At 41.1% G+C, this 72,089-nt stretch overlaps 2 protein-coding genes across 4 annotated transcripts; one reads left to right on the top strand and one right to left on the bottom strand.

Annotated features, from left to right (window-relative positions):
• Positions 1–32,191: 32,191 nt before the first annotated feature.
• On the bottom strand, positions 32,192–36,532 carry LOC118795906 (zinc finger protein ZIC 1-like). The gene is made up of 3 exons (XM_036554695.1): positions 35,277–36,532; positions 34,541–34,704; positions 32,192–34,058 (listed from the first exon to the last, which is right to left on the bottom strand). The coding sequence occupies exons 1-3, from the start codon at positions 36,241–36,243 to the stop codon at positions 33,861–33,863; spliced, it is 1,329 nt and encodes a 442-aa protein (XP_036410588.1). The 5' UTR covers positions 36,244–36,532; the 3' UTR covers positions 32,192–33,860.
• A 74-nt stretch (positions 36,533–36,606) lies between these two features.
• On the top strand, positions 36,607–46,745 carry LOC118795512 (zinc finger protein ZIC 4-like). Of its 3 annotated transcripts, XM_036554049.1 has the most exons (3): positions 38,648–42,675; positions 42,784–43,401; positions 45,999–46,745. In XM_036554049.1, exons 1-3 carry the CDS (start codon positions 42,252–42,254, stop codon positions 46,433–46,435), a joined length of 1,479 nt encoding a protein of 492 aa, XP_036409942.1. In that variant the 5' UTR covers positions 38,648–42,251; the 3' UTR covers positions 46,436–46,745. The 3 variants fall into 3 exon arrangements, 2 of the variants coding, with proteins under 2 accessions (XP_036409942.1, XP_036409941.1); XR_005005821.1 differs by lacking the exons at positions 38,648–42,675; positions 45,999–46,745 and adding an exon at positions 36,607–38,477 and having other exon boundaries at positions 42,784–42,858; XM_036554048.1 differs by having other exon boundaries at positions 38,649–43,401.
• Positions 46,746–72,089: the final 25,344 nt, after the last annotated feature.

Raw genomic sequence — 72,089 nt, 5'->3', positions numbered from 1 at the left:
ATTACAGTCATCAGTGGCCAGGAGGGCTGTGTGACCATGTTTCATAGATGATTCATTGGGCAACCTGACCACAGATCAGTTCATCAGGTGACCACCTTCTGAAAAGCTTAGATTGCTCGTTAGCCTGTCTTTGGCATATGAGAGGCCACAGAAGCTCTGTCAGAAAGACAATTCACAATTATATTTTTAATCTTGATTCAAAGAAGGCCTGAATAAAAAGCAGCAATGACATAAAATAGTCACTGAAAATGTGAAATATGTCTCATAATCCAGTTTTGGCATTGTGGTTCCTCTTGCATGACTCTCTGTTGGACAGCATCGGCTGGGGTCAAACCACGGAAACGTGGCCTTAATACTGAGTGGTTACGATATTGCCATAGGCGCTTGAAATTTTATGTACCATAACCCAAAGCAAAAGGAAGTGACTCAGTGAGCATGTTTCCAGTCTCCTTTAGTGTGGTTAATGTCTTTGTTAGTGAAACTGAGTGAGAGACTCCAGATTGGCTCAGTCAGCTGAGGCGGGGTCTTCCAGCTCGAACCCTGTACTTGAGCCATGTCATTTGCCGACCGGGAGTCTGTAGCGGTGGACTACAATTGGCTTCATTCCACTGGGGCAGGGCAGGTGTTGTTGAAAGGAGGTTTCCTCAATGCTCCGCTCTAGGCAGTCCTGTGTCATGTTGGGGTGCTTATGAATCACACAGGTGATGTCTCTTGGGGTGATCCCCCCGGGAGATGCTCTTGGACTCTGTTCAGCGTTTGCTCTCCTCGTGCACTATGGGACCTGTAGTTTGAGAAATAGTTGTGGTTACCATGTGTGTATGGGAGGATTGCAGTCATTATTCCCCTGCTCTTCTGCATGAGCGCAGAGGATGTTGTGGTGAGGAAAGCCTAATGTGCAATCGCCAATTCCACAGTTCCACAGGGATAAAAAACAAAAAGGAGAGAGAAACTAAAGCTATCGTGCGTTCACATGCAGAGTAATACATATACAATAGCAGACAGGAACATTGAGCATCAAATTGTGTTTTTCTCTGCCTTGGCTGAAATGTGGCCCCTTTTTCACACCACTGATTATCAGTGGTTTCAGGCTCAGCTGGACTATGGTGCTTGAGGATTGGTTAAAGGGTTGCCTGTTCTAAATGGTCAAAGCTGTGGAATTCCACTGAACATCATGGGGTAGGGTTAACTGCAGAAGGAAGGAAGAAGGAAGAGATGGAGAGGAGATGGAGGGAGAAAGAGGAGGAGATGGAGAAGGGGTAGGAACAGCTGACACTTTGGTTGAGTTGAGTGGGTTTCTCTTAATTCACAGCTGGAAATAGGTATGACAGGTTTTGAGTAATTGGTTATAAGGGTGTCTGAAAACTTCCTCGTCTTCATTTAAAACTCCAAGTAGTGACAAAATATCATGTAAAGGAATGGTGAGCATTCAGATTGCACTGAGTGACATCCACGCCGAGTGCGTATGCCTCTGAAGAAGGCAGGAGATGAGTGATTCTCCTTGGAGACATCCTGGAGTCTAGAGGCAGAGAAGGAGCTGGAGAGATGGCTTAGGGGGCAGTTTTCATTTCAATGGCACTCAAACACAATTATGTCATCAATCAAGGTCTTAAACAATGGTTCAGGTGCTGAAGAGAGATGCTAAGCAGTGCTCGAAGTGGTTTGCTTGAAGCAATTGGAAGAAGAGGGATCCTGGCTCATGAGTACCAGAAGGAGCTTAGTATAACCATACTTTGTTTGGATTTATTTAACAAAATTAACACAGTTGCTGTGGAGTGGCTTGACTGTGGACTGTGATTGAAGTGCTCAGGGGGAACAAAGGATACTTACTTCAGTTGTCATTACTTAACTGTAGTGACATTTGGCTGTGGTCTGTCATGTTCTGTATGGTGTTGCCCCTTTACCTTTGTCAGATGCTCTCTCATACTTTTGCTTTGTAGGTGTACTTTGTTGTGAATGAGAATGTCTTGTAAGAAAATTTTAATGTAAATGATATTTTAATGTTGAAACATTTAACCATACCTGATCACAGAAAGTATGGCTAAGTATGGGCCATTGGCACAGGATGGCAAAGTGAATTTTTTCCCTTTTTTCACCCGTAATTTTGGAACCACAAATTGTGCATGATACTTGTCTTACCTGTACACTCACACTGAATCATGGGGCAAAACCCATGACTATCTTTCACACTACAAGTCCCTGAAGGACTCAGAGGTACCTGCATACAGCACAGAGTGCAAAGCCAATTTGGTTCCACCACTACAGACTTCCAGTCATTGTCCTCAGTGATGCTGCTTAGACTTGAACCAGAGTCTGAGCTGTAGGACTCCGGCTGTACTTGCAACGATCACCTCAGCCTAATGAGCTACGTGGTAGCCTGATAAAGTAAGACTATGATAATCTACATGTCATTATAAAATGAGTGTTTGTCTAAAACAGTGTCATTATTTGGGTATGGAACTGCATATCAGTGCAGTGGTATTTTTTCCCCTTTGAACTCTCTGGCTGCAGTTCGGAATGATGAATGGAGTGCTGAACTCTTGCTGGAGGATAGTACTTTATGACCTTGTGGGATGCATCTGAGCAGAACACATTATCTATGCTGCTCCAGTGAAAAAACCCAGTATTTGAGAGGATTTTTAGAATGCACAAGATGTAACCACAGTAAGAGGCTTACCGGCCTGCACTATCAGGCCGCTTCAGCTGGTTCAGAATGCTGCTGCACGCCTGGTGTTCAACCTCCCAAAACACTCTCATGTCACTTTGCTACTCACTGCACTTCACTGGCTTCCGGTAGCAGCCCGCATCCAGTTTAAGACACTGGTACTGGCTTACCAGGCCACAAGATGCTCTGCCCCGTCCTACCTTCAGTCTCTGATCACTCCATACACTCCAACCAGATCTCTCCGCTCAACCTCCTCTGGGCAGCTGGCAGTCCCCTCACTCCGTTCCACTCGGCCGTGTCTTTTTTGTTTGTCCTCGTTCTGTGGTGGTGGAATGACCTTCCTCACCCAATCAGAACTGCAGAATCACTCGCCATCTTCCGCAGGAGCCTGAAAACCGCCTTTTCAGAATCTACCTGTCCCCTATTGTGTAACCTTTCTGTTAGGTTTCTTTAAAAAAAAATCTCTACTAACCCTGTCTCTATGTTGCAGGTTTTGTTTGCAGATTTCTGTTTTATTGTTCCAGGATATACAGGAGCATGGTACTGTAAATAATTAATTTGCATTCCTACTGCGATCTTTTGCCTATGAGGGAGTCAGCTAAACCTGATTGATGCGCTAATTGTAAGTCAAATCTTGGTTTAGAAGCGTCTGCAAAATGCCAAATTGTAAATTGTAAAAGCAACCTTCATACAGGAATCTGCAAGGCGTAAATCAAACACAGGTGGCTTGAACAGGCCACCCACCTGAAACTGCGAACCTCTGCATCCCAGGATCCCTAATGCAGCTGACCACTGCCCCGTACACATGCTGACTTCTTTCAGCCAATCAACATTCCCCTCCTTACAGACTTTCAGAGCACCTTTGCATTGTCCACAGAGGTGTACAACCACACCCCAGGCAATCTCAGCAAAGCCCATCTGCTTTTTTTTTTCAAATAAAATAATTTTTGTGCTTTTATTTTCGCGAGGAGTTTGCATGACTCGATCTGATTCTCACCTTCCAGCTGCACCCGAGGGGTTAGAGAAGAGAGAGGAGCTGTGAACGCGTTTTCAGTTTACGGTCGCACCCTTCGAAAAATGGGAACTAATTAAGCTGGTTTCCTTAGAAACACCACACGCGTTTACGTTCTGCATTAATAATCCCATAATGTCGAACAGTAATGCCATCAGCTGTGCATTCTATATGCATTAAGGGTGCCATTGCAAGATGATGTTTTCATAATGTTAGTGCTATTATAGTGGATTTAACAGACGGTGAGCAGGTGCTTAAGAGAGATGGGGACTCTTCTGTATGATAAATGCTTGTCAAAAAACTCTTTCTATACGGAAAAACAGTTGGCTACGCGTGATTGTCTTAAGACAATGTTCGGCGAGAAGGTCCTGCTTAACCCTCTGTGTATAATAATCTGATAAAAATTGAAAACGGGATATGATGGGTTATAATTAGGCTGTTAAAATAACAGACTTTTATATATTCTTTCCTATTTCTTCCAAGAGCCTGGGCATGTAAAGTAAGTCTAAGAGGTAGTGGCTATGGCTATTGTTGTTCTTGTATGGTTGCGATGGGGGTGAGATCCTCAACAAAGTAGTGAAAAGGAACGTAGACAGATTCAAACTGGTGACATCACAAGAGTGTCTCAAGTTCAAATCTTGTTATCCTTTTGTGAGGTATTCACCTTACTGTGCTTCAGTAAATATCCAGCTGCATGCATTAAATTGATAATATGTGAACAGTAAGGTATGAGCCAAGCAAATTCTAGGTAGCTATGTGTATGCTTTATAGCTGGTTTGTATTTAGGGAGTTGACACTGTTTGGAGGGTGCCAATTGGAACAGTGCACTGTTATATTAAACCAGCCTAAACGCATCTTTTGTGTGCAGTATATTATGGCATCTTACCTATATTTAGAAGCTTCATCATAGCTAATTAGCATTTTTCTGTACAAGAGCGACACAAGGAGGCAGGCGCAGGAACGGAGCATGCCGAAACATCGCTGCTTTTTGTTTTCCGTTTACATCAGCAGAGTTACGACAGCTGGAATTCCTTCCAGGGCCGGTGGAGCGACGGAGGGAGAAGGAGAGTGGACGAGGGGGGAGTGCACGTTTGGGCCGCAGGGGAAGATGGGGGGCTGCCCGGGCGTCTGCCAGAGCAGTCAGGAAGCTTGGCCCACAGAATGCCTGGCGTCCCAGCGCCATCGCAGCGGCTTTGAAGGGCTGGCCTTCCCCCCCCCCCCCCCCCCCCAACAAAATCAGCCGAAAGCTCCAGAGTGCACTTTGCTTCCCCTAGCGAGGGAAGCGGAGTGGTAAACCTTTTTTTCTCTTCCCTTTCTTTTTCCTCTTCCCCTTCAGCAGAATGCAATCCACCCACAGTGGGTTATGAAAGAACCATCTGTGACATGAATCTGTAATGCTCCTCTCAATGCAGAGGCTTGACAAGGAGAGGGACTTTGCTTGGCTCGGAAAAAATGGCAAATCACACACAGTCTCCCACAAGCATGCAAGCGCGCACGCGCGCGCACACACACACACACACACACACAGGCACTCTACACACACACTCACACACTCTACACACATACACATTCAAACACATACATACACTCATGTACACACACACCCTCACACACTAAAACACACACATACAGAGATATACACACACACAAACACACACATACACAGGCACTCCTGCACACAATCACACACTCTGCACTTGCACACGTACACACATACACACATACACACACTGAAACACACTCAAATACACACACACCCCTCCACCCTTTCCCTCTCCACCACCACCCCTGCAGCTTCTCAGCATCTCATTCTATGTGTGTGTCGCATGTGAGCGTCTGGGTGTTTTCCTCACAGGCTGCGGTGCTGTTAAAAAGCTGTTTGTGGCAGTGATGTGGTGGCCCCCTTCCAAACCCCAGCTGAATAAACGGCATGGCCATCTGCCCAGGCAGGTTGGCAGACACAGAGCTGTTTTTCCTTTCAGGATGAACTCGAAACCCAGAGGGGAAGTGACTGGACGAACTCACAGCCTCGAGAGTCCTCCAGATCCGCCGCGCTGCCATTGGCCAGTTGTGCTGAAACGTACGCAGCATCAAAGAGGACATACCAGCCGTTGGACTTTGAAGTGTGGTTTATTTATTTTTAGAATGGACTGTGTGGGCCAACTTGAAAGAAAGGACAAAAATCTGTTTCTGTTCTTCACAAGTGTTTTGTCAGAGGTAAAGCTGCAAGTTTCGTCACTGCTAATGCTGACTGGTGTTGATTGTTTGCCCATACAAAACAGATGACAAACAAAGATCATTTACAGTTCTGACTGACCAACCAAGCACTTTCCCTCCCTTTCACTGACATTCTGGAAAGAAGAAAATGGACTTTTCCTCTTCTTGTCCTAAATAAACGATTTGGAGATGCCCTTTCAGTGACTGACAATGAGCCGCCATCAAACTAATAACAATAAAAAAGGCCACTTGTGGCGAATGTAAATGACAGCGGTCAAACACAAACAGGCCCACAATGGGGCTGCATCACAACAGCTCCCATCCAGGCAGGAACGGGCTCAATATTTACATTTCCTTTTCTCCCCTCTGCCCAGAGGTTTTCTTAGGCCCGCGGAGGGGCCGAATGAGAATCGGTAGCTAATAGGAGATTAAAAGGTGAGGGGGACACGAGGGGACAGTGGGGTTTGGGGGGAAGGGGGTGGGGGGGGATGCAAATCCTTGCCTGGGGGCCTGAGGTTGAAGCGCGACCCCCAGCAGAGGCAGTAAAGCAGTCGACACTTCTTTTTCACCCCCGCAACCCCCCACTCCCCCACACAAGTGCCACCTGCATCACAATTAACCCGGCCGCAACCTTGAGGACCCTGATTAGTGATGGCCTATTGTCTCGCCCCCATTAGCCTGCCACCCCCACTCTGCCCCCTTCACACTCCAATCGACTAATCAAATCAACCGCTGCGGTCCCCGTGCCGATGCGCCCCGATGCTGGGGGCCCCGCCCCCCTGTCACAGGGGAGGATGTGCGGCGAATCTGTGGTGGCAGGAGAGAGCTACCTGCACTTATTATTATTATTATTACTACTACTATCACTGCGGCTTTTGCTATTACGATTATTATTATCATCTTTATCATCATCTATCAGACATCTTTTTACAGGTTATATTTCATTATTTTTTACATATTACCTCCTCATATGATTCCCTCTTTTCAGAGAGCAGATTTACAGGCTATGAATCCTGAAGTCATTTTATTAAGACAATATTACACCAGCTTGCTATGCTTATCTTTGTCTTTACACAGGATGAATGTAGACAATGGGAAGTAATGGTTACGTGGTTAAAATAACACAGATTTAACGGTACCAGTTTTTGGCTGGCCAAGGTCACGGACGTGTGAAGTAGGTGAAAGGTGAGGTGGTTAGGGATCCGGCTCTGTCCGCTGCATAACGAACTCAGCATTCCCTCCAGACTGGCAGAGGCCCGGTGTGCTGGAATACGCTGATGCACACAGATTTGATCTGGCCCGCTGCCACTGCAGGACCTGACTCCAGGGCCCATACAGCGCAGGAGAGGGTCACATGGCCCAGGACGGAACACGGGGCCTGCAGAGCACATGGTGTGGTACTATGTAAACGCAAAACCCAGGGGAAGTGTTCGGTGAGACTCAACAAGATTGGAGATTTTGTTCTGCTGTAGGTACATGCTTGGCAGGTCCAAGCAAAAAGGTGCCTGGGGAGTTGTTTTCCAAAGACTCACTTATTTACCCCCCCCAAACAAAAAAAAAAAAAAATAAAATAAAAAAAAAACAGTTACATATACATGCTAAATGTTAAATGTGAGGTAACATACAGAACATTTTTAGAGACCAATCCTTGCAGTGGTGTCTCACCAAGACACCTGTGTTCCGTGGCAAAGGACCTCGACGGGCCAGGCCCTACCAAAACCCAGCGTTTCAGCGTGGGTGTGAGAAGAGCGTGGGTGCGAGAGAGCAGATAAATATGGAGGGATGGAGCTCAGAGGGAGAGAAACGTGGGGCTGGGTGAGAAGAGCAGCGCCAGATGTGAGCAGATGTCTTCAGGGGGGAAAGAGTGAAGTGTTAGACTCGCTGACACCTCAGGTGTCAAAGAGGTACCGCCACGGGTAAGAGAGGGCTGCGCTAGGGAAATGCAAGGATCTCTCGCGCCGAAACTGGAGTCGGGGAAAAAAAAGCTTTGAGAGGACTTCCGGTGTTCAGTGTGTCCAGTGTGTCCAACTGAACACCTGCAATGAGGTGCAGTTTTATGATCATACTGCATGTTCCCTGGAAGCTTCGAAGTCTTAAATGTGTGTGTGTTAAACAATGAATCCAAAGTTAAAGCAGTGGACATTTTCCGGAAAACAGCCCTAACCTCTTTTAGCCCGGTAGCGAAGAGCTTTAACACATGACACATGGTACTTGAAATGCAATTGTGTATCATAATGCAACTCACTCTTCAGCCTGTAGATTACTTTCCTCTTTATCACCTTACTATCTTTAATCTCACCTTTTCTTTCACTTCAAATGTAAGCTTTACATTTAAAAGCAGAGTGAATTGAACTGAGTAATTAACAACAAGCTTCTAATGAAAGCTTTTCACACAGAGTCAATCTTGTTGTTTCCTCTGTTGTAGTTAAAATGCACACAGCAGTGACAGCATGGTCATCTTGTGGGATGGAGCTGACGGACTCAGCCATACCAAACAAGCGGCAGGTGTGGACCACCGTGGCTCAGTGACTGTGCTGTGTGGTTCTTCATACAGCAGGTTTCTCTTAAAGGGCTTCTGGGACCCTTTCCTGAAAATGCATCGCATGTCTGAATTGTGAAGTGTTTAGCTCAATACGCCAAATACACTTTAATAGTGAAATTATGTTAAAAGCCTGATTTCTAATAGGTTTTTGTATTGAATCAAACACTTTCCCTAAGTTTTTTTTTTTTTTTACACTCATTTACCTTACTGGTTTACTGGTTTAAGTTCATTTTTAGTGACAGACTCCTAAAGGCTGAGTTGTAAATACTTGCCATGTCTACCCAAACACATTTTCTGACCAGGTTCATGAAAACAATGAGGATAACAAGAAGTAATGTATTGCTGCAGATGCTACCCACACCAAGGGGATTAAGATAATAGACCAGGGCTGTGAAATTAGCGGAAGTTTAGGGAGCTCTTAGGAGCTGTTGGTAGAGAGAATTTCTATTAGAGTACAGGTCATCATTTATTACTTTTTTTCAGTCCTTTTCTTTTTTTTCCTGTTGATTGGGTGGTGAGTGTGCAATTGCCAACAAGCTTCAGAGATTTGTATCAGAATCATTACACAGAGTACAGACAGAATGTAATCAAAACAGAGTGCATGTCACCTTCACTGACAGTCACTGGCACAGTGCTCCATCATTTTTGCCTTTGTAGTGGAGTCCAGCAGGTTAACCGCAAAGGTTTGCTACATCATCAACCCTCAGCGACCCTTTGACAATAGATAGTATAATTTAACCCTGCTCCAATTGCAGCCAGTGCCTCTCGAGCCGCAATTGAAGAGATTAATCATTGAGTCATGATTGGCGGTTTTCAACAGTTTTTAAATTTCCTGTTGAAATCATTAAGGTTTTACTTTGCTAGCACTGTCATATACGACAATCAGGTTTAACCCAGGTATAAGGTACTAAAGGAAAGTACCTTGATACTAAGGTATAAAAAGAAGGAGGGATACATTTGTTCGGTTTTACGCTGGTGAACTGATATGCTTGGTACCCTTAAGGTACATGCCGCAGTTCCAATATTGGTAATACAGTTTACTACACGCAAATATGCCGCTCAGAACCATGAAGTTCCTATGAGCTGTCAGCTGCTTGTCTTTTGGTTTAATGAAAAAATGGGACAGCCAAAACCGTAAATTAAAAGGGTCGCACTTACATCATGCACAGTGCGCGCTCTTATTAGTTTGCACACCCGATGGTGCCAGGTCACGCTACAACCCTGCACAGCCAGAGTGTAAACAAGTTCCTTAGTACGCTGTTACAAACATACTTGTACATTTTTAACCTTTAACAGCGAAAAATAACCAAAAGTAGGTAGGTTTCGATCAATTAATCATTTCGTAATTCTTTGCACAAAAACTTTGTTTCTTAACAGACACATCGGTGTCGGGAAAAGTAGAACCGCGGGAGTGTGTTCCGTATCTTTACCACTCGATTGATTTATTGGAGGAACTTCGCTGTAACTGTGTATCCCCCCATGAGGAGCGGGGACTACAGTGCGTCCAGTACAGGTTGCGTTGGCAGGGTGCAGTCCACGGCTCCGACAGTGGGTTAGAACTGGAATGCCTCCGATTGGCTCCGCTGTCAGATTAGCCCCCGTATCCGCATTCTGAGAGAGAACGGAGGAGCATTCCAACTCTGACAGGGGTGTATGAAAGCACTCTTAAGGTTACTGCCCCATCACGATGAACATTCGCTGAAATTACCGTTATCATTTCCCCCTCTAAATAATTTTACCTAATAACAGCAGAGTAGATTAGGAGTTGGAAGTCATATGCAGGTACAATATACAAGTATATTATTTTTCCATGGACATTAATGTCATGGAATTTTAGGTTTTGCACACTGAACAAAAAGGTAAAATGTCATTTTTTCTTGAATGTGTTTTCATCAGAAAGCCATCATAATTCAAAACCTAATTTGTTTGAGAAAACAAAGAGAGAAGCTCTCTAGATGCAAATCTAGTTTAGAGTCCAAGGCCATTGAAATGTATTCCTATGTTTATCAATATTGTCATGTTTTCTTAATTTTCTACGCAGGGCTCAGTTTTGTAGGGTGAGGGATATGAAATTCTTCTGTAATCGCTCTTTTATGAAAAAAACAAAAAAAAAAAAACAAAAAAAACCCCCAGAAATGTTCTGACAGCTCCCCCCTTCCCCTACCCAATCCCATGTGTTAATCTGGCTCTTTGATTACGATGTGTCAGGAGTAACTGTTGAGTTTCCAACAAGGCCCACTTGTTCCTTTTCCAAAAGCTTTAACACTTCGCTACCCACTGCGAAGGGTGAAATTCAAATCCTGAGAGAAGGGGGGGGGGCGCTTAAACACATGCACAGTGAGAGCCCTACCCCCTCTCCCTGACGAGAGAAGCCGCCAGCTAATTCCAATCCAAGCAGTCCAATTCACACCAATTCACACGTTCGATACGACTCCTTTTTTTACCCTCCCTCCCAGTTTTTTCTGAGCGGTGTGTTGTTGATGCGCCTCAACTGGACGAATTGCAAGTGCGAGTCAACAAGACAAGTGTGTGAACCGAATCAGCGGGGGGAAACGGGGTCTGAATTAGGGGTCCCCGTGGCCTGGCTGACGCAGGGGCAGGGGACCGGGGGGCAGGTCTGCCGCGCGCTGAGAAGCAGAGGCCGCGGTAAAGCAGGCGCTAATCCATCTCCCGCTGAGTGGCCTCCCCAGAGGTCCGACAGCGCGCCAAAGCCTCTTACTCGAGCTGAAACAAAGCCCCCTCTCCAGGAGTCCGGGCCAAGCCTTCCTGTGCGTGTGTACCCCTCCGAAGGGCCACCCAGCGCCGCGCCCCAAACTCCCAGCAGACATGGGAAACCAGGCGGCCTGGTTCAGCATAACCGCAGCACGATTTGCCCTTGACATTGTGCCACACGTTTTAAGTGCTGTGATTATTCTTCCGCCATGAGCTAAGCAGGCATTGAAACTAATTGTTCCTAAATGATGTTTGAGAATCTGAAACATTTTGCTCACACCCATTTCTTGAAGACAGGGTTTAACCTAAACATAAAATTAGACTTTTAGAAAGAATGATTGAGAGTTAAGATTTCAAATCTTTTTGGTGTTTTTAATGTAGTTTCACACATTCACTAGGCTGGATAACCTCAATGCAGTTCATCCTCAATTTTGTGTTATAAAATGAAATAAGGGCAACAGTATTTGGTACAAGCACATTTGGCTCAGTCTATAAATGCACTTGACTCGATATATATAGTGTAAACATTGGCAGCTTCAGTCAGGGTAGTATGGTAGATGACTATGACCAGAGGTTTGCAGTGGCAGGACATAATTGGCTTCCAGTATGATGGGCTTATGTCAACCAGTGCCCCTCACTACACCACTGTATCAACACCTCCTAGCAACCCGTGAGGTCCTCCAGTCAATGTAGCCTCCACTGTAGCACCCAGTGTGGGTTATGGGAAAGATAGCCATAAGTCACAGGAGCATGTATCAAAGTACAGCCCATATCTTACTTAGTGACTCCTGCATAGGTAATTTGGGGGTAGGAATGATTTGAGGAGTCAAGCTTGACTCTCATTTGCTAATTTCAATGTCAGAGTCAAGGAAAAGGGAAATGAGTGCATAAATACATGATGCAGGCTCGAAGATGATCGCAGTGTGGCTAGACTGAATAAAGGACCAACACAGCTAGCTCCCGGTCCAAAGTCCCCTAGTGACTGGGTACTTATTCAAAACATGATTGTCATAATGTGTGTCCATATTCCTGTAAATGTGCTCGTTCATGGCTTGGGCCATGAGTACTGCTAGGTGTCTAAAACACTGCTAAGGCAGAAATATCCAAGCAAAGCAGCAGGTCAAACCAAGCTGGGTGATGTCACAGAAAGTCACATGGGGGCAACAGGAGCTGGTGTCACACTATACAACTCTCTTTTATACACCCAGTGAATAAAATACACGGGCAATTTGTGTGGAAGCTTGAGCCATGGCATTATGAGACATACTGAATACATTTAGCCATACTGAGGACTATCATGTTGCTTTACATTATCCATATTGATGTATATTTCCAACCCCCCAGGTTCACATCGTTTTATTATTTGTTCGCCAGGGAAGTCGTTTTATTTAGTTAAGCAGAAGTGATGTTGTTCGCCGCATGTAGCAGTTTAGTGGCAGATATAGGGTGGAGGATGAACACCACCTCTATCAATGTGGCATGCCCCTGTGATGGCTTTGCATGTTTAAGGTGCAGATGATTAAAATAGCAATGAAACGCCTGGCAGGATCCTCCCTTTACTGAGATCAGAGGGCAATGTCGCTGGGGATTGCCTTTTAGGTGATTACCACACAATCTCTCACATGCATGCAACACTCTACCATGTAATTACATCTGTATATACATTCTATATGTTAATCATGTGTAGGCACACACACACACACACACACACACACAAACTAGCCTGTCAAAACTGCTGCTGTCTCATTATGAAGGATCACAGAGGGCAGATCATCCAGGTAAATGGAACAATTATATCTCCTAGTCTGTAGGGCATTTCAGGCTATAATTTTTCTTAGACACTGTTGTAGAATCATTATTTTTCATATACATAGAGATCAGACATGGACACCTAGATAATGGTAATGGGAACAACTACTGTGGTGCTTTCTTCTACATTTTAGGGACAAATTTGAATTAAATACTCATTAGACAATGTTTTTCTCTAATTTCAATGGTTGATGAACACATGATGATATGTAATCAGGAAAATGAGAGTGTGCAGAAGTATAGCTAACTATTTCCTCATATTCAGATGTATTTTATTGAAAACCTGTATTGATTCATGAAAGGTTTCCCCAAACCCAAGACCACATGCTCTCTTGTGGCTTTTTTACTATAAGACACTGAGGTGATCACTACTGGCTGGAAAGGTGCATTAGACATGTTGACTTTCTCCGCCGTTGTCCGCTGGTGGTGGAATGAACTTCCACACACCACACCTCATCCATTCTGCTGAGTCCCTCTCTGTCTTCAAGAAACATCTGAAGACACAGCTCTTCTGCTCTCACCTGAGCAACTAAAACACATCTCCTTTATCTCCTACTAAACTATTAAAAATGTAATGGTTTGGTTGTAATGGTTTAATGTAATGGTTTGGTTATAATGGTTTAACACACTCATTAGCTTTACCTGCTAGTTTGTACCTTACCTGGCCAACCGTTGGAACTTTGTCATGCAGTACGTCTAATATTGTTGACTCTGTATGGTTTTTTCCTTGTGTTGTATTGAACCTCACTTATAAGTCGCTTTCGATAAAAGCGTCTGCCAAATGAATAAATGTAAATGTGAATAAATTACATGTTTTTTAAATTATTGTAGCTTTGCTTTTGGAGTCGTGGATGTAAAACATGTAAAGATACCTCATTGCAACATTAAAATGATTAAACACATTTAAGGATACTGTCATCTACAAATCAATAGTATTAGCCAGTGCTTCATAATGCTTTTTCAAACTGTGACATACCCTCACAATTCTGACATCACAATTCTGAGTCTTAATATCAGCCAAGGGAAGAATGTCATTCCGCCCTTACAGATCAGTACTTCTATTTCCATTCCAGTAGCAACATCACCTGATCAGGTAGCCAGTAGTGTCTGGTAGGCATGGCAGTGCTCCTGACATTCCAGCTTCTGTTTCAGAGAGGCAAGAATAACTGAAGCTTCATGCGTATTGAGTTGCCAGAAAGGGGACAGTTGCCTACCACCTGCCAGATTTTACAGAGACATCTTAAACCCTCCCTGAGGGGGCTAGACGCTGTTTTATTCATGTCTAACAAGCAGTAGCAATGGCAATGCTGGCAAACAGCTATATTGCGGTGATACAAAACTATGGGCCCACATTTTTACAGACAGCCCTACTCTCCTTTCTCACCTCCAGATTTTCTAACTATCCGTGACCCTGCTGCAGTGCTGAACTGCACCCTGGCCATCCTTTCTCTCAGAGACAGAGTGCCGAATAATCAGCTGTCCTGTCAGTCAGCAAGCCTCTCTAAACTATCCATCTAGGAAGGTAAGTTAAAATACAGACAATTTTTTTATGTTTACTTATGGTTTCCTCTGGATAAAATTAACATCTGTAATACAGTTCTGCTTTCACTTTTGAATGAGAATGCAATGCAAGCAGTTTGTGACAGCTGTCAGCTTACACCACGTTGTACACGGCCTGGGAGAGGTTAGCTAAGGCCATGCCATCCAATGATTTATTTTTGTGCCTAGCCAGGATTTTTATCTAATGTTATATAATTAGATAATTAGATAATTAGGATAATTAGATAATTAGGATTAGACATTAAATTAATAATAATGCACTTGCCATTTTCCATCAGTATCCCTGGGTAAAATCAATATCCATCCTTAACTTTGGCTAACAAGTTAAGGCAAATGTTGCTGTTTTCAGCACAAGCTCACGTTTTCATTAATTGAAATGATATTATTCAATTTAAATTCTAGCTTAATTCTGAGTCAGAGTTAACCACAAATGCTGATTGAGTTGAGGCCTTTCACCACAGTTTACTAGTGTGGTGCATTTGGCAAGTCTTTCACATGTTTGTATTTCACTCTTTTACGTTTGGTTGCTCTTTCACATGTTTGTATTTCATCAACCAGGCTTTGATAAGTATTCTATTTTCCAGCAGGAATTACTTTGAAGACAACTCCTGATGCCCCAAAACACCTGTCTTCCAATGCTAAATTATCCTTCAAAAAGAGATCTCTATAAAAGTGTAAGGGCGAGCTTAGTTGGGCCAAATGGTCTCTTCTCGCCATATGTTCTTATGTACTATAAAATATACAGATTTTTTGGTATTCATGCCATGCTAACATTTACCCTCCTCATAGCATGTTCTGTAAAGTTTTAGGGTGGCAGGCCATTTCTCGAACATTAAATGAATAATTGGGACATTTCAGAAGAACAGCTGAATGGCTAAAGTGTTCATCAATAATTAGAGAAATGTATCCTATAACAATTTGTTGTGTTATTGTTTTAGCTGCTAACCATTAAAGTATGAACATTTCAGTCCAGGGTGTGAAATCCCAAGCACCCAAGGTCTCTTCGGTGTAACAGACTCTGTTTGACAAGTGCCTGGCATGTCACCTGCTTAATTCTTCATTTGCATTCTGCGAGCGCTGCGTCCAAAGCTAATAAACTCATCATTGCAGGCGAAGCATCCCCCGCTTCCCTGCCCCCCTGTAAAGTGTGACACCAGGTGAGATGGCACCCCCCCTTTACCGGATGCCATTTTCCATTCAGCTAATTTTCCATTTGGCTCGCTCAGGAAAATCCCAGCACAGCGGCACGACAATTACATCCAGGTGCAAGGATTTAATTCATCGAAATTTTTGGGGTGGATCTTTCCACTTCTTTTTTTGCTCGGCTGGGCCTCTGTTCCCACTCTGCGCCGGCGGCGGGATGCAGGCGCCCTTGAAGCGCCACGCGCCTGAAGACCTTGACTGATGCCCAAGCCCTTCCAGGGCTCCTAAAGTCGTAAACCGTCTCTCCCATTATGATAATTGGAACGGCAGTATCTGGAAACGTCGCTCTGAGTGTTCTGGGGATACTTGGAATGCAAATGAGCCTGGAATTGAGCCAATCAAAAGATGGGGAAAAAAGGAGGAAAGAAAAGGGGGCGGGAGGACGGGTGGTGGACGGGGGCCGCATCAAACGGCGAAAGGCATTAGGGGTGAATCAGTCTCTGAGGTTTACGGTCAGTCATTGTGCTTTACGGCATGGGTCTGTAAATTTTTACTGGGTTCTAGCAGGTAGGTCCTAGTGTTCTGGTGGAAAATCTTTTGGCAGACAGTGGAAATGCAGCCCGAGTTTGTGACTGGCCAGAGTGCTCGAATACCTTTCACCACGGCAGTGTCTGAAAGATTCGTCCTTCTTATCACTGGTGCTGAAAGGAAGGATGATTTGGGAGCTCAGGTCTGGCAGAAGCTGGGATTTCACAGGGGGCCAAAGCTTGTTGCCAAAGCATCCAAGTTATGCAACATTGAACTTAAAAGACATATTTCCGGGTGTTCCCATCCTAAAGAAAGAGGACAGGGGGATGTAAATAACCAGCCCTTGGCTTGCAGGGTACTGTGTAACTGATTCTCAGTACAGAAAGCAGGGAGAGAGATGGGTGTGTGCTTCAGACGTGAATGTAGCCTTCAGAAAAACGGGGCTGGGGAGTTATATTTCTGAGTCGGCTCTGACTTGGTCTTCTACTGTGAACAAGAATAAAAGAGGAATACAGGGAAGGAGACAGAAAAGGTGTGTCCAAAGTGTGCATAAGGATGCCTGAAAGACAGCGGGGAGGGGTGTGCGTATGTGTGTGTGTGTGTGTGTGTGTGTGTGTGTGTGTGTGTGTGTATGGGCCAGATTGCGGCCCCAGTTGCCAGGGTCTGTAAGACCGCCGTGTGTCATCAGGTCAGCTGAGGCCTAGTAATTGATGGAAAACCACGCTGCTAAACCTGGCAGAGTTATCCGTAATTGCTCAAATGTTTACAGATGTGCATAAATTACTCAAGCATAATTAGCATTTAGAGTTAATTATTACTTTGGCAAAACCTTAAGGTGTAATGTTTTATTAAAAACGTTGGCAGGCATGGTAAGCTGCGGAGGGCGCTTTGTCATTGATGTGACACGAGAAGGCTTAGTTCTGTGGGCACCTGATTGGATTGGTTCCCTGCTCATCCCAGGAAAACTTCAACCCCACCCCTGGATTCAGTTGCAGCTGCCAAGCCATCTTAAGAGAAAGAGATATTCACACTGAAAAAAGTAACAGCAACAAAAAGAGAATCCTCTGGAATTACAATAAAGTGACCACCCAAGTGAAGAAGCCATCATTACATTGTTGTGATCTAGCAGACTGTCTTACCCAGAGTGACTTACATAGGTTACAATTTTATCCATTTATACAACTGGATATTTACAGAGGCAATTTTGGGTTAAGTATCTTTCCCAACAGTACAACAGCAGGGCCCTGGCAGGGAATCAAACCAACAACCTTTTGGTTACAAGCCCTGCTCCTTACCACCACACCACACTTCTGCCATGTTAACTGTTAGGAAGGGAAGAAGTTTCCCTGTTGTAATGTGGCCATGATATATTCAAGGAAGGCTGTTTTGATGGAATTAGCACTTTTCCTTCAGATGACTGGTTTTGATCTAATCCAGGGTTGAGCATATGAATCATCTTTGGCCTGTTACAGAGAAAAATGAGGGAGGCTAACTTCACAGACACCACAAAATTTCAACAGCGCTGTAACTGTGAATTTTGAAAGACACAAATGATAAAGCCAAATCGTCTGATAGGAATAACCACTCTTTTCATCACCAGCTACACAACATTAATTCTGTCTAATGAAATCTAAGATTGGATAAATGTCTCCTTGATACAAGTATTGATGCAAACTTCACATGTCATCCCAAGCATTTTAACAACATCAAATCGGGAAAATGACTTTTTTAGTTCTTTGAAGGCAGTTATCGGTAAAGTCCATAAAAATCAAGCAAAAATGAAAAAGAAAATTCAGGGCAGAATCACCTCTTAGAATCCCAGCTTCTTCACAGTTCCAACAAAAATACTTAAACTCTAAATCAAAACAACAAACATTTATGATCCACTGCCTTTTTGGACATTCCTTGGCCATTAGATAGATTGCTCTGGCTTCTATCATTTTAACATATGAAAAGGATCTTATTCTACTGCATTAAAAGTGCAGAGATATATGGTTCACTTGGACCAAATCACCTCCCTTTATGACAGTTCACATTTTATCTTCCAAGGGATGGACTTAAATTTGAGTTTGACAGCGTATATAAAAATATGGGCTCTCTGCATGGTTTTCTAACTGTTAGGATGTATGAAATACAGGCAATATGATATGGGAGGCCATGTCTAATTCAATTCCCCTTTTATTCTCCCAGGGACGCCTGCATGTTCATGCATAACCAATGCACTGTAGTTTATTTAATTTAGGGACTTCCTCCCCCACACAATGGCCTCTCTCGACTATCAACTACAATTGTTTTTTTGCACTGTCGTATTTTTGATGCAGATTGACAATTTACAGCCCTGTCCACACACAATGCAAAGTGCTCATATCAGTGGTATTTTTTTGTCAGCTTTATTCCTTTTTATAAAAATGGATGCAAGTCATTAAGACTTTATACCTCACCTTTTTCTGTTTTGTAGGGGTTCAGGAATGGATTCATCTGCACACACACAAAAAAAAAAACACAACCTTTGACCCTTACCTTGATGTGTACCCATAATTCCTCAACAGAATGCTGAATCTGGACAATTCCGTAACAGACACTTTGCCGTCAGGGAGGAGAATTGCCAGCTCACACACCATTGAGGTGCTGGGAAAATGCTGGGAAATGCAGTGCAGTGGGTGGATTCCTAGTTGAATTGCCAATGATACAAACAGCTTGATATCAAATGTGATTAAATCAGCTGACTCAGCCTTTGCCTAGCGAGAACCACAGTTATGGGTTTAACTCCGTTCTGTGATGTCTGTAAGAATAATGTTGCTTTGTCAGTTGTCATGCTAAGATGCTAAGCTACACATTGAGCACACCTGTGTCAGGCAGCAGTTTATTATTGACAATCTGGAGCACTGAGAGTGTGACATTTATTTCAACAGCAGTGTGAGTGTTTATTTCAGGCCTTAAAAGGCTGGCCAAACTCAGCTTGGCTTTTTTTCATCACACATGCAGACCAACTTCACAAGTGCACAATGTCCTTGTTATTTCTTAGTGGCTGCATAATGAAGTTCACTTCTGGCTCTTTCTCCTGGCACTCGCATGGTTCAGAAAGACATCTTGCGGCCAATCTTGTATTTTTGCATCATTTATATCCCACTTATTGCTTCAGACTGATATCATTACTTCACAGCACTTTGTCCTCTCCTGACACTGATGAAATTAAATTCCAGCCATCCACATCATTCAAAAATGTTTTTTTCTTCAGATCACAGATGGCCTGCTTTATTTCACTAAACAATAACAAAAGTAAATCATAGTGGATACATGTGTGTTTAAGCACAAAGCAGGACATGAAATATTGGCTTTATATTTTAGCCTTGCCATTATTATAATGGCCATAACTAAACTGAAGTGAAGCATGAGGATTGCATAAACACAGCCAGCATTTTTCCTGCAAACATGCAAACTTTTTATTTGCCTAGCAGACACTCTTATCCAGGGCCTGCAGTGCTTTAAATACTGTGAGCTCATATAGCTGTGTAATTACTGAAGGGAATCAAGCCAGGTACCATACTCATGAGTACAACTGCAGGGCCCCACTTGGGATTTGAAGCTGTGGCCTTCTGTTTTCAAGGTCAGTTCCCTACTCTCTAGACCTGCCTGTAATTAGTAGCACTTAGCAGATGACCATGACAGCTCCTGAACATTCAGATATCTTGGATTGGTGTGTTTGTGCATGCGTGTATTTGTTGTTTGTGTGTGTGTGTATGTGTGTGTGTGTGTGTGGGAGGGGGGTGTACAGGGTAACCTCTGATGCTTTGTCCTCACCCGAGCCACAGTGTACTTGGAACTGTGGCGCACGCATACACATGCTGAAACAAGAGCAAGGCTTTTCAGTCTTGGCACAAACTCATCACCCATGTTACATTCATTTTGTCATTTTTGTTCAGCCTTACAAATGCCTTAAACCCCCCCCCCCCCTTAAATAAATCTGAGAAATAAAGACCATGCTGTGTGTGTGTGCTTTTGTGCATTGGCTTCAGTTTGGTTCAGGATCCTCATCCAAACCTGACCACAAAGCCAGGTCCACCAGCTGGGTCCACAGAAGGGGGTGGAGGGGGTGGGGGGGTGGGAGGGGGGTCGGGCTAGAGGCTTCAGATATGATCCCAGGAACAGGACATGGGAGTTATAAAAACACAGCAACACTGTTGCCAATCTGACACTGTTCAGAATCTTGCCACTGGATTCCCTTGACATATAGGGGTAGGGGGGGGGGCAGACTGTTCACAAGCAAATCCAGTGTCAGTGGTTTGCTTATAATGCAAGACAGTTAAAAAGATACACCACGGCCCAAACTCCCCTCCTGATTTAGCCAACCTGTGATTGAGCCAACTTATTTAGAAACTGTTTTGGTACATTTTGAAATAGTTCTGGCCTTCATGATGCAAGATTGTTTTTTTCTGTGTAAGTGAAAATTGTCAGTACTACACAGTAATTTAGGGAAATTTCCAGCTCCCCTCTGAATTTCCTCCATTGTGTTGTGTTCCCGTGAGTTTGAATTGGCCTGTGATTGACAGATGAGTTGACTGAATGCTAATGCTGTGGACAAAATGAGCAGTGGATCTCATCTCAGTTTGACTCGGTGAAATGTGTTTAGATCCAGCGGCTACAGCCATTTCCCCCTTGGCAAGTCCCTCCAGTAGCAGCGAGACTGAAGTGGACCATTCACAGAGCACCAGCCAGCTGTATTGTTTTCTGACTGGGTGACTCTGTTCCGCTCAGGAGACGGAAATGCTGCAACTAGCGAGGCAGAACAGGACGGAATACGTTTGGAGGAACATCGCTAGGCCGACTCCACTCTGTTTCAGAGACAGGGCTGTGTGTCTTACACAGGAAAATTAACATTATATTGAGCGTTATATCAGAAATGTGGAGGCGGGGGGAGAGAGAGATGAGGGGGGGGGGTGTGGGGTTCCCCCGAATAAGCGTCGAACTGGAACGAGTGACTCACAAGAGCATTCAGCAGAGCTCCACCACTGCGGTGCCCTTGACCGAAAATGAAAGGAGGCTCAGCTTTCTTGACAGAATGTTGGAATTTTTCCTGGACCACATTCCTGGCAGTAGCCCGCCTATCAGTGAGTTTGCTTGTGAAAGTTTTCTAATGCACATATGGTTGCATCAATACATCAGACCCACCCCCCAGACACACACACACACACACACACATACGCACACACCCATACACACACAAACAATAGGATCCCTGATATTTTTACATGCAAGCTAAAATGCATTACCTTTCCAAGAAATGATTGAAATCCAGACATTGATCCACAAGCATATGGCAATGTTTTGCCTTGTTTTTTTTTTTTTTAATGGAGTGCCTATCTCTACTTTTGTATTTTACATAAACAAAATGTCTGTTTACACAATTGCTTTCATGTAGGTTTTTGTCTTATGTATTGATTGATATTTTATATTTTAGAGATATGTAAATATTAGAGCCGTAGGGAATAGTCAATACATAATATATAGTTAACAAATAATAAATAGATAAATATATATAACAATCAACAAGTCAAATCATCAACAAGTTCTGTGAAATTGGTTGGGTTCATGTTGTGCTTTAACTCTTTAACTGCTGTAAACCATATAGGGAAGTGAGGTTTTTTAGCATACTGTTGAAATAATTTTCTGCTCTGCTGTTAAAACTTTCAACTCTCCTCCCTTGACTATACATATTTTATTTTCACAAAACAAATAACTTCGACTTTCTGTCAAAGTGAGTTTCTGTCTAAAAGATATCCAGAATATGCTCAACATTCTGACATTTTCCCCTGTCTCATTTCCTATCTAAACCAATTACTGAGGTGCACCCCTTTGCAGAAGTGGACTTATACATTTCATTTTGTTTGATTCGCCCATAGTAGTGCTCATACTCTGGTAAGACTTGGCTAGAAAGCCAATCCTTGCAGAGCTGAGATGATGGTCTGCATTGTTATTGGTTAAAGACTCTGTCTCTTAACATTTCAGATTTCACCCAAATCATCAGTCAAAAAACAGAGTGCACAGCTTGTGGTAAAGTTTTCTTGCAATTACTATGTATTAAAATTGTTGTATTATATCAAGGTGGATATAAGCTTATTCTGGCCACACTGGTCAATCACTAGCCAGTCAACAAGTGCCAGCAAGCTAATATATATGATTTGACAATGTTGACATATTGAAGTAAGCTAGTTTGTATAATAATATACGCTGTAAATAATCACAACAATTTCCAACAAAAAGAAAAATATTCATTATTAAACAGACTTATTATCTACAGAACTGGTTTGAAGTGTCGACCAAGCTGACTAATTGGACGTAATAATTAAGTGGAGCTTGCTACTGTAGCTACCAATCCTTTAGTAAGCAAGCAAGATAGACAGGTAGACGGACGCAAAAACACAGACAAACACACACACACACACACACACACACACGCACACACACACGCACAAAATCCCCCCATATAAATTTGGCCCACTGAGTAATACTGCCCTGTTTACTTACCTTGACTGACACTGTCAGCAGCGCAGAGTTGGAATAGGCAGGGAGAGATGTAATTCACCAGCAATAAATCCACAGAGCCAACAAGTTAAATCTGCAATTCAGTTTTGGCTTCCAATTGGGCGGTGAAGGGGCTGTGACTTATAAGACCAAAGTTTACAACCAACAACCAAGCTGACAACCACGTTTTTCACACAGGAGTAGTGTAACTTGTTGGCAGTATCATTTACATGCAAAGCATAGTTTTGTTGAGACTGCAGGAAAATGAAGGGGGTAGAGGGGGGTTTGGTGGGGGCTTCCACGAAAGATAGTATCACTGTTTTGGCATGTAAGCAAATAGCCTGTCACCCCTGTGCTCACATTTCTTCTCTTATAAACATCATAATCAGAGCAGGGTACTGAAATCATCTAGACAAAAATGCTTTGCTACAGCATTTGCTCTGTGGAACATCAAGTACTCGACCAAATTATATTGTTGAAGATACGTCCGAATAAGCAGCAATGTCAGTGTAACAATTTTTAAGTGATCTACTGATTAATGAATTCATTTTTATGGGCTGAGAGCCTGCCCTGGAAGGTACAAATCAAAAGCTTACTTTAAGCACTGTTAATTACATATTTAAGGCATATGGATTAACCTACTCACAACTACAACTCACTTTGGACATCTAGAGTAAGTCTTCAGGTACAGATCATAAATGTTTGTTGTTTTATTCTTCTACATTTTCATCTGGATGAGTCCAAGGAGTTATGACAGTTTATTGCAGGTTCTGTCAGCCAATACAGGTTCAAATAAGCATTTAGTGATTAATTCCAGAACAGAAAGAGGGTACAACAGAGTATATGCCAACCTCCTGGACCAAGTGAAGACATTATGGATGATAATTACAAATTAAATGAATTTTTAAAAAAAAAAAAAAAAAAAAAAAAAACCCTATAGAGGTCTTCTGTGAAAATATGATCAGTTATAGACCATATACATAACAGCTGTTAAGATGTGCTAAAATACAGTTGTACATTTTGCAATTTTAAAAGAAAATTCATGAAACGAAGGTTCATGAAAAACTTCACTATTTTTGTCGTAGGTCTTCTGTAACCTGCAAATTTATATTTTCAAAGAAAACTGATGATCTTGTGCTTTTTAAAATGATTGTTATGAAATGCATAGAATTACTGCTCTGTATTTACTCGAAACATTCCTAATACCTTACATAAAACTATGCAGAACATAGCCATAACGGCAACCACAGTTATTTCATTTATATTTTGGTACATCAAAGTACAATAGCAACAATAGCAGCAGTTAAAGACAATCTATTAAGACCTGTTGGGATAGATTTTGCCATTTTGGTATTACAGAAACCTAGACAAAATCAGTCTTTTTTGAGGTGCAAAATGGTGTATCAGGACTGACAAATTTATTCCCCTCTCACCCTACCTAAAATGATCTGGCTTGACACCATTATAGAAAATGTTTGAAACTTTCGGTGCCTGTGGAGGGATTTTTCTATCACTGACACAGTAAGTGATAGTGACAGTAAGAACTATTTTTTGTCATCATTCTGTCTGAGGGAAAGCCATTGCATTGTTCACAAAAGGCTCAGTTTCAAGATTAAAGGGGTCTGTTTTATTACGCCATGAAGTGTGTGGAATATGACAATGAATTTTTGAAAAGGGCAGAAGATGTAGTCAGTGTACTACTATACATACATTTTAGTATATCTTATACAAACTGAGGCGACACTGAAGAATAGGGAAAGCACAGTGCCTTCAGAGACAACAGTACAGATAAAAGGGGAGAATTTTTAAAGATTCAGCAAATGCCAAATCCTGCTTTATTGTATGTCACAAAATATGAACGCAACCCCATTGACCAGATCTCAGGTGATGACAAATGACAGCTCTTCCAATGTGCTGTCCATGTGTTTCATCTGATGCTCTGCAATTGCAATTCATTGAACATTGGTAGAAAGAATGGCTTTCTTCGCTTGGATAGGAACAGCTAGCTGTATAACGGCTCATCTGACAGGAAAGAAAAAAGAGGTCAATGCATAATTCAATACTAATTATCCCCCTAGTTTTGTCAACAGCAACGCATAACCACACTGAAGACAAAATGGATGAGACGTGATCTATGATCTCACAGACATGCCACACAATGCGTACTTTTACACTGGAATCAAAGTTGATTGGTGCATTTAAAATTCTGTGATCAGAGAAGTCTGAATTTTGACCTCCAAGGAGCTGTTGCAGTTCATCACACCGAATATTCAAAACTTAATAACACCTGATGGTTTTTTCAGAGGTACCTGAAAGTATTAGGCATGAACATTTGTCCCCATCTCAGAATACAGTGCCTTTACAGATTACCAATGACCTCTTAAACATCACCATTAGCTCACTTTGTTCCAAATTCTAACTTTGACTTGAAAATATAAGGAAGTTTCTTCTGTAATATTTTTTTTCAATAATTCTAGCAACCATAATGAAATTGTGTAAGAATTGGTCAGGTATTCATACAAAAATTTCTAGATTCTAGACTGAATCTAGAACCTTGTTTATCTTGCCTCAAAGTTTCCAATTAGCACAAACCTTGTTTTGAGTAACCATGCTGTTCTTTAGCCTTTGGTAGATGTTCATAAGGTCTGTTGAACAGCTGGTGGAAGCTCATGGTTGTTTTTCTGTCTTTACAGATAGAGATGCATGCACTAATAAATGTAAATAAATATATATTTTTCAAAATCAAGACTATGCTTTAGGTGACTGTTACTTTTAGGTTAGGCAAGTATTTTCCATGTCGTTTTAATGACTGTCAGTCTCATAATAATACTTGTTTAAAGTTCTTATTCATAGTTGATACAAGTTAAAGGGGTATCAATGAAATAAGGCCAGTCAAAATAACAAGATAACAACACACCTTCAAATGCCAGAATGCAAGTGTGTACATACACACCCACCCACACACACACACACACACACACACACACACACACACATGCACAGGGAAAGAGAATAATTAAATATATACAAATAGACCAGTGTTTCCTTACTGTTATGAGTGTTTATACTAGACACAAACAATCAGAGGTGGAATAAAATGTCACCCGATTCATAGCTACAGAGGGCTCAGTTCCTATCTGCTGATTTTATGCCTTTTCTTGTTTTTATGTCTTTGTGTAGCCTTCTGACAGAGGGTTTATCTAAACCTGTGAATGTGATTTCTTCCACGGGTAAATCTTAATTGTCAAATTCAGATGTATTCACAGTGAGGTTCAACAGATGTGGCAGTGTGACATTTCTTGATTTTTTTCTTCTTCCACTTGCTTTGCATTGCTCAAACAAAGCCCACAAGCAGAACCATCACAAAACACAAAATGTGAAACTGGTAATGTTAGAAGAAAGAGATATTCTGAATTAACCAAAGACAATGCCAGCCAATTGTTATACTGAAATTAATTGACATTATGGCAATAAACCTGCAGTTCAAGTACTATACTTCCATCCAAAAGGCTAGAAAACGAGGGTGATTTTTAAACCAAGTTTTCTATCAGATTGTTCATAATCTGTTCTTATCTCCATGGTGCCATTGAGCGCAAGCGCATTTCGGAGGCCTCGCATGAGTCATGGCTTGCTTCGCGCTGGCACTATCCTGAGTGCAGCAGGCACGCTCCCCTGTCATCACACTTCAGGAGTGAAGGGGAGGGAATTATCCCTGGTTTTCACCACTACATCAACAGTTATGACCTTGCACCATTTTCCCCTCTACTTCCTTTTCTGCTAACGTTATGAAGAGACAGATGGCCCTACATTACAACGTTAAAAAAAAACTTTATACAGAAAATCGAGTGTTAGGAATTTTGATTCACTGCGCGGCTAAACCGTCACGTTGCTCTCAGCGCCGTTTTAAAGCCTCCTTGGGTGAGCTTTAGACCGGTTGGCCTCTGCCCGCAGGGATATCAAACCATAAGAGAATGACTAGCTTGTCGCCCCCTTGAGAACCTTAATAATCGGAACTACTGGAAAACAACTGAAATCCCCTTGATTAAAATAATTAATTAAATAAATCAATAAAATTACATGGGATACATTGAGTAATCATAAGCATATTAAGAACATAACATTGATAATAGTAACCACAGTGGCACATGAATAAATGCTCACAAGCACGTAGACAAGACCAAAAAACACTGGTAACAATCGGATGTCAAAAATTAGCACAGTATTTCTTGCCTTCCAATCATGATTACTTGAAGGAAATTGTGAAAACAAATTGTATATTCTTCAACTTGAACGTAACAACAAAAAGGGGTGTGTCGGGGGCGGGGGGGTGTCAGGACTTCATTAATCCGGGATCTGTTTTCTCCAAGTAGTTCGGAGAATTCAGCTTTGATTCAGGATAATAAACTTTTATTACGGAGGCGCTGTGACAAGCAGTTGAAAAGAGCCACAATGCAACAATGTGTCATTCTGACCTATAAAATGAAGACTTTAATGTACTAAATGAACAATAATACGCAGATATTTTTACTATTAGTTGATGCTCGAAAAAAGCAATATTTTAAGATCGTCAATCAGCCTAAAAACGCACTATTTATTTCCCGAACATTGGTTTCTCCCTCAAAATTAATTAACACTTTCTTACAAAAAGGAACAATTCATTTAAACTTGTAACCAAAAGATAAGGATAAACCAATGCATTGACTTTATGCCAGACAAGGCAAGGTTGCAATCAAATATGGTTTCGGCAATAATAATAGTACTAATAACAATACTACTAATAAGTAGTATTCTTGCTTTTTTGGCAATGCTCGAAAGCGAGCAGTACTTGCATGGGACATCATTTTGACTAATAAATGCATTTTTTCTATTATTTTGTATTATAAGCAAATCAAAATTCTAGCTAAATAGGCTACAAATGTAGTAGGCATGCCTGAATCATCACACATGCTGTCCCGCTCATAATAAGTACGTAGAGTCAACTTTGGCTGCTGTTCCGAACTCTTCGTCCCTGGCAACTCATTAACAGTTTGTTTCTCCCTAGATTATGTGCGCTTCATGGCGTAAATTCACGTTTTCTTATTACATTTACATTACATTACATGTTTGTAACACAAAATATCACAAATTAACACAAAATAAGACCACAAATATCATGTGAACAGTCCGAATTGACTTCCATAGACATACACTCCCAGTCAAAAAATGTGGAAACACGTACTCATAGCAGGGCTTTTCTTTATATTTTACTGTTTTCCACATTTTAGAATAATAGTAAAGACATAGACACTATGAAATCACACAAATGGAATTATGCTGTGACCAAAAGTATTAAATCAAAACTATCTTATATTTTAGTGTCTTTACAGCAGCCAGAAAATATTTTATATATTTTTTTTTTCGGAAAAAAATTCATACATAGGCATCAACCTCACTGTTGATATTTGTCTGAGAAATAAATTTCAGGCATGCAAGCATAAGTCTTTACATGAAAATGTCTTTGGATGCGTGTTTCAGATTATCTTGATCAGGTGTGTCCAAACTTTTGAATGGTGCTGTAAATTACTGCTGTTGCGGAAACAGATGTCCACGCATCTTACATGCATGATTTTCAAGGTTTTGATTTTTGTTTTGATTTACGGTACGGTTTTACTTCTTCACAAGGGATGCATGCTACCTTTCAGTGTTTTCGCTTCACACGATGAAATTACATGAATTCGCTAATAACCAGCTCACTTGCCTGTAATTTCTTTGGATGAGAGGTAGTTATTGATTTCTTACATTTTAAAATGGGTGGAACCTCGCGAAGCATTGCAGCTGACGGACAGACTGTTTTGGAAAACTCGCGGTGGGTTTATTCCGAAAAGGCTGCGTATTTGTAAAACCATCTCTTTATTTCACATAATAAACCATACGGTGACATCGCGATGACAGAGTTAGCGTACCCCAGAGAGAGGTGTCCTGTTGCAAACAACTAATTGGAATGACCCCGTTTAGTGTCACGTCAAGGGAACGTGACTGCGTGTACACGTCAGCACCCCCACCAACAGTGCAAACACCTAGCACTTGGCACGTAAATTTATGGACTTCATTCAGTATAACAGCAAATCGATTTGTCTTTCAGTAAGTATAAAGTACGAACAGTATACATATGTATGCTTTTAACGTTATTTATACGCTGTCAGTGCCCCATGGCATGCAAGCATCATAATAAGCAACTCTTGCTTAAATTAAGATGTGGATGAAATATTTTATTTTTAGTCTGAATCATACTCTGAGTAAGCTTCTTGTAGGAAAGTCTGGACTTAATTAATATTCTTTCCTTAGAAGTCAATGTCGTAGCGCAAAGAAAGAAAACATAGGCCTATTCACTTTATGACTTTATTAAAGAATTATCAAAAGGCTCGTGTTTGTAATAGTGCCGTTAATGCAAAACTTGTTGCATATGAAGTTACACGAGACCAAATACTGGGGAGTTTTGAAAGTGAAAGTGCCAGGTGTGTGTGTGTGTGTGTGTGTGTGTGTGTGTGTGTGTGTGTGTGTGCGTGCGCGCGCACACACCCTGGAAAGGGGGGCTTCAAGGCTTCCATTTATATCATTTTCATTATGGTCAAATTTTCAACTAAATGACGAAATGGCTCGGCCTCGATTTCCAATGAAGAACATAGGAGGCTGTTACTTTTTTCAAGTGCTGACAGTTAAGTTGGGTTCGGATGGAAATAAAACTAGTCGCAATCCTACTTGCAATCATCAGACTTCATCTGTTGGCTTATGCGGACTTTTCAATAAATTGTTAAAAATAATTCAAGTGTCTGTGTTACTGTGCTTTCGTCGCGAGTCCTGTTGCATTCAGGAATATTTCTCTACGTTTTAAAGTGCCGGCCAGTGGCCGCCCTGTTCCCCCATCAGGTGCTCGGTGTGGTTGAAGTCACGCTATATATACCGTCCTTGATGTTGCAGCACAGAGGCCGACCCACCAGACTCATGTTGCATTTGCACAGCACACCCCTACTAGGCGGCTCGAAGTCAGCCAAGGGTCAGCCATATCCAGGATGAGAGAGGAGAGAGAGAGAGGTAGAGCGAGAGAGTGGGAGAGAAGTAAACTACCTTCATATTGGAGAACAGCACCACATTGGTAGTGGAACGACAGCTGTATGATAACCCCTAAGGGTCACTGCGGAGTTCACACAGAACGGATATGAGAACGTTCTATGACAACGCAATCATATAAAACATAGGCCTAGGTAACCATTGTCCATGTGTGTAAAAACGTTTCATGGGTTATGTAAGTTTTTCTTGAAATGTTATGCAACGCAAAATGATACACGTTAAATGGAGAATAGATTTGGAATGAATCTGCGACTGACACAATATTTAATCTAATGTGACTGATCTGCATGAACCTGTACGTGATTAATTTCGCCACGGAATTAATTTGCGTGAAATAATTATTCTGGAACACAAGTGCAATGCTCGTTACATTTCTAATCGTAGGCAGCATAACCGTCTATATATTTTCTACTTTTATGCCGCCCCTCGGTTTGATAAATTTGCAGCACTCGTGGATTAGGTTCATATTCAGAGTAAGTGACACGTTTGTTATTATATCCCGGCGCATTGCACGAGGACAGAGCGCTAAGCAGTTAGCCAGGCCTTGGCCCCGAATCGCCAAAGAGGTACATTACTGCTTTTCTCGTTACGCTCAACAATCGCTGGCAAATTTTGTGGTCATCTGGAGCTCTACTGTGTCAGTATCGAGTATCATTGGCTATACTCCAGCGTGCCGTTATCGACTCGTATGTGTTATTAACTGGATTTGAGTTCAGTCCTTGATCAGGGTGCAAGATCAACCATCAATAGAACGATGTTACTAAGAAAAGTGTGCACATATTAGCAAGAGGAATAAAGAACGTGGCAAATGATAGATCCACATAGTGATCACTTCATGAAGGTTGTTCCTTCTCAGCGCCACCCCTTTCGCCCACGGAGTCCCTTCATCATGCGAGTTCAGTCAAGATTCAATATCATACTTTGGGACCATTATTGGCAAAATCGAACCAAAAAGCGCAAAAATCAAACACATGATTGTGTGACTGATGACAATTACAAGACTCAAACTCAGCTTCCAACATGGTCAAACTATTAATATTTTATTCTGCGCGACTACAATGCAGTAGTTCGTGGGCCCTTTAATCTGAAAATATTTTGGATTTTACACGAGTTGTCGTAACAACACATACTGCCCCGTTAGTGTAGGCTACCTGCTGCACCTGTGTGAAGTAGGTAAAAGAAACGAGTCAGCATTCAGGGACACTGCTTTTTCAGAATTTAATATTCAGGGGTATGGTGTTTGAATAAAAATGCAATTATTTCAATTTTATGTTGTCGACCTTTTTATACCGATGTTCCCTAAGGTTCAGATATGTACACGGGCTGTTTTTCGTTAAGGAAATGAAACGGAGAGCGAAAACTAAGAAAATGCATAATGAAGACGCAACAATGATATTCAATTTTAACGGGTCTTGACTAGTGTTATTCAGCATTTGGTAGGCGGTTTAAGGGTATAGCGACATGCGTAATCGATTTAAATATTCTGACTCTCATGGGCTGCCACGAAATAGATTAATTGGTTATATGTAATTTTTTCATTCTAAGCAAGGAAAGGCGAGGACTTATTTAACCTTTCCTTCGTTGTATTCACGTTTCTGACAATAGCTGTTCTTTATCTGTTAATTCGCACACACAAAAAAACAAAACAATTGCATTTATAGAGTGAGTTACACACTTCGTTAATATACTACACAACTTGATTTGTGTTACATTCATTAGACGTAAGGGATACTTGAGACATTAAACGGTGTACTGTTTAAAAAATTTGAGCAAGCGAATTACCCAATGGCATTAGGTATACGGCCCAGATACATAATGTATATGTATCTACATTATCAAATTAAATTTATGAACAATGCAACGATGATAAAATGATAATTTTTTAGATCAACATCGGGCAGCTCATATAAAACGATCGTAGCTTTGTGTTGTGCATACAGATAGGTAATAGTCTCCAATGTTGTATGAACAGTGCGTTCATGAAAATGAAAAGGTACATGGGAACATAAAACTGGCGAAAAAAGTCGAAAAAATACGTTCATCCCGTAGTCCTTATTTTAATATGTACAAGCTCCTGAAGTGTGAGACAAAAGGGCCATTTCGCTTCATTTACATTTGTTCTTGGAACGTTAAACTGTATATGAATGAAGTACATTATACGTATATTGCACGGAATTATTTGATATAGAATTTATCAGATATTTTTGAGATATAAGGACACATGACAGCTACCTCTGATCACAATCAATGTTCTCTTTATTATGCAAGTTATGTACACAATATACACAAGCAAGCACGGGCGCGCGCGCACACAAGATACAAGTGGGCGTGTCTCATTTATTTCACAGTGCACGTGGTTTAAGTCTTTGTGTTTTAAGATTCAGAATCGTATATGCGCATAGAGCCGTTCAGTGTGAGTCGTATGTACGGTGAACTCCGCTCTGTGCCACAGTGCCAATGCTAGCCAAGCTCACGATAACTCGAGTCAGTTGATTTGATGTCTGCTTAATGGGGTGATCTGCAAGCTACAGCGAGGAACATAGCTCAGCAGTCACCCTAGCCGTGGCTAAGTTAGTAGTCTTGGTGTTGTTTCACTATCGAATCAAACAACGTGAAACTGAATTTGTTTCCAAGGAACAGGCGTTTAGCAATTATTGGACACGAGAAGGCTAATCTCATTTATGAAACCGAGCCATTTACTGTTTTTGTTCATTCGTTACTCAAGGTCAGGGATTTGATGTTAATTGTGGATAAATAAGAAAGAGTGAAAGAAAATCAAATTATTCTCAATAAAGTCCGTTTTACTGGATTAGATGTTGTCAATTAAATTAGGTTAACCAACAAGGACAGAGAAGATATTTGAAACAAGTGTATTGTCTTTTCTGTTTTACGCAAAGAATTTAATATCTCTAGCCCAGTCGTACCGCCGATTAAAATAGTAAAAACATTAATTTAAACAATAATGTTATCCGTTATATTCAAAGCACTTTTTATCTTCGCATCTGTGTCTATGTAGATCTTTATGGCTTGAGGATTCAGTAAATTCAAAATTTTGTAGATAATACATTTCATTATGACTAACATCATGATTGCATTCCGCAGGACAAAGGATCCTTAATCAATTTAAATACCATCCTAACACGACATAGTATGTGCAACTCATTAATGTCTAAATTCAGCAGAATAGTAGAGACAAAAATGCCGAGAGCAGTTATTTTCCATTTAAGTTTTTTTAATACTGTACAAAATGTAACCAAACAAGTTTATAAACTAAAATTTACATACGAACGCATTTCCCCATAAATATCGAGTATTTCTAACATACCGGCCCTTTACATGCGGATAAATATGGAGATTTGGGTTACACATAATGTGATTTGTTTCAATTTACCAAGGCAATGGACAAATAATTTTGGAAATGGACAGATATGTTTTTCCTTATATATTGTATATATACATATCACCAACAGAGTGACACGGAGTTTCAGGCTTTTTACTATACGATTTATCGACATGACATTTAATAACAACAATTTACTGTACTCAGACTAGACTTCGGGACGAAATGTTTTCACTGTATACAAAAGCACATTAATACTAATAGTCGGTTAGGTCGACGTGTAACCATACAGAGTAATTCACATTTGGTACACATTTACTATAACATTCTTGTCAATCAATACTATTCATCGCATTATGCTTTAAAAACCATTTCATTTTCCATAAATCTGGGGACCACACTTTTCACAAAATCCCGTAAACTGTGATATAGCTATTTACAAAATAACATATTACATATTTAAACAAGAAAGTCTTCATGTACAAACAGGCCGCAGCTCGCAGTTATCATGCAATTTGAGATCTCCTGTATGCAGTCTTTCAAACTCCTATGAACTTCCCGTCGGACGGTGCATTGCTCACCCTTCGCATAGCAGTCGTGTACCACAAAAAATTGGGTTCGTCGTGTTTTCACTCCGTGCCTATTGTGCGGCTCTTAGAGTCTTTGTGCTCCAGCAGTCCTAACTCTGCAGTCATTTAAAAACATTTTAAACGTACCATTCGTTAAAATTTGATGACAGCGCGCTGTGACCGGTCGCGTGGTGCACCGTGGAGGACGCTGGAGATATAGCACTGCTGCTTTGGTTCTCTGTCGATGGGGATACGATTGTCGGAGGCGTGGATGACTCGTACCCTGAGCTGGCCGCTGGAGACGGTTGAGACCCTGGTGACGACGATTCGTGAACCTACAGAGAAAAGACAACAGGTCATTATTTTCGCTGCTCTACTTGCTGGAGTAGTCTGGCCTTTGAAGAGTGATCGATATTGCCTACAGTTCAACACTTCTGCGTTATACATTGATACTCAAGATAAAAACAGCGTCAGACATGTCACAAAAAGCACATTAACAACAATTCAAGACGGCTTCGTCGCTTGCCTTTCTCCTATACTGCATTACGTTGCATTAAATTATAAATATAGCCTACTTATGCAAAACCACAGAACATATTAAGCCGGCATGGCGTCACGTTGCTAAAGTACTATAGGCTTATATATATATATATATATATATATATATATATATATATATATATATATATATATATATATATATATATATATATACACACACACACTAAACTGTGAAACCATGCGCGCATGCTGTTCACACACACAGACACACACACACGCAGATACATATACCACATGAACATGCATTAAATTTTACCTTCATGTGTTTTCTGAGAGAACTGGGATGTGTGTAGGATTTGTCACACATTTTGCAGAGATAGGGCTTGTCAGACGTGTGGACGTGCATATGTTTCTTACGATCACTGCTGTTCGCAAACCGCCTGTCGCAGCCCTCATACTCGCATTTGAATGGTTTTTCGCCTGTCACAAAAACAAATTGTACAGTTTCCATAAATAAAATACAAATACAAGCATAAGTGATAACATATAATCACACGACATACATCAAACTCTAAAACTATTTTTTGGCACTATAGTTTTCGGTTCCTCACCAGGAGACGTTGTATTTTTGAATAGATAGATATTTTCTAATATCTACAAATGAATGAAATCATGGCCGTAAACATAATACTACAAACACTTATAAATACTAGAATAGTAATTTTTATGAGAATATGTTGGGGTAATAAAATCCTCTGTATAATCTATGATATGTCGCATTATTCGCACTTTGTAAGCAGTTAGTTTCAATGTTAAAAAAAACGTGCAATTTTAGATAAGACATACTGCACATCATTTTACTTAGAAACACACGCGATGTTAAATGACAAGATTTTATGTTTGAAAAGTAACCCAACAACAGTGCAATTAGAATGACATCGCTATCAGTATTCTGTTTTTAATTGTATAATTGAATTAAACACGATAAAAAGGAGATGTTAGGGTATAGAAGTGGCACAAAATTAAGAGGCAAAAGCAGATATAATTCTTACCGGTGTGTGTTCTTTTGTGGATTTTAAGATTTTCAGATCTCGCAAACACTTTGCCACAGCCGGGAAACGGGCAGGGGAACGGTTTCTCGCCCGTGTGCACTCTGATATGGTTAACGAGTTTGTACTTTGCTTTGAAGGGCTTCCCTTCTCGGGGACACTCTTCCCAAAAGCAGATGTGATTCGATTGTTCTGGTCCCCCAACATGCTCCACAGTGAGGTGGGTCACAAGCTCGTGCATCGTGCTGAAAGTTTTGTTGCACGACTTTTTCGGGTTCGACAGTTGTTCGGGTTCAATCCACTTGCAGATAAGTTCTTGTTTGATCGGTTGCCTCATGTACCGAAAAAAGGCCCCGGCTCCATGGTGCGCAGCCATGTTCATGTTCATAGCGCCATAGCCGTGCAACTGGGTCGATGCATAGTGCTCGGACCTGGGGCTCGTGACCTGTCCATACTGCTCCGCTCTGCTGTACATGTCCCCGGTAAAACCCAGGCGCATCTGACTATTTACAACGTTCGGGGACCCGTGCGTGGCCGCCTGCTCGTGCAGTCCTGGGAACAGAAGATGCCCCGCGGCATCGGAGTGTCCGTGTGCCCCTGCGAAAGTCCCCGCTGCGGAGGCGAAAAGACTGTGTTGTGCGCTCGCGGCGTCTCCGAATCCCCTATTTCGGAACAGAAAGTCCCGGGTGGAGTTGAACGCCGCGGTGGAGTAAGAGCTGACATGAGCGGGATGGTGATGGTGCCCCAGAGCAGCGGCCGCATAGCTGGGAGCCTGGGAGGAAAACGCCGTTTGTCCAGGGGCCAGATCATGGGTACCATGGTTGATTTTGAAAGCGCCCATCCCGTCAGCAAACGGATTTATCCCCAACCCAACTTCTCTCTCGGTGACTTCGCCTGTTGAGTGGTGTCTGGAGGAACCGAACGTAGTCACTCCTATGGCAGGATACTGAGGTCCTGCGTCCAGGAGCATCGTAAGTCTGCAGCTGGGACTGCAAGAAATTTTTTAAAATCACGCGCAAACACACTCACCTCTGCTGTTGCTTGGAGGCTTGTGCGACTTATTCTACCGACCACGCAAACTCACCTCTCCGTTTTCTATTTATATTCGATTGTTTTTTTGGAGGAATTTTCTCCCACTTCCTTTCCTCAATCGCTGACGAAAAGCATGTACAGTATTGTCTTCTGCAGTTTATCCTCCCGCGGAGAAACTTTCACCTCCTCAGCCGGGCGGTGAGCTCGAGACTGATAGTTGCAATCATTCCTGCAGATAAATGAATTGTAAAGACAACACCGTCCCCCCTAGATGAATGGGGAATAGGGGAGGTGTCACGTGAGGCCCTGCCCGGCCTCTCATTCGAGGAAGCCCCTTTTCTCCCACTTGCACACACTCACCAACTAACAACAGTTCACGGTCTTCCAGCTCCGTCCCGATTGGTTGATGCACATCATCAATCCACGATATTGTAAGGTAGCTGATTGTAATTTTGGCTAGTAAGGCGAAGAAAAAGAGAAAAGTTGAGAAATACTAAGAGGCAACACAGCTTCCCCGAAAGCAAGGATTGTAAAAATCTAAATGATCTTGAACACACTCTCTGGGGAAAAAAGGCACATTGCGCTTTGGGTGCTTTTTTCAGGCATTCTGTCATTTTAGGCCAGTTGAGATATTTTTTATTTAGCCCATATCCTCCGATACGAATACAAGTCTATTTTCGGCTGAAAAGTAAGTCGCTGGGTTTATAACAAACGTTTGCTCTATTTCGTGATGTATGGTAGTACTGGACAAAACTGCCAAATTGCCCCCCTCTTCTGGGAATGCCTGTTTTGTGGTACAGTGGCATTCTTTGGTAAATGATAAATGAGCACTCCAGGGAGACGTCTGAATGGAAAATTATTCATTTTAAATTCACAATTCACATGTCACGTTGATTGGAATTCTTTCACAAACGGAGTCACAATTGGACGAAAGGGCAAGTGGCGTCTTTGTTGTCGACGAGTCTTTTGGTCTCCAGTGAAAATTCAGTTAACTTTAGGCGCGTGAACAAAAAGGAAGAAGGCGACAACTTTGAGACACTTTTCGAGACTGAAAACATCTAAAAAAGCGTTCAAAGAAGAGACCACAGGGGAGAGAAATAAATTAATCAACAAGTTGAGTGTACATAGCCCATTGCGTTTTTGTTGCAAAAAGAACACATATTCTGCAAGAAAAGGTCAATGCAGAAAAATTTTGATTCTCCTCTGCGACATGAAAACTCGCTCCTAAAGACTATGCATGCATACTGTACTCCAGCATATTCATAACGAAGTCTCCAGTGGGACTGGATTACTTATTCGCTTGTGAAAACGTGACGCTCTGTTCCATAGAGGAATACATTAAACATCACTGTCAAAGCTGCATCACAGAAGATTATATGTTGCAATCCGCATACAGTAAAATACATACCTCCGTGTATCGTAAAGCGCTCTTCCGTCACGTGTACCATGTCGGCATATAGCTTACATCCCACAGTTACCGCCACTTGTCGCAGCAATAATATATGAATTGTGGATTAATGTGTTTCCAGTATCATTTTAGGTTTCTCATGGTACGTATGTAGGCGCATTCACGTTTGGCAATCTCTGCATTGCAAAGACATGCCGTTGTGTACCCAATGCAGTTCTTATACCAAACAGTCACTCTAAGGCGGTATATCTGAGTCATTCGAAGTGAGTTTAATTCAATCACAAAGCACAATATCGATTTTCTCTCGTCGTCCTATTAATTGTCCGTTTATCACCCCTGATCTTTATTTTGCTTTGTGCAATAAGGATATATCAAAAGGCCGTACTTTTTGCTGTAATGTGCATTTGGCATGCGTGTTATGCTACACAATTGCCAGTATAAAAGTTGTGGGTTGTAGAAGTTAGCATGTGGAATTTGCGGCACTCTCAGCGGGAAACGGAGGCTGCTGGAGTTCAAAGCCGCAAGCCCCGGCGTGACACGCCAGCCATTAAAACATCATCCCAACTGCACGTTTCATCCACCCTGCATACATTCCCACTCTGATTTGGGAAAGACAGGCCGAAAAGACGAAATGAGTGCTGCTGGTCGTCTTATCTTTGCGTAGTTTTGAACCAAGATTACGCGACCTGGGAAAAAAAGAAATCTGGGAGGAATCTCCAACAGGTGGAGAACGCGGAGCACGGGAAGACTGCACGCACATTGAGGTGAATGTATAATTATAAACCATAAATGTTTCCTTGCAAAATAAGGACGAAATTTCCCCCGATGCTGTGGGATATTTTAAATGAAACAAAGATTTTTTTTTCTAGCAATCGTGGATGACTCTCTAACCAAAACCTAGAGGTATAACGAGACAACAGGAGTGTTGTGATTCTGAGATCATGTAAATATTGATTTCTACGTGTGTTTCGTTGCGATGATAGCGTGCTTACGTTAGCGTTATTGAGCTTCGCATGTTTAGGTGCCTCATTGCATTCAATGTTATTTTACCTATTAACGGGGATGCGTCCGATTATGTTTACGTTTGTGAAAGCAAACTGGTTTATCAAGATACAATATGACGTTGTCCGTGTATGTTTTACTTCATCCTCGATTATTTAAGTCATGCCTTATAATGTTCTCAATTCTATGAATTTCACTATGTTTGTACTGACCCTTGACCCACAGGCCGGCAGACAGCTATATTGTATTTGACGGAGCTGGTACAGCACGGTAGCTTCGCTCTCGTTTAAGGTATTCCGTCGTGTTGATTCACACGTCTTTGCAGCTTGAATTTTAATATGATGGATACCATGTTGTGAAAATATGGATGACAGAATTGTTTATGTTAGTATCAAATGTGGAGTTGTAGACGGTCCTTTTTCGGGGGTGGGGGCGCTAGTTGGAACCAAAACAACGACTGTATTTCAGGGATACCTTAACAGAGAGCGCTGCTGCAACCCGTGGCACTGCAACAGTCGTGCAATAAATGTATTCAGCATTAGACACGTTTCATACCATGTTTACTTTATTTTGACGTGTTTTACACTGTCTTTGTCACCAAGTGCTTTTTTTGCAGAACAGATGCCATGCAAATTGGTGAGAGGAACGAAATGAATTTACGCCAATTGTACTTAATGCAGGTCAAACATCAGTGGAATCTGAAGACAACTTTATTTGCGGAGTTATTTGTTTGTTGGTCTGTATTATGATTCTATATCTTGAATCATTTCACACAGACTCAGCCCGAATGGTTCCAGAATCATTTTGTAAACATAACGATCAGAAGCTACTGCGATTACAGACTTATTGAGATAAATACTTGCGAGGCGTAATGCATATGATTGACCAATACTCGTTTACACTGTTAAGATGTGCTTTCTTTTGCGTTTTTAAATTTGTGGTTCCGAATACAAAATATTGTCGTCACACTTCGGATTATCATTACAACCTGAACTGTTGTTTCCTAAAACACTATACGCAAGATATGTACCGGAGAGAAGTAGGGGCATGTTACAAAATGTGTTTTCGGCAACAATGTTTTTTTTTAATGGGAGTGAAACGACAATCACATCTAGTTTCGGTATATGCAAATCAAAAGCCAAACATTCTGTAGGCCCCCTGAAATATTTCCTTCAGTAAACCAATCACGTGATTTGCAACGGAAATCTCAAGTTCTGTACTGAACAAAGATACACCTACGCCTAGAAGGAAAGGGGATACAAAGCGCATTGTAACTGAACGCTGTATGTGCCACTGACCTCCAGGTAGTAAAATATTGGCGTGACATTCTTTCAAAGGGTTTTGGAGGTTGCACTGCCCGCACACCATACACATTGTTTCAAGAGAAGAACAAATCAGCGAATGAACACTTAAATAATCCGTCCAATGATATTCCAGATTCCATGAATAATATTTGCCATGAATCTAATGGGAACCATTTAATCTAATTTTGGCTCGGTTGACATAACTCTTATTTGATACCGGGCGGTTTGATTATAATAAAAATTCGAGGAATATGGGATCTCTTTCGGTAAGGACACCTTTATTCTATGAACACATTTATATTAACCTTTACACCTTAACAGAATGCTTTCCCCTTTTTATGAGATACGCAATTGCGCGCGCGTACATGTTTATGATGGTGCTTCTATGTTGCAGTGTAAAAAGTTGTAGTGCAAAATATTAAAAATAATAGTGTTCACGCAATGAGAGGAATGTTTATACTTTGGATATAATCCTTTATATACGAGTATATATTGTCTTACTGTTCTTTTCTTATGTTTTAACTTTGAGGGTTGCCGCTGCAAATAGCTTTACCATTCGACATTTTAGTCGCTATTTTGGAATGTAGGCGACATTGAAGCGCACGTGTGGTATGTGCAAAATGCTATTAATTTTTATATTTGTTTTATACAGCTCCTTAAAGCCAGCCACAAGAAGAAGATGAAAAACACGAGTATTTAAAATTGCTCGTAGTTTAGTTCTGAGTTTGTGCACATGGCGCAGAGCTGTCAGGTTGCCCTTACAGTTCACATACCAATTACTAAAGCAGTAGAATCTATTTACATATCAGAATGCTATGATTCAGTAGTCTAATTTCTGGAAATTTTACAGGATACTTGCTCAGAAAGTCTTATAAATTGTGGGCATCATCCTAGAATTTCAACATTTATTTCAGCTGTAGATAGGCCTATTCAAATGCGTAAAAAGTAAAGTTCAAAACGAGAGCACAGTATTTGACACTGACACTGCATTTGCCAGTTAACGAATCATGATTAGTGTTAAAATCTGTACTGCTCCCATGCAGACGGGTAGTGAACTATGCTCTAAAGTGCAGGGATAGAATATCGCGACAGTTGCGCAGATCTATAGTCAGCTAGAATACGACGTGAAATTTTTTCACTTGAAGTCATTTTGAAACTTTCGGTCTGTTGGTATTCTTTTGCATACCAAGAAACATTATTCTATATCTTTCGAGGCATTTTGATTTGCTTCGTCTCCTTGCTAACTCCTCCTCTCACTCCTTCGTCAGACACCTCCCCTTGCGTTCTGGTAGACTGGCTTTGAAAGAGCTCGTGGACCGAATCCGACAGAGCTCGTGGACAAAATTACCACGGATCATAACACCAGATTCACTGCATTATCTCTACCATGGATAATAGTCAACGTTATCTCCACTCACAAACATAGGGAAACGGATCCCATGACGAAGTAAAACATTAGGAGGATTGAATGAGGCGGGGTTTGTGTAATCTCCGTTGCTATGGCCTTCGGCATCGATTTGTACAGTGGAAACTGCGTGCATTTGCAGTACAAAAGTATAATTTCTAAGCACTTTATTTCCTGTCGCCACTTTTACAAAGTAAACATGTTAACTCAAAAATGTTTAATTTATTGTGGTTTGCGGTCCACGATTGTTGCATAGAAAAAGAACAGCGAAACTTCAGCACGGTCACGATACATTTCTGTTTCTGATTTGCTAATACTCTCAAAAATGGTTTGCCGTTAATCAAACTAATAGTGCTTGAACATCTTTACATTGACAGCTTTGTAACACTAAGAAAAGCGTTGGAGGATAATACCCTTAAAAGTATCATACCCTTTGCATAACAACAGCAAAGAAAAAAAATCACATTTCTTGTGTTGCCTGAGGCTTAGCGCAGGCGCTTTGGACGCTTGCTGTCACTGAAACATTTTTCTTCACATTGGAAACTGTCACAAGTGACGTCAATCATTGAGCGCTGACCAATTAGAAGGCTCGGTGATTGTTTAGCTCCACGGGCTGCAGCGCCGACCATGAATCTCTATTCAGTTTCTCAAAGCGTCCTGCTGTTGCCTCTTAAACGAATGGGATCCCACGTAGGCACCGAGATAGAATCAAAACTTTAAAAAAGTTTTTTTTTGACATATTTTTTTTATTGCGATTAAAATAGATTTGTCATCATCATCATCATTATTATTTTGCCTGCTGTCAAGTTACTCTAAAATTAGGAGTAATGAGCGTGGATGCTTTGGGAAACCCAATGGCGGAGCCTGCGTTTTCCAAGCGGAGCACGGCGCTGAGATTAGTTGACTTGGCGGGGGCTCACCACCACCTCCATCATCACCACCATACCCCTCAGAGCGTGACAGGCATCCCGGCGTTCAGCAGCCATCCACACTCAATGGGTCACGCGCACCCCGGAGAGATTACTGCAGAACCCCGCCTGGGGCCGAGTCCATTCGGTCCAGAACACATGGGGCACTCCGCGGCCCTCAAAATCAGCCCAGCCCATCATTATCCTCACCACCATCACCACCACAATCATCATATGGCAGGCCACAGTGAAGTGGTCTCCAGTCAAACGGAAGCTTTTGGCCCAGTGCAGGCTGCGGCAGTCCCATACTCCATGTCTCACCCGGCCCAGGCGCTGTCTGCAGGTAGAGATTTCCTAATTCGAAGGGATTTGGCAGCTCCAGCCATGCCCGGGCTGATTGACCAGTCCTCCGCTGCAGCTTCTCACCACGGAATATTTGTCTCAACAACAGGTAGCTATCCCGGACACTATGGCCACCACCCCGACGCTGGAAACCATTCCCTCTTCCCTCGCCTCCATCACGAACAGCCATCTAACGGAGCGCCAGGTGGTCAAGCACTGAATGGACAAATACGGTTGGGAATACCTGGAGAAATGTACGTTCGGTCTGATCACATGAGTCAAGTGGCAGGCTCCAGGGCTGAAGCGTTCGCTGCCTCGCCTCTGCACGGCTACGGCGGCGTGAATATGAGCATGAACCTAAGCGCTCACCACCACGGACCCGGTGCCTTCTTTCGCTATATGAGACAGCCGATCAAGCAAGAGCTTATCTGCAAGTGGCTGGATCCGGAGCACGCGGCGAAAAAACTTTGCTCTAAAACTTACAGCACCATGCACGAGCTTGTGACGCATGTTACGGTGGAGCACGTCGGAGGACCAGAGCAGGGAAATCACATCTGCTTTTGGGAAGAGTGTCCCCGAGAAGGAAAGCCCTTCAAAGCAAAGTACAAACTCGTTAACCATATCAGAGTGCACACGGGCGAGAAACCGTTCCCCTGCCCGTTTCCCGGCTGTGGCAAAGTGTTTGCGAGATCTGAAAATCTTAAAATTCACAAAAGGACTCACACAGGTCAGTGTTCTTCCCCATGTTTAATACTACTGTGTTGTACTACGCTTGGATTTATGTTGTGTTGTTTTATAAACACGGCTTGTAATTTCAAAATGTGTCGATTTTAAGTTACCTCTGATAAAACGACAATGTCTATTAAGAGGACCTATCAGAAGCAGGTACAGAATAATAACAAATAAGTAAACAAATACAATATATATAAAGCAATATATAAAGATCACAAGAAAATATAATTTTGTAGACATGGTTGGGCTTTAAATGCATTGGCTAAATTAGTGTGTTACCTTCTTAACGCAAACCTTACCAGTAACAGCTATTTCATTATCAATACATAGATATAGATATGCAGACGTTTATGGAAAATATGCATCTACTTAATGATTAAGGCAGTCAGGGAACAAGAAGTAGCACAGTACCGTGCAAATGCAGGCTCCTTCTGCCAGCAAAACGAGATGTTAACTAATCCTCTCTCATTGTAGAGGACTAGTATTTCAGTTTTAACACATTGGAAATTAACTTTTGCTTTTCGCAGCCACGAGAATGACCTTGATACGTAGTTTCACTCAATGCAACTGTCATATGCAACACGGTAGTTACTTGTTTACACCAAAACATCCTGCAGGTCGAGGCCTAGCCGCCCCCTGTCATGGTTGTGAGTAGACGAGGGCGAAAAGAATCGAATACGTCACCAGTTACTTTACTTACTTCTTCGACCAGAATCTTTTCAGTGACTGACGAATTTAGCCATCCAAGTTATGACAACGGCATAATGCTCAGCTCCCTATTAGTTTTCTTCGCCAGAAAGGACTAGTTGGTATTTCCGCTCGCGACGACATGACAAATCACGATTTATTTTAATAAGCGCAATGAATGTCCTGTTACAGGCCCAGATTTTACACTTATATGTGTTTGATGTGAAATATGAACATACATATTTCAAAACTATGTAATTCAAGAAAATACTACACTTGTATTAAATGTTTTCCGGAAATGATGACTTTGGATTTAAAAAAAAATAATATAATCAGCATAATTCAAACAGCAAGCACCAAGAAATGTACCGACGTAATGTCCGAGGGACAATATTTCAAATTGACAATATTTCTGAATAACTGTCAGGTAAACAATGGAATTAATTCGTTAAATTTACCGGGTTTAATTCCAGCCCAGTGGGAAAAAAAATATGAAAAAGGAGAAATACGCATATGCAGACATGAAAATGGACCCATACAAGGAAGAGATTTTCGAAAGGATGCAGCCAGCCAGTTATTTTTATTTTCTTCGTATTTTCGCTTAGTTTAATTCTTTTGTGTGGCTTTTCATACAACTAAATAATTCCACAACAGATCTCGGTCTGAGTGACTTGTATCAAGGAAAAAGTTGATACCAACATACTACAGAAACTAAAGAGCTGCGTCTTTTTCTAGCTTATAGTGTCTTTCTCTCATCTGCGATATACCCTAGTGGTTATTTTTCATTAAAAATACTGGCGAAAAAATTAAAACTTTTAAAAGCAGTTTTCAAAAATGGCGACTGGTTCTTTATTTTGATGAAGCATGCACAGCTTGAATTGATTAAATGAACGCACTGAATACAATGAGATATTTCGGGTTGTTCAAAAAAAATGGCAACGACTGCATATCTTTCCCCTGCCAACGTCTTTTTTCTTTTCACAGGAAAAATAACGGCGAAATATTTCCCTTTCTAGTGTTTTTTAAACTCCCAGGAATAGGAAAACAGAGTTTTGCTTTTTGCTACGGTCAATACACAACAAAATCCCGGCGTTTACGGATAAGCATTTCCCAGGGGTCTGCTACTTACGACTCGCTTGTAGTACACTAATATCCTTGATTGGCTGTCTCAGCACAACATAAGGTCAACGCGCAAGTTCAATTAGACAGCAGTATTCAACATTTTCATAGGGTCTTCGTGTAGCCTAAGGTCAACGTGTAGCTGGGAGTATCTTCCTGACTCATCATGAACTATTCATATATGCATGGAGAAAACAGGATATGCAGATACCGTGGTGGTTAGAATACTGTCTTTAGATGATGACGATGCTTCCTTCGACCTGTTTACGGATATGCTCATCTTAAGCAAAAATCTTCATTTGATTGAGTCAAGTTAGTAAGCACAATAAATAACTGAAGCAGAACTCTGGCAATCTGGAAGATCTAGATATGACCAAATTATACCCCCTCTAGCACTACAGTGGGACTGAACATAGTCATTGTTGAAGCGATATATTTAAATTAATAATGAAAAATATAGTGCAACTGATCTGACAAAACCCACAAGGTAAATGGAAGACCAGGTGGACGAAGTTATTAAATGGGCTGTAGAGAAGGTTAATGGGTAAGATAAACAACGACTTTCAGCAACACCCAAACTGAAAAAAGAATCCCCTGTTTCTCATGGAAATTGTTTTCATGAACAATTATTTTAATAGGATGTTCAAAATGACCCGACATGTGGTTGATCTAAGCACAAAATGGCACCCTTTGGCTGCAACAATGAAAAAAACTGAATTTGCTGTACGTTATGAATATGTCTGTAGACCTGACTTCACGACCCTCCTTTCTTTGTCTTTTTTTCAGGTGAAAAGCCCTTTAAATGCGAGTTTGAGGGATGCGATAGACGCTTTGCTAACAGCAGTGACCGAAAGAAGCACTCCCATGTTCACACCAGCGATAAGCCGTACAACTGCAAAATGAGAGGCTGCGATAAGTCGTACACGCACCCCAGCTCCTTGAGGAAACATATGAAGGTGCACTGCAAGTCTCCACCTCCGAGTTCAGGCTACGAATCTTCAACTCCGTCTCTCGTTTCACCCTCTTCGGACTCGGGTCGCGAACCAGTTTCCTCCACTCACTCCGAGCCACTGTCATCTAACCAGGCCGCCAATTTAAGCGAGTGGTATGTTTGTCACAGTTCGGGGGCAAGTGGCACCCAGACCCCCCCCAGCAACGCTTCTTCACCTGACCCCGCAGATGGGCCTCCTTACAGAAACCCCGAGCCAGGGGGGACTTTCTGACCAAAGTTCTAGCTCCGACACACGCTCAACCAGTTTCCCAAAATTCGAGAAACTGCCTTCAAGTGATGGTCGAATTTATGTAATCTTCTGCACCAGCACACAGACAAACATTGTAACTGCCTAAAGTTGTTTTTCGATATAATAAGACCAACTGTACATGAACTAATACAAGCTGGGTGATAAATTTAGTATTATTTCTTATGACTTATCAAAAGTGTGTTGCTGAATTTGATGTAAATTATGTTTATTTCGCTTTTGTTTCAATAATTTATTTTTCAAATTTGACATGGGCATTATTTTGTATTATCAAACCAAAGTGTTTAAGGGGAAAAGTCTGTATATTTGTAAATGGTGACGTTTTCATGTGTACGTGTTAATAACAACTTTGTAAAGTGTTTTCAGTATTTTTGGGGAAATATTTTTATCGTTTGTAACTGTTTTGTATAAGAATAATAACAGAAAATAATTAACAGTTTAACGTAGACCTTCAGAATAAACTCCCCTCTTGTGTATGCAGTGAGTCGGCAACTAAAACGCCTACATTTTAGTCGTAGCCTTATTGTGCTATGTGATATTTTTACATTGGCATTTCATTCATGCTTATTGAAACTTCTTAGACTGAAGTGGCCATTTTTAATTTAACGCATTTGTTACGAATTCGATATTTTACGACAATGTGAATTCCAATTTTTCTCTCGAAAGTTACTCGAAATGCCTTGTACTTTGTGAATAATTTTGAATAAATTGTATATTCCAGTGCTATTACTGTCAAAACCCCGTCGTCCGTCTAGTAAATTTATTTAAAATGAAAAAGCAAAGCGGGGACAATATTGCTTAAAGAGAAAGTGCACACACTGCTCAACTTTCCTTGCTATCCGTGCAACGGCCCATTTATCGTTTGATTCATAAACACCATTTCATGGTGAAGATACAATATATAGTAGAACGATTTAATCGATGATAATTCTCAAAAAGCGGTTATATAGCTAATGATGGTAAACAATTAAATGGATAGGAGTTGGGCGTCATGCAGGTCACTTCATTATTTCTCAGAAAGGTCATTACAGCTGTCTGTATAGGCCTATAATTAATAGCCGAGTCGTATTTCCAATATACAAGGAACGTTAAAGGAAAATAACCTCATTTCAACCTTATTTTTGACTAGACTGGAAAACATTTCACTGTTGCGGATATTCCTCTCTCTTGCATCGTGTTAATGCGTCTTTCAGCTGTTATTCCAATCGCCCATGAGTAGTATAAGACCTACTGCACTCCAAACTATTTCAGAAGTAAAGTGTATGAGGGAAGCACAAAGATATAATACTTCGAACTGTGTTAGCCAACATTGGCACATCAGTGAGGATAACGACATTGCTTTATTTTTCCCTCTTAAGTATAATTTTAATTGCATGAATGATACTTGCACTGGAAAATATACAATGAGGTTACAATAAGATTTTCTTAGAGTCCATTTTCCTCTTATAAAACACCCCGTTTATTTTCAAGGTAATCTGCAGCGACGGATGAAAAGATTAAATTTTCTCATCCAGACTTCAAAGATTTTTTTGTACAAAGAAGCACTTCTTCACAACGGTGAATCTTCATGGTGAGTTAAGATTTCTATGGTAATAGCCGAGTCAAACCCAAATAATATGATCTGAATGTAGAGACACAAGATCTTTTTGCAAAGTAATACACGAATACTTGTTGCCTGTGGGTAAGCTGTTGCAAATATATGTTTCTGTTTGACGTAGACTCAATGATTTTCAATTAATATCTAGTAAACAACGAAGACGGAGGTAACAAAAGAACCTCATGCAAATACGCCCTTGTTCCACATAATAATGCGATGTCATTGCTTAAAGGAGTCGCATGAATTGAAGCGTCAGTAACTTTTGTTTGTTCTTTCTACCGGGATCAGAGGAGGCCCTGAGTGCTGACAGAAAGTTTGAAAAGCCACGGAAATGCTTTTTAAGTAAAGAAAGCGAGAAGGGTCCAGCTAAAATCGGAATGCTCACAGCGGCTGATTTGGGGGGTTGAAAAGTATTTAAAAGTTTTATGGTGTTTTATCACGCCACGCTGAGCTCACTATGGCAATGGAGAGTGCAATAGCAATCAGTTTAATAAAGGACACAGATACAAATGTGGCTATACGTGAAATCCCATTTTGAGTACCATCACTCGTGTACGTGCGCGATCATGCGTGTGGATCAGGAATGTATATGTTCTCAAATGCATACGTTATTTGACATAAAATGTCACGAATCCGCACACGTTCGAGTCTGATTTGAACGTATTTCACGCACGATTCGTCGGTCTATGCGCATGCTTAGGCTATAGCACGATGCGTGCATATATATGCATCATTATATTTAAGGCTTTGCGAGCAGCAGTATACCGCCTTATTTGGAATGACAGGGACACCGATAGGCTATGTGATGACGTGGTGGGTGGATACGCAGTTTTTGGTCAGTGAGTTTGGAGTTTGTGTTTTAGTAATTGTCTTGTTGTTTATTTTATCCAAATACCCTAATGAATAGCGGGAAAATAAACACGACGGAAAAAGTACAGAGTCGATTCCTCTTTAGTGCTAACTCTTGCGGGTTAATAAAAAAAGAATGGTTTAGTCTCAGCTGAAGCGTGGAGTCTTTGAAGTGAGGGTTATCTGAAGAATTCTTGCCTGTCGTCTAAACGACGCTGATGACACGGAAAGCCTTCTTTGTTGCCGTTTATTCTCCTCTTCTCCGTTGTGACCTCTCATTCTTTTACTCCGAACCGTTACAAAACGCACCACAGAAGAAGAAAGCTTCAAGCAACTTCAAAATAGTAATAACAAATCATATTGGATATGACAGCCATGTAATATTTAAAACATCCTTAACACTCCACAGTTTCACTGCAATTAAAGCGCTCACAATGCATAGGACTCAAATATATCCTCGAACATAGCACTCCGCTGTCTAGATCTATTTGAGGTGTCAGCAGATTTCTCCAAGCTCATCTTGACGCAGCAAGGAAGAGCAAAACATAAGCCATCTCGTGAAATCTGTTGATACATGCATGCAATATAATGGAATAAAAAGTCTTATTTCTCACTTGCTTTCCGTAAGCAAACATGAGTATTCACCCGATATGTTATGGTCGTGTACCTAATGACTTCGCAGACCCAGTGAAGCACGGCAAGGTGTCATAGACCGGAAGTTTACAGTGGCCAAACGTATGTACACAAGTTCATAGCCACTCCAGGCTGGTGAGGATATCACAGTTGACTATAGTCAACAAAAGAGGAAAAGACCCCCTGGACAACATGGTGAGAGACGTGTGGCCATCATTGGTGGCCTCTTTATCGACGCAGGGCTTTTCTTTTTCATCTTTGACAAAGCTTTTTTCGTTTGGATTCATCCCCTGTTGGTTCTCATCATCAGCCACATCACCACTTCTTGAGAGCATTAATTAACGTCCATTCATTGATAAACCGGTGACAAACTCTGCGATGTATGGACAAGAAGTGGTGCCTATAAACAATAACTTGTTCAAAGAGAAAAAGAAAACGACAACTGTGGAGTGTTTGGGGGAGCGCGTTTGGAGTATGTCCTCATCCAGCTTTTTCTAGTGTAGCTTTTGCTATGTATGCATCCTTCTCTCTCTCTCTCTCTCTCTCTCTCTCTCTCTCTCTCTCTCTCTATCTATCTATCTATCTATCTCTCTCTCTTTTCTCTCTCTCTGTTTTACACACATACACTCACATACACAATAACATTTTAATAATGATTGTGTTCGCGATGATATATCCACCATTCCATTTCCAGAGATGCATCTGGATTTGCTATAAAATTAATAAGCCATGCCCAAGCCCGCCGCGCTGCCGATACTCATCTTTCTGTTGTCAGTTCTGCACGTCTTAATCAGCATTGCAGCGCGAGCGGCATTTCCTGAGGAAATGTTGAAATTATCATTTTTCAGAAAGCTGATACATTCTGAGTTTATAGAGAAAAATAGCATTGACGATGGATTGAAGGATCATATTATGTACGTCTCAACGAAACGTAGAACGCGACCAAGACATTTTTCCTTAATTAAACATCCTTCAAATTCTAATTAAAGATTGCTATAAGAGGATTACTTCAGTTTTCTACAATAGGAAATTGATCCATTTTGCATTTCTGTTTCCTCCGGCGTTGTTATGGAATACTAAGAACTTACTTGAAGTGTGAAATATCATTTCATTGTAAAATAATGGAACTGGTAATCCTACTTCCGGAAACTGTCTTGCATTATTTAACAAGGCCCTCTAAATGGGGGATTAGCGGATCCAAAGAAAAGCATTTCTGTGCTCTATTCAGGATTGCAGTTATGTTATAATTACTATACATGGCATTTCTGGAGTCGGTGTGCAAAAAAAAAAAAATCACCAGACAGCTGCTACACCAAGCATGAAAATATATTATTCAGGAGTTAACAGCGTTCTAAAGTGTAGAAGCAAGTGGAAAGCTTCAAACTCGTATTCCCACCCGGAGAGGTTCAGATGACTGGCCGTGGAGAACGCAGACACAGAATGCGGAGTAATATCGCATAACCAGGCATTGCTAAAAGTGACGGACATTTTAAGGTCAAGCATGTATCCTTGGGCTTACCCTTGCATAGCTTTAGATGGCACAGGGGCTGTCTAAAAAAATAGGCCTAACCAAGCAAAGTTCAACGCTTTCTGAAATTAAATAAAATCACTTTCCAAAGCACTAGAAAGCAACAGCAGCACTTTAACTTGTTGCCGCAATACAGCAGACTACATGTTTAATGTGTGTACAGCCCAATGTAGTGCGTTATTGGATGTGCTTCTTAATGAAAAAATGTGTATTTAATATTTTGTAAAAAAAAAAAGACCGTCTTGGCACCAACCTCAGTAAAGATCATGCAGTCTAGCATTCCTCTTTAAACGACACAGGAGACCTACACCTTGTATATTTACTGGTATCTGGTAACGGGGAGAGATTCCCACTGCCTGCATACAGCTCGTGGAGCGTTGACCGCGCAGTCCCCAAGTACCTAAGAATTTCAGGAGGAAAAAATAACTCAGCGTTCTCCCTTAGTGATACGTAGTAAACCATCGCTCTTACTTTAAGCCACTTGAGTAGTAATTTGAGGGCATAGCTCTTTCCAGATTACACCTAATGCTCGTTGCTGGTCAGTGTATATAGAGTAAATAATAGCAAATAACAAAAAACCAAATTTATTTATTATTGAATATACTATCTGACTTGTAAGCTCTTGCAGCACACACACATACATATGTGTGTGTGTGTGTGTGTAGTCTCTTCCCCCCAATGTCTTGTAATAATCGAAAATAGAAACAAAATAGTTGTGATATTGTTTATAAAATAAAACACCTCATTCAATTCATTTTTCACACGTCTACAATGCAGTTGTAGCCGTGGCGGATGAAGGGTTTCAGAACCAAATTAGAAACGGGAGTAACACCTATCAAATAGGCCTAATACAAAATATCGCGACTTGGGAATTTACTGTAAATAACACAAAAGAAGCACGAAAGGGAACGAGCGTAGATCGCTGTTTAATCCCGTTTATAAAGGCGTTACGTCACTGCAGATTGCCCTGGGTTGAAGATTTGATTTAGATTAGAGAATTCCTCTTGGTTTAAGACAATTGTTTCGGTGAATCGGAACGTGTCGCTGTGTTCAGGGACGAATACTGTGTTAACAGGTAGGTCAGGCTGTTTGATACTGTCAACGCTTACTCAGTGCCTCCCTCGCCAGTCTGCGTTAGCAATCTCAGGCGCATGTGAACCAGCACAGGACCATTGCCATTGCGGTTACAATGGTGTTTGACATTGAAGTTGTAAATGCGTTTTGATCCTAATAAGCAGGCTCTGTTTGCTTCTTTTATGGATCCACCACCCGAGTCATCTTTTCGCAAAAGAAAGAACAACTAATAAACAAAAAACTGTTTTCCGGTGAGCCCTTAAAACTGTTTCGCTGGAATTTGAATAGACAACCTAAACCATAAATTACTTTCCAGTAAAATATTAACTAGTGGGATGTCACTTCACTCCAGATTTCAAGGCGCTAAATTATTTTGCTTTCATGGGTGAACGGGCTCTCTCCAACGAAAATCAGCCTTAGCAGTTATTAAGGCTGAACACTAATCTCTAACCACCTTCCCATAATGTGGCGGAATGTGCCACACGGCTTCACACCTGCACTTTGAATAGAAACTTCCTTTCAGTATAAGACACGCTTGTTGCCTTTGACTCCCAAAGCACTTGTGTGAATAAGACGAGCGCGCAGCACTTATTTCGCTTTCTTCTTTGATCTGAGATTTTACTTCATTATTCTTTCATGGTTAACAGAAACCGCGTTCTATTTCGAATTTATATATGCATCCAAATGGAAACATGATTTACAGAGGTATATTCCTCAGTTAAGAAAACTACTGGCAAACTTAATTGAAATTGTACATTCTTACAGAGTAGCTGAAAGAACATTGTACTAATGCTATGAGAAATTGTTTTCTATATATCTGCTAGTATTCGTGCGAAAAAATTTAGCGGGCGATTCAATGCCAACACAAAATGGTTTGACTTTATTTCCACTAACAAATTAAGCCATGGTTACGTTTTTCGTTCAAACCAGCTGTGTACGATGGATCATACTAAGCCTGAATGAATAATTAATGATGAATGAATTAATTAACTGATGAATGAACGAACGCTGACTGTATCCCAGGCGAAAGTTTAACGCCAAACCTTCGTGCTTCTATTGAATAGCCGTATAAAGCACGCGAAACAGTACATTTTAAAGTTCCTCTCTGTCTCGTCCACATGGTGAGCTATAAATTATACCCCCACCTTCACAGAGAAAGAAAACATTTGCAGGGATAAATTAAATAACTGATGGACTGTTGGTTAACTGCCAAAGCTTCTAAACTCGATGAAGTCAACATTTGCTTTTCCACGTTACAAAAGCGATTGACTGTCCCCAACCGCCAGACACCAGAACATTGTTTTAATTTAATGTAGCCTTCAGCATCCGCGGGGGTCTATCAATGAAAATAATGGCGATTGCTACAGACAAAACTAACGAAATTATGAAAGCGACCACACTTCTAGACTCCATTAATATGGAAGAGGGTCCCCGTTAATCTAATAAAATCCATTGTGTCCCCGCTAAAATTGCACTCAGGACAAATTGTACGTGAGATCTATCATCACCAATGCAGAAAGGCTTAGTGTAAGAAACATATTTGCACCCTCAAATGGAAGCTGTTCCGATTTATGTAAGGGGGTCGTATATCACTGAGAACAAATTATTATGAATTGGTAAACATGCCCTTGAGCGATTACCTCTCTCGACATTATTTGTCATCGCTTGGTTTATCTCTCTCACTGTGGAAATGATAACCACAGAAACATAACACCATGGATTAGTTTTGGTCTGAAGTATTGTTAGGCCCCGGAAATAAAAACCGCATGCTTCAATACACAAAGGCCGCTGCAAATACGGTTCTTGTGGAGTAGAAAAGTAACACGTGGGCCTGTCTTGGCCGTCTCTTGCCGTCTTGGATGTGTGTTGAAGACAAAATGGGTACGCTAATTTCGGAGGATACAAGACTGCATTTCAACCTGTTAGTTCGAGTTCCACACACCGAAAGCATCCCAACGTGAAATGGTCGTGCTCTAGTGCTAAATGCGGTTAATATAATGAGATATATCATCCAACGTACCCTTTGCCAAATACATCAAAAACCGACACGTGCTTGCATTATTATTCGGAAAAGCTGTCTGCAAAAGGCCAGATCTATCCTACGATAGGGCTGAACTTGTTTCTCGTAACAGATAACGAGAAGGCAGAGGAAAGGATTGCCCTATATATCACGGCAAGGGTAGTCACAGGCCTATGTGTGTTCACAAGACAGCAGCCGTCCAAGGGTCCGCTGCCCTGCTGTTTATAGACGTTCACATCCCGTTCATCTTGCGTCTGTGGTCTGACCTCCTCGAACTTTTAGTAAAAGAAAAAACCCTCAGTCAGTTGAACACGTGACACACAGACTGATAGAGTTGTACAACTAATAGCTGAGTCACATAGATGACCTTTCGGCGAGATATAATACACTCTTAATCCGAGCCAAGGAAAACAACGACGAAGAGTCTCTGTTTCTTCTCTCTCTCTCTCTCTCCTCTTTCTTTCTCTCTCACTCACTCACTCACTCTCTCTCTCTCTCTCTCTCTCTCTCACACACACACACACACACACACAGAGAGAGAGAGAGAGAGCAAAGTATGACAGACACATTTCCATATTTTCTCTATGGAAAAGTAGGCAAATAAGGATAACAACAACAGCAGTACCTTAACTGCTTTAACTAAAAAGGACAATAATAAAGTTCAGATATTATTTACAAGCCGAATACAAATGTCATACGAATGGAGCTTGGTTGTGTGGCGCATATATTTTCGTTCAGTTCATCACCTTCAACATATATAATTAGCGCATTTTGAAACTAACTATCGCGGTGCATAGTGTACCCAAGAACATTTTAATGTTGAACTGATGGAAAGGCACGAAGGAGTGTCCTATGAAACGACGCTTCCAACTTGGATCGATGATGCTTATGTAATAAAACCTTGCCGCCGTGAGCGTTGTTCATTTTGATCCCGAAATTTCCCAAGTCATGCGCAACAGCACAATGACAATCGTGCTACGTTCTACAAGGGATCAGACTAAACCTAAATATTCACTTCCATGTTCCCTTTTCACATGTATGTTACCAATTCACATCGAAGCGCCAAAATTTCCTACATACATTATTGGAAGAGGTATAACATTTCAAATGCAAATCCCTGTCCACAGCACTACGTTTCAACCCATTGGTCTAAGTGCACTATTTCACATGTCGGTGCCAAAATGCATTGTGCAAACTGATGGCACAGTTTGATAAGAGATATAATTCGTGTGTTCAGTCTTGCAGCAAGAAATACTTTGGGTCGTTTCTCCATCTCCCGCAGAAAAGACATTATGACTGTCATATTTACATACTTTCTAGTATTTGTCGAACAACCATAAATTATGAATTAATGAAATATTTGGCGGTCCACAGAGATCATACTAATGAAGACATTTACGTTTTTATGATGTTAGAAGCATCTTGTTAAGTTTAATGCCTCACGGTCTATCAGGCCCCTATTAAGCTTTATTTGATTTGTTCCAGAGTGCCGCTGTCATTTGCCAGCCATTGTTATAAGTGCACCTGCTGCAGGTACGCTCTTGAATAAATGATCCAGTGCCCTTTTTTTTCATATCCTCAGAATCACTCCTGGTTCACAAACAGTCATTTATATGGTGAATTCACTTTGACGGAAACCGTTGATTGTGTGGTACCGCCTGATTTTACGCCACTGGATAAGAAGGTCTGACATGGATGCAACCAAGCGATCTTATACACTCAAAACCACAAAAGAAACTACTTAAAAGTATGACATCCTGTTCGATTTACGATTATCCCAAATCAATATTCATCTACCCCTAATTTAGAACTGAAATCGGTATCCTCAACAATCGCGACAGGCCTGTTGGCACTCGAAATAATCATGAAATCTTCCTGTGAAGATGTTGGTTTATCTGGCATGTATTTTGTGAAATGAAGACGTTTGTCGTTTCTCAAAACAAGAGGCATTAAATGTCAAAATGTATCGCAAAGAGTTATGGGTAATAAACTGGTTTGTGGCAGCTATAGATTTTTCGAGGTGGGGCTCTGAAAATGTCAAAAGCCACCTGCTTGTCATTAAGGACCAAGTGGAAGGGGAGGGCGCAATATCAATCACAAGCGGGTAGAACGCTGTTGAACTGGAGTTCATATCCGCTAAAGACAAACGTTGTCTTAAGTTTTCTGACCTGCAACTGGGACAGTTTCTGCCCCTGTATTTAGTCTTGCAGTCCCCCACACACTTCCTATACAACACAAAACACATCTAATACCCACATATCCAGTATCACAGGCAAACTTTATTCAGCGTGATTCAATCCCTCCGACTTTGTCCGTTAATACGAAAAAGCAAATTTAAAAAGGCGGAGCTTTTCTTCGATACACACTTTTTTGTTAATTCCAGTAACTTGCAAACAGTTGTGCAGGAAAAGAAAATCAATTTTTATTCACATTTGCTTCGAATGTGAATATGCTGTTTCACTTAGCGTCAATAAAAACATTTGATCTCTGCTTTCGTCATTTGGTCAAATACTATATCAATACTATATCAGAAGATACAGTAACCGAGAACGTGGTTTTCGCCTGAGGAGACTGTTCATACAGTTTTTTTTAAACTTTCAGTATCAATATCAACTTGAGATAGTGTTTCGTCTCCTCGGTTATTCGTGTCTCCAATCATTTCATCTTGAAATGAAACAAAACAAACGAACACATTATATGTGATGTGCTTCTGCCAATGCCGAAGCACTCCATTCAATGATAACAGATTTAATCTTAACAGTCCAGTGTACAATCTGAAGTGCTGGCAAAGCGAGAGGGCGATTATAAGTAACAGTCAAGAATATAATGCAGGTTACGACAGGAGGAAAATCTGTTTTGATTATTGAAAGTTAAGGCCTCGCTTTGAGCTTTTATTTACTCGCCGCCATATGAGAAATGTTCTGTGGTTGATTCAACTGGTCCCTTAAAAGTAATCATCATTACCAGAAAACTTACAAATTTTCATATTATTGCTCAATTTAAGACAGCTTGTTATATTAATATCTGAAATCATTATGTTTAAATAACTTATAAGATCTTGATAGAAATTGATATAAATTCCTGCCTACAAATTTCTATTAATCTTATGCGTAAATCCAAGCACAAATTGGCGAATACATTTCTTGCCTATTGCTTTCAATCTAGCCAAGAAATTAAAGGTTCTCATTGAAAGGTAATGCTTTATCAAAACAAATCTGTCTATCTAAAATCTCTTGACGCGTTGGCTGTTTGGTCTGGAATCCAAAACAATTAGAACAAAGGGGGAAGGACTGCAAAATATAAATAAATATTGTAAAATAGTTTTTAGTTTTTAAGAACCTCTACGTGAATCTAATAAAATGTACTAAAATGATCCATGTTTTTTTAAAAATATTGGAATAGATTTTCTGGAAAATAATTATTGAGTATTTGGAGGAGTCTTTCCACTTTTAAAATCCGAATTGTTCTGTCAGTAATTTCTCTCAGAAAAAAAAACTGCGTTTCGTTGACTGCGCTCTTTATTATTTTTAATTAGCACATCATCTTTGAGAAAGTTGAATGATTTATGCCAAGATTTCGCCCCATTGTCCATGAGTTAATTCATCAAAGCCACGTTTCCAATACGACTTTTTTTTCTTTTCCATAAAGAAAGACTGCAATAATAAACCGACCACTGTGACATTCTTTAGTACTTTTCTATTTTTCATAACGCGGCCGAAACTCTTTTGTGCAAAGTCCGAGGAGGGGGGAGCAGACAGCGTCTGCGATTTCTCTTTCTTCATGCTCTCCGAATCTGTTTTTACTGTTGGGTAAAAATGAATAGATTCATTTCAACACATTACACATGTCCCATGGAAATAGGCTATATCGTTGCATAAAAATGTTTGTACCTTTTAAAATGTGTTCCCCTTCTACCTTCGGCGAGAAGTATTTTAACTTGTTAATAACGCGTGCATTGCATCTTTTTAAAAATGGTGTGTGTGTGAGTGTGTGTGTGTGTGTGTGTGTGTGCGTGTGTGCGCGCGCGCGCGCATTCACACATACATACGCACGTGCACATTTACAACGATTTATAGGCGTAAGAGTCATGTCTAAATCCTCATTTACTTTCGGAAAAGGAGGACTCGTTTCTGAACATAATTAACTACATCCTCAGGATCAATTATTTCCTCGACCCAGCCAGGGTCCAGGGCTACAAGCGGTGAGAGGTTTATTTTTGCACGTGTGAGGCAGGAAACTGTCCTACCTGTCATTCATTAGGAAAAAAACTCAATACAATGAGCAGGAAGCTAGATTAGTTGCTGTCGCTCTTGCTACCTGCCGCGCAATTAATGGAAGGTACTCATCTAATCCGCGTTTTCCTTAAAGAATACAGCTATTGTGTGTATAGAAATAGTATGAATAATAATTTAAACCCTCTACATTCTTACATTCATTGATTTTTAATAAATCATATAACTGCCAGCCAGGTGGTATTGGACCTATTTTAAGTGGTCACAAAATTACCTGCTGGCGACTAAATTGCAATATTTCCTTTGCGGGCATATACCACTAAAGCGGAAAAAATAAGTAATCTTGCTCGTTAGCACTTTTTTGGCATTGGGGAGTTTCTCTTTTTGACATTGTCATGATATCCCCTTGAAGCCCACAACAGATTAAACATATGTTTACTTATGTTCCAGACGTCATTTCCTCTGAATTATTTCAGCCAAAGGCAAGACTGCTGCCACTGATAATATAGTGGTGCCCTGTCGGCACGGTAGGTGAATCAACACACTCTCGAGCTGAAAAGGACTTGACCTTTGCCTGTATGTTTGTCTAATGCACAATTGGCCTTTATAAGAGACACGCACGAGTGTGACACGTCCTATTCAACGGAAGGATGTTCGGAGTCACACATAATGCCGGGCGCTTGAAAAGCTTATAGATATTTGTAAATGTTTATGTGTTTGGCCCCTGGTATCATTACAGACCAAGACAGTAGTAATAATTGAGAGGTATTAAAGATAATATACCACGTAGCTGGATTTCTGCTGGGCAAAATCCATCTGCAGCAATGGGAAGAGCCAAGACGCTATTTGCTGAAGCGGGGACGTGCAACAGACAGGACCAAAATTAATACAATTTTACCGCTTTTCTTTTCTGACATGTTACAAACATTTCAGAGAGCTTGATAACATCTTACTATAAAGTGGCTTTGGTTTGAACTTCCCACGATGTGTTGGACAAAGTGTTATTTGCATTTCTTTGCCTGCGCATCATTTATTAATCTAGAAATATTAACACATTATGACAAATCTGTAACAAAGCGAGAGAAGACAAATTTTTAAACAATGTTTTAAACTATGCAGTAGGATATGAAAAGCCATTATTACTGCATGGTACGTAAAGGCTCTTACTATGGGATATCTGTCTGTAAGTGCGGCTATCTTGTTGCCCGGGACCAGTCCTAAGATTCAGTCATCTTTTGCCTGAATAAATGCCAATTTGACTTTTCTAGTACAAACTGATGTTTTTTGGTAATTAATTCTGGTGAGTGGTAAACTTACCAAACTGTCTGAACTAAAACATTAATATGTGCATGTAGATTTTTACTGCATGATATCATTTAAATGCACCTTTACAGTACTGCTAATACAAAAATAAAACAGTGAACTGTTTGTTGTATTTGTTGTAGGCTATAGTTGCGACATACCAAGATTCACAATAAATGAATAAATAATAGAGGTGATATAAGGAAAAAAAACAGTAACGATCCTTGGTCCAACAATCCAATCATCCAACGACCCCAACAATGGTGTTCCGGTCAATGTCCATCAAATTGCAAAATTGTACAAATATGGTTCAGGGCCCAAAACCAGGACTATCATCCAAGTTATCATAAGGAATCAGCATGTTTGACTGGATAAAATTAGCATCCATCCATCATGACTATTTCCTGAGAAACCCGTCTATTTCACACTTATTGAGACAACACTACAGCTGTAGTCAACTGACTTGCTGGCTACAAGGTGACAACTTGGTAAGCCTTGCAACTATATGAAACACATGACGGGGGAAATCTCACTTAAGAGAAAGGAGCTAGCTGGCTGAGCGCCAGAAGACTAAAACACATGGTAAAATAGACCTCGTGTTTCAGCCACCTGTTAATGGTGAATTTATTTTGTTTCACAACATGATATACTCATTCGGCAAGGTTCGTGTAAATTAAAGTTATAGCTGGCTAGCTGTACTCGAAGACAGATGAGGTTAGATAGCTAGCTGTCACGCACGAGGACCAGCTACATACAGTTAGGAATACCAGTGGTAGCTCTCCTTTTTTGCCCAACGATTGGAAGAGTTTACTCGATTGCTTCTCAGATATTCCATCTCTAGGAAGAAAGCAATAAAGCTATACCAGATGCTTTTAGAAAAAAGAACTAACGTTATCATACTTCATAATTCATAAACCCTACTAGGAGATTTTTCCGTCTAAATAACCTGAAACACGACAAAGAAGACACAAGAGCGGTGACCGAAATGTATTGTCCAGCTGAAGTTAATTGATCTTATTACTTTACACAACGAGTTCTCAGCTGTCGTTCAGCAGGGAAAAAAACGCCACTGCCGGCATTTTCAGTTTTGCGAAGTTTTTGATCCCAGAACAGATTCGTTGTCTTTACGTTATTCTAATAAAAAGTAAATGAAAAGTTAATAGGAAATTGACAGATCAATTAATGACATATGATCGCATTTCTAACTGTACTTATTAGACAGTTTATTGTTTTTTTTATTATTTTTTTATAACACTAAGTGAAGTTAAAAGTGCAGATTACATATTTGTTCTGCATGGACTGCCATTGCTTCAGTCCAAGACACAGTGCTGTAAGTGTATCGATAGTTTTCATCAATGTTGGCTCGCATCCTTGTTATTTTTTCAATGTTCTATTAGTCCAGCTGACATGTACGACGAAATTAGACACAAATCAGTCTAAGGCTTGCATGTTTTTTATAGCGACACGCAGACCTAACCCCTCAAAAAAATCAAAACAAGATTAAACTAAATTAACGAATTGGGGTGTTAAAAGCCAATGTAAACGTGAAGTTGAATTCCAGGTAGGCTATATGAAGTAAAGGCCATAACTGAAGACCTTTCAGTAGGTTCTAAGACATCCAGACGACTATATTTATGAAGTGTAACTAAATTTATACACTAAGGGAATCTGTATATTCCATTAACCTTTACCCCGTGGATAGAGGGGGTTCTTCCCTCACCGTCTATAGGCAGATTAAATTGTCATAACCATATGAGCATAGGGTGAAGACGTGCTAAAATAATAAGTTAGCTGTTATTCTGTGTTAGAGCAGTCGGGATGTGTAAACTGTTAAATATTAAAAACAGCAAGGAAAGAATAAGGCACACTGGTTTCTTTACCCGCTTATGAATTATGTCAGAGCCAATAGACAGTACAAAAAAGGGATTTACCGCTGTGACAGTTGTATGATACATGAAGAATTAGTTTATTGTGAAAGTTGTGGACGAATTTTGCTGAATATATTTGTTGTGAACGTACAACAACGTACAACAACAACAACAACAACAACAACAACTACCACTACAACTACTATTAGTTTTATTGTTGTTGTTATTGGTAGTAGTAGTAGTCGTAGTAGTGCAGGAGGTAGAAGGTCAATACTATTGCTAGTTGTAGTCTTCTATTTCATATTAGTTCCGCTTCTTGTAGAGAGTGTAAGGTGGATATTTACAGACTCTTGCATCACTTGTAGTGTTTATTTTCATCAGGTTAAGACCCGTTTTTAAATATACGAGATAAATTGTTTGGTTCCAATAAAGTGTGGTGGTAAACAGTAAAATCTAAGTGATGCTAACTGAGAATGAATTTATTAAAACGTAGGCCAACATTTAGGAAAATCACAGATTTTCTAGACAAAATAATTTTGTGCCGTACAAGTGAAAATCATATTGTTAAGTTCAAAACCATCTTAAATGCATTTCATAATGTATTAAAACTGTACAGCCGAAGCATTATTTTCTGAACGAATTGATTATTGTTGTCCTGGTTGATTCCGAGCGTTGAATCTCGGTACTATGGAGCCGTGCGCAGTCGTTTTCACAGGTATTTTTTTAATTGTAAAGTTATATAATTATACAATAAAACCAATGGTATTTATTTTCTTTCTTAATTTCACTATTCTCGTTATACTGTACCGAACTATTGCTTTATGCTGACCGTGCGTGCGTGTGTGCGTCTGAGGTACAAGAGAGCGAGAGGCAGGGAGAAGGGGGGAGGGGGCTCGTGGTAACCTGATGATTGCGCCAGTAACTCAAATAGACTGCCCTGAATGTTGACATGAGGCACCACTTCAGCAACAAGGTATTGCAGTTAATTTGGCGCACTGTGCTGTATTAAACGTTCTCGAGTATGAAATATTCTCGAGTATCTCTCTCTCTCTTTCTTTATATATATATATATATAAAGAAAGAGAGAACGCTCACCTATAGCTGAGCGTTCACAAGCATCTGAGATTTGAGGTTACTAGAGGCTGTGCAGCATCATAATAATAAACAATAACATAATAAAGACTATTTTCTTCAATATTTCCTTTCAGTTTTTTTTAGAAAGGATGGTCGTGAATAATGACACAAAACTAAACAGAACACAAAAGCCAGCCATGAATACCAGCATTGTCCGTGCCTTTTACTTTTTGATTCACCGTATCATAACCCCCTCGACGAAGAAAACATCAATATGCCGCACGAAGCGACATGTTTCTATGGAAAACCAAGGAATTTGGGTGAATAACAGGCTGGTGTTAAAAATTCAAAAGGATCAAAGGCTGTGCTCGTAGAACTGTAGATGCGTCTGTGAATCAAAGATGGACGATGCAGACCAGTTAAGTAGGCTACTTCAAGATTTTTGTGTTCGACTCTCTCTCTCTCTCTCTCTCTCTCTCTCTCTCTCTCTCTCTCTCTCTCCCGGTTCCTAGGCAATCTAAAAAATGGCCCTTGGAAACAGCTGTGGTTTGCTATGTCCTATTGTCAAATTGCCAAAGTCAAATTGATTTTAAACAAGAAATCGATACAGCGGGCACACCATTCGGGCGACAATGCGAATTACAGAATGCAGCTCAAACACCATCACTTACTGATACAATTTATACGATTAAATTATGGGAACACGGTTTTACCAGTCCCTCCGTCTCACGCACGAACGTGAGCACACACACACACAAAGGAGAGAAAGGGAGCGAGAGAGGAATATCTTCTCTTTTGCACTTTTCATAGGCCTACAGGTTAACGTAACACAATCAAATTATGGTTGTTAATTTGTACAAGAGGCCTACTAAAGTGTGACTTATTGCGACAACGACATTTATAGGCTCATCTGAATAAATCGTTATTTAAAACATGGGCCATTGATTGTAGGAGCCGAATTGTCCCGATCGACAAAAAGAACGTGTTTTATTTCCAACGCTAATTAAGTCGGCTTGATAAGCGTGTGTGTGAGACATAAGTGTTTTGCGGAGTCCCGAATGAGCGCTAAGTAAACAGGGCAGACAGAAGACTGAAGTCTTTGTGGGGACGGAGCAGCTGCCCAGCCCCCTATTGTAGTGAATTGGGCTGCCAGCAACCTCCCCGCTGCCCCCTCGCCAATCCAATGCACAAAAACAGATTGGGATGTTCTGCATGCGTGGGCTACACCGCCGTCCCAGCCTCCGCCTTTATTCCCGTCTATTGAACGGGAAGCGCCTTGGAATTTTTTTTTCTTTCTGGCAATCACAAAGCTGCTTTTGAATAGTCTGGAAGGAGGAATAGAGAAGAATTAAGTTAATAAAACGCTTGTAAGAAAGAGCACTACAGCGAGAACAATGCGACAGGAAGTAAAAGTAGAAAAATGGGAAAGGGGTCCTATCTTGTTATAGTTACACTGTTTTTCTTTTTTCTTCTAAAGTTGGTCTAGAAAACGAATTTGAGAAACGTTCTCAGTGCACAGACGGGGGGGTGGGGGTGGGGGGGCTGAGGGGAGTACTGATAGATTACTCTTTTTCAATTGCCTTTTTTAAAAGTGTAAGGTTAGGAAAACAGTTAAAGCTATTAACTTCGTTGCGGTGAGTTCTTAATGAACTACCAAGACAATAAATCTGACCGCTTTTAATACGACCACAGTAAACAAATAAACAAACGGAACGGAACCGGTTTTACCGATCGAAACACTTTAGTTTTGACTCATTGACATTGGCACACAGTTACTCACACAGTACGTTGTATTTTATTTCACCTTGAAATGAGGGTGCAATCGAGAATAAAGAGATAATGTCAGAATGTCCCAAACCTGGTTTTGAAGGTTTGGTCCAAAAGTTTTGCACTTAGTTCGGGTGCTCCCATTAAAAGAATTTAGCTACATTTGTAATAGATACATAGGCAGGCAAAGGTAGGCCAATTCATTAATAAATAAACTTTTTCCACTGGCGCTCATATGAAGAAGTTCGATATGAAACAAACAGATTGGTTGAATTGCTTTTTCGGAGACTGGTGTCAAGGCTGTGGGAATGGTTAGACCCGCTGCCTCGTCCAACTCGGGCCCAACAGTTTTGATGAACCTTCACGTGGGTTCATCGCATTTCTTTCACGCGAATCAAGCAGAACCGTGGAATACATTTTCGAACTGATTAAATGCATGGTGAATTTTACAAGGGTCAGAGGCGTACTCCGTGCCTAGTTACATCTGTCACGCTTGGCACGCTACATGAAACAACGAGGGAACACGCGGAGGCACTCGGCAGTTTCTGTCAGTCCGCACGTGATTGGCAAGAATACGAGCCTGATGCAGAACAGATTGATGCTGCGAGCCTGCATGTTAGCAGACGTTAGTGGCGGCGAGGGTGGTTACATATGCATCTTCGTAGGCTACCTTATTGGCATTGGGAAAACCAAACATTTTATGTATGTATTTGCGTGGTTGCATGTCACGTTGACAAAGCTGACGTCAGTATCTCTTTATAATGACCAGACTATATATGCTCTATATGCGTGCAAGAGATTAACCTATTCTACACACGTATGATCTTTTTGGTAAATTTTGGTGAAAGATATTTTTAAGCCTTGAACAGTGTTTACAAAAAACACCCACAACAAAATCACTCTCAAGCAATCCCCATGGAGACAATCTAAGTATACCATCTTGGGAACCGACAGTTTACATGAAAGTAATTTTACTAAGTCAGACACTGTTCAGCCTCCAAATACTAGAGAAGATTAGGAGAACTCACCGTGACTTGAGACTTTCGATTTGACTCCTTGTGTGAATGCTGGTCTAATCTTCACCAAAACGGACTTGATTTCCCTTCAAGTGCGTGTGTACTTACTGCGAATCAAATTGTTGCCTCACCGGTTACCCACCCAATATTCAAAAGTGTCAACATAACAATATTGCTATCGAATTCTCACAACCGCCATAGCTGTGTAATCGTAATTGCTCGTCATTGCTTGTTGCGGAGAACAGGAAACCGTCACTGGTTCAGTTTTCCACCCCCGATTTCAATGAAATTATCCATGGTAGGTATTAAACAGTTGTCTGAAAATGGAGGGATACTGTTTTATGAGGGAGCTGCAGTGTTGGGCTGTGGCGCATTACTCTTATTACTCTTTACTGTTCTACTCACCAGTCCTGCGAAGCCAGTAGTTCTTATCGTGTGTGTTTTAGTAAGAATATTTTTTTTTTGCATGATACTCCAGATCTCACTCTATTTTTATTGTTAAAATCATCAGCCAGCTACTTCACAATTTCATACCTTGATATGACATCATTTCTTGAGTCATTTTATTTTCTATATAGTATCTAAAAGGAAAAATATATATATACATGTTTCAAGACATAATCTTTTTACAGGAGAAACTGCTTGGGAATACCAGAACAGAGTAATACAGAAGCCAGAAAAACATCTGTAAATATGGTCTTGCTATAGGAAATGTTCTGCTCCTGTGGTGCATGGTGGCCAGAGAACTATTCATTAAAGTAAATCCAATTAACTTAAAAGCTGATGGAATCTTCAAAGGCACTGACAGCTTCAGAGATATTGCACATTCCAAGGGTCACATTGCAGACCCCTTGAATTCTGTCAGGTTTCATAACGCATACAACCTGCGTTCTGAGCACATTGTAAATGCCTGACTCTCTGGGTGTTTTCACACTGCAGACACTGTACTTTTGGCACATACCACTGTCCCTGGCTGCTTTCACAGGGTAGATACCCTGTTTTCTGGCTGTTCACTGTTATTCACACCATGCTCTCCGACTGTTTCACACTGTTGAAGCAGCATTTTTTGGCCTTTCAAAGTTGTAGACAACACTATTTTTAAGGCTGTTCCTTATTCAGTATATACATGTTCTAGCTGTTCCACATTGTACACACCTTTCTCTTTTGCTGTTTTACATTGTACACACCTTGCTCTTTGGCTGTTCCACGTTGTACACACTGTGCTCTTTAGCTGTTCCACATTATAGACCTCTTGCTTTCAGACCATTTCACTCCACATTTTTATTGCGTATGTGCATACACAGCAGCTACAGACAAGCAAAGAACAACATAAGAATAAATAGGAAAGTAAGAAAGTAGACCCAATTTAGCTTGCCTTAATTAACATGGTCCATGTACTGAAATTCACACAGGAGCGGTATTAGCAATGAAAAATCATAACACACATAGATAGGGGAAAAATATTGTATCCAAGTTTTGTACAGTAATATATTTTGGCACTCATATCATATGTGGTGAACTTTTTTTTCAAAAGTTCATCCACTGACAGCATTGTTCTTGCAATGAAAGTTGACTCCCAAAATTATCTGCAAATCTTTGCGCCCTGATTGACATTTACAGGGCAAAGAGCATTAAAAATGGCAAGCTTATAAAAAGCAGTGCTTTATTGTGCATAACCAGCGCAGACCTGCTTGCATAAATTTCATAATTCATTCACATATACATGTTTTTCAGCTCATTGCTCACATAAACATATATTTTTTATGCTCTTTCTTGATTTATAATTTCTGTAAATCAAAATGTGAGGGGAGTCGATACAGTACATTTACTACATTATGACAACAATGAATAAATCACAGAAAGGACAAAGAAATACTTCAATTTCTTGCAGGATTCTTCCCTGGAATGCCACTAATACTTTACATTTTAACTGTCAGTAAGCATGTGTTGGAGCTTTTGCATTTTTGCATTCAATACAGAGTCAACACGCGCTACACGCTAACACCTGGACTGGATTCAATTAACATTTGTCCTTAACTCAGACTACTACATATTGCCATTGCCATGATGATCTCTCAACTTTCTAGAACTAAGCCTTGGGGTTAAATAAGTTACATTTAAGGGAAACTGCTGATTCAATCCAGCTCTAGAGCCAAGAGAAAGAGTTCAGTTGGATATGCCAGGCAAAGACCTCATAAATACCTATCACAAAACTGACTTGCAATCAAAATCATGCTTGAGTTTTGAGTGAAATTCAATGTATCCAGCACAACTGCATTCCTGAACATTTTTGCATACATGCTACCCATAATGCAGTCTTGCGCTTTGGTCAATTTCAGCCTAAATGTACACAGCACAATAAATGTGTGCCAACAGATACATTTCACCCTGCCACTGAAGATGTTTGTCTTTTCTGATGGAGGGTGATCTGTATCTGAAATGGATGCCAGTGCCTTGAAGGAGGACATTGAAATGGCATGATGATGGGCCGTATATTAATGTGATAGTCTAATACACAGCTAGAAGACAGTGTGCAATCAACAGCAGCACACACACTTTCTGTGTTCTGTAGGTTAGCGCGTGTCCCTCTGTCGAGGTGAGCTCTTCAGAAGAGGGGGATGAATGTGAAGAATCTGTCTGAAGTGTGGCACAACGGCGCTGGCACCACGTCTTCTTTTTTTGGCTTGTCGATGCATCAAAAAAAAAAAAAAGCGCTGTGGTGCTCAGAATGAAAGCGAGAAGAAGGGACCTTCAAGGGTTGCGAGCTGTCACTCTAAGCAATGTCCAGTCTTATCCCGGCCCCTCCTCTGCCCCCCACACACACACACACGCTCAAAAAGAGAGACCCCCCTTCACCCCACCCTTGGCGGGAGAGGGTGCGCGACGGCTTCCGCGGGCTCCTCACATCTCCCTCTTGGAGGTAAACAATCCCGCGCTGTCCAGGGAGGGGCCCGTTTATATGTGGCTTGAACATGTGTCGTGCCAGGCCGCATCAAAGGTCAGCCAGCTATGCTTTGAACACTTCAAAGCCGGGGATGGGACTGTGGCTTGAGTTTTACGGCAGGTGCACGCAGGGGTCCCTGACCGGGCCAGGGGTGGTCTGAGGGGGGTGGTGTGGGGGGGTGAGGGGTGTGTGGGGCAGGGACCACTGTCTGGTCAGGCAGGTTCGAAGCGTCTTTAAGCGTCAGGAGACGGTTTTGGATCTCAGACCTGAAGGGTGCCCGGGACAGACTCAACGTAGCAGGCCCCTACTTCAAGGGTCTCTTATTTCAGAAGGACTCAGCAGGACGGAGTGCGGCCCGCTGTCACCCCGAAAAAAATGGCACACACATCTGGGACTCATGGGCCAATGTCCAAGGCAGTGGTCATCTCTCAAAGGCGCCAGCCAAAACTCCAGAGCGCCATCCCAGCCCTCCTGTTTTGAGGTTCACTTTAACTTAGACCAAGGCCCTCTTTGGCTCTATGTTTGAGTATGTGGTTTGAACACACATTCACTTTTTTAGGTTTCTTTCACATTTTGGTTTATTTTTCTTAATTTCCCATCTAACAACTAATGACCATCCAACTCATCATTTTTAAGAGATGGATAAAGGCTTGAAACATTGAATTTCCAGCCTGAAGTTAAGGGCAAAGTGCATTGGGGTTTTGTGACTAAGGCAACACCACACGCTACCATAGCATGAGGGTGATTATGAGTACATACTCGTCCATTTAAGATAATCTGCAAAAAAGTAGCTGCAAAGACAACCCTGAGTTACAATACAAAGCCCACTTTTAAAAATGGAAGAGTTAAGGTGTTTCAGCGATGTGGTCTATCTGTCATTCCAAGTTGTGTGTGTGTTTGAGCTGTGAGTATTTTCTTGTCCTCACAATATTTGGAGTTATTTGCACAAGAGAGGGCTCTATAAATCTGCTGAGGAGCCCTTCAGTAGAAGTAGATTAGACTCCTGTTCTGACAGATATGTGGGCTGTGCACATTGTAAAAAAAAAAAAAAAACAGAGAAGATCCTCCCTCTCAGGCCTAAAGCGAAGCAGGTGGGTTCGCGACGTTTCACAGATGGTTGGAATAGTGCTTAATGAGTGAGAACTCGACGCCGGAAAACGCTTTTATCTTTGACGGGGATGGCTTAGCAAGTGCATATCCGCGCGTCGCAAAGAATACGACGCTTCGGAGCATCTTCCGATGTTCTTTACCCGACACGCATCGAAACAGCGGCAAAAATTAGAAAGCATACCAATAAATTTCCTTCCACGACAGGGAATAAAAATGCCTTTGTAGGTGATGTCTTTTCTTCTCTTTCCATCGCCAAATTTTATCGTCTGTGTGCCAGTTGTGAGACCGTCATGGTTTGTGTTTCGTTTGTACACACGTGCAAGCCAATAAAACTGTCTCAGAACGTAACGCTTTATGAAATTGGCCTACACTATAACTTCCTGAGAAATATTATCCTCAATACGTGTGTTGTCTCTTTTGTTTCAATATTATGACAATGGGGAAGCTAATTTTACAGCACAATGATTAAAAGGACATTACCTGGCTCTTAAGATTCTCCGCACAAGCTGTGCTAAATTGGTTGTTTTCCGTTTGGTGATTGATTGAACTTTTAAAGCCACGACTTGGCGTGCTTTGTTTTTTTTGGTCCCTAGTCATCTCCTGTTATTAAGGAGGGATTCTAGATATCTCTCTTGGAGTCCAATTAAGGATTTGCATAGTGACAAGATTTTTCACTTTAATTACCATATATAATGTAGGATTGGAATCATTCTCTTATTTATCAAAGTGTGAGGGAGAAACAGAATTCATCAAGGGCAGAGATAGCTGTACTTATAATTGCTACTTCCTCTCAGTGATGCCAAGAAAATACAAGGCTTTGTGAAGTGTATGGTAAACACTGAAATGATTAAAGTGATGTATACAAAGCATACATGTCAAATTATAACTACTGTATATATGTGTGTGTATGTAAACATATAGCACACAATTGTCTGAGGAAGCAAACCAACAGTTATCTTTAAAATGATGCAAAAATGTTCTGGAAGGAAAAATTAACTGAAACTATTTTGTATGGACATACATTTATTGAAATGTGTATTTTTAAAAGACAAATATGAATGTATATCCCACTAAGTATATACAAAATGTGCAAGTGTATGTGTGTGTGTGTAAGGGCATGTCTGTGCGGCCATAAGTATGTGGAGCTGTTGTGAAGACTTGGCTTTAATCATTTTTGCATCAGTGACACTCTTTTTACATTTTAAGTCTGCAATTTGAGATTTAACCATTGATGCCATACACAGTGCTTGCAGGTAAACGTGAACCCCTAAAACATGTACCCCTAACAGACTGCACTTTCGGCACTCTCCAGAGCATGCTTTCAGGGATTCCCAGAACACACTGCTGCTAGACACATGTGTCCGCATGGCCATCTAATGCACACCCGCTCACCTCTCCACAACAGCCCGCATGGTGGATCCTCATTGCTCATCGTGTAATATTCCACAGCAACATCATAAAAAATCACGTGACACATGGGCTTTCACACCAAATGTGCTGTTCACATGATTAATCCCATTATGCTAGACATTGGGCTGAACAGCAGACAGCACTTTGTTGGGTTAGCGGCATTGTGAAATAGGCTTTTGTTGGGGCAGCTAGTGGGGTGATGGTAGTGGTGGTGTGCGTTTGTGTGTGTCTGGGGGGGTTGAAAATGTGCTTTACAAGGATCCCTTGTGTTAAATTCTCTGGACTGACACGTTACAATCACAACTGGCACTCTTTAAACCACATCTGAAAGATTCTTCTTTTTTCAACAGAAAAACAGTGAAGCCCTGTTAAAACTTAATGATCTAAAACCACAACGTTTTTTTTTCCTTCTCTTCTTTCCAGCAGAATGGCCAGAGAGGCCGTTGGGCACCATGCTCTTAGGTCATGCATCTCCAGGTCATTGCAGTACCTTCATTCCCCTAAAAATGCAGCCCTGGCTACTTGATGCATCCTTATGGTTTGCGCAGATCAGAGTCCCTGTTCGTATGATACCGCTGTGATTCTCAGCAATGTGCAGCCATGATGAAACTCATTTGTTAGTCATCACTACTTGCTTACAGTCTATTACACATGATTGAGCATTAGAGCCCTTTAGCCAGACTTTGGCTGTTTTTCTGAGTGGATGGATGCGTCTGACCAGGAAAATCGTTTGTTTACGGTAAGCTGTCTCTTATGATCTTGTCAGGAGGCGCAGAAGGCTCAAAGCTGATGCGTTTTGCTGGATTGTGGGCTGGCAGTGCGTTGATGTAACTGACCCATGCGTGCAAATTAATGGCTGATATTTTTTTTTGGAGGGGGGGGGGGTGCAATTGGCGAACGGAGTAGGATCAGTGAGATGGTCTCTCCCCCTCTGTCGCTCTCTGTCATGTCAGAGTGTTAGTGTATGGGGTGATGACTGCGTAGTCCTGCACTTTGCCCGTATGGGGCACAGTGTGTTCTGGCCTCCCCTGTGGAGGGGGGTTGGGGAGCGGGTGGGGCTCCAATGTGTGCATCACTGCACCACAGGCCGCCATTCTGACAGCACCACGCAGCGCCGCCATCAAGGGCCCGGCCCTCCCCTGACATGGGCACGACTTCTCATTGGAAATATTCCTGGCATGAATCGCGGGGCCT

The sequence above is a fragment of the Megalops cyprinoides genome, chromosome 20, assembly GCF_013368585.1.
Source record: "Megalops cyprinoides isolate fMegCyp1 chromosome 20, fMegCyp1.pri, whole genome shotgun sequence".
Taxonomy (NCBI): Eukaryota; Metazoa; Chordata; class Actinopteri; order Elopiformes; family Megalopidae; genus Megalops; species Megalops cyprinoides.
Note: the sequence above shows the minus strand (reverse complement) of the source record. Positions and strands in the feature narration are given on the sequence as shown.

Coding starts and splice junctions, on each gene's coding strand:
- LOC118795906 (XM_036554695.1), bottom strand. CDS start 36,243: ATGCTCCTGGACGCAGGACCTCAGTATCCTGCCATAGGAGTGACTACG. Junction 34,705..35,276: donor CCACAAAAGAACACACACCG/GTAAGAATTATA, acceptor TTTTTGTGACAG/GCGAAAAACCATTCAAATGC. Junction 34,059..34,540: donor CTCTCAGAAAACACATGAAG/GTAAAATTTAAT, acceptor TTTTCTCTGTAG/GTTCACGAATCGTCGTCACC.
- LOC118795512 (XM_036554048.1), top strand. CDS start 42,252: ATGAGCGTGGATGCTTTGGGAAACCCAATGGCGGAGCCTGCGTTTTCC. Junction 43,402..45,998: donor TCACAAAAGGACTCACACAG/GTCAGTGTTCTT, acceptor TCTTTTTTTCAG/GTGAAAAGCCCTTTAAATGC.